Source organism: Helianthus annuus, chromosome 1 (assembly GCF_002127325.2).
Source record: "Helianthus annuus cultivar XRQ/B chromosome 1, HanXRQr2.0-SUNRISE, whole genome shotgun sequence".
Lineage (NCBI taxonomy): Eukaryota > Viridiplantae > Streptophyta > Magnoliopsida > Asterales > Asteraceae > Helianthus > Helianthus annuus.
Genome location: NC_035433.2, coordinates 7327075 through 7399163, shown reverse-complemented (window position 1 = coordinate 7399163; position 72089 = coordinate 7327075). Strand labels below are relative to the sequence as shown.

Genomic DNA, 72089 nt, shown 5'->3' with positions numbered 1-72089 from the left:
CTACTTGCATATGTTATGTGATTGATGGTGTGGTGTTTCATTAGACATTCACGACTCCCGTTTTGGGATGTTCTTTGTTTGCTACTCGAGTTTGAGGAACCATTTGACATGAGTTAGGAAGAACTGAGATGAGCATGCAAATCACAATATTATTGTGGGTGCACACATAATAATAATGTGGGGTGCATGTGGGTCCCAGTGAGGCTTAACAAGTGAAAAAGGGGTTCCATTCCGTTATTTGGTTGATGTGAAACATAACAGTCTATAGGAGCCATAGTAGTGATTGTCTCCTACTCGAACATGACCTTTTCACTTCCCTCCGAAACCTTTCGAATCTCGATGCTATCGAGTATTACCTGAGCACCCATCTGAACGCCTAGCGAACTGCGTAGAATGTTAGGTGCTTATACGAACGTCCTTGAGTTGTATGTCGTAATGTCGAATGATTGGTCTATACCTCCCTCACTTCTCTCCGTTTGCTGGAACTTAATGTATTGACGTCTTAGACCCTGAAGTGCGATCACTTCTGCAACGCTCTGGAAACATACCGTGTATTACTCTGTCAACTTGCAAGAACAATGGACAATAGGAGGAGCGTAGTGCCTTACCAATCTCAGTATTAGAACGACCCTGATTACCTGCAACGAACATCAGCAATTTGACTCCAATTGAATCTTTAATCTTAGTCAGCGACTCATGGGAGTCAACTCTTACGAATCAATCAGGGACATAAGCAATGGCAACTGATTACAGTGTGGAATGTGTAACTTCCTACGCAGTGAGTAGTGTCTTAGGACGCAACACGGAGTGGGACAAGATGGACCCTGTTGTTGAACGACCGTAGGGCCCCGTTTCAAGCAACGACATTAGAGGCAACAGTCACGACAACAACCAAGGGAACGACGGCAGTATTGGAAATGCTCGTAACGAAAACAACAAACACTGGAAATGACGCTCATGGAAGGGCATTTAGGATTGGCGTAGGCAATGCCAGGTGTAATAAAAACATGGTAGCTTTTATGTTTTTGGGTAATTAATTATTTCGTCTCTGTTCTGTTTGACCCTGATGCTTCTCGGAATCAAACCTATTGTGGAATCAGTGGATGGCAAGCCAATTGAAACCTCATATGCTTGTTGGGATACAAACTCGACCTTGTGGGACAAGTGTCCGACATCGACCTTCTTTCTACTATCCTTGATGGTCTCGATGCAGTAGTTAATGTGGATTGGTTACCCAGATATCGCGTAGATATACCTAGTGAGGAGGATATTTTGCGTATCTTCCTCCCTAGTGGCGGATCGTCGTTTGTTCTAAAGCATCAGTGTGGGGTAAAGGTTAGTATCTGTCCGGCACTAAGGGCCAGGAGAGTCTACGGAGGGATTACTCCGCTATGTTGCCAACCGTTACTATGTTGGGCTAGGGAAAGAGGATCGAGGATACACCAATTGTTCGTGGTACTTAAGGAACTTTCAGGTTTACTTTCACAACTGATTAGGTAGAGTCTCAGATTGATCTGATGACCAGAGACAACCTTGATTACTCATACTCCTTATCGTCTGGCGCTTGGAAAGTTGCAAGAACTGTCCAATCAACCTTAGGAAACTACAGGATGGGAGTTTTATAGATCTAGCTCCTCATTTTGGGGAAACGCGCTCTATTGTGGAAACGAAGGACGAGTCCTTTCGTACGTGTACAGACTACCACAAGGTGGCTATCATAGTCCGTCACCCCCTGTCTCGCATCGACAACCTGCTTGACCTGTTGCAATAATCAAGATTCTATCCGGAAACTGACTTAAGATTGACTGTCATCTGATGGAAGACCATGGGGAGGATGATCCCTAACACGGCGTTACAGATCCAGTATGGTGACGATGATTTTCTGTTCAAGATATTTAAGATATCCAACACACCAGCAACCTCAGGGATCACGTAAGTGATATACGTCAACCTCGTTTCACTAGATCTGTCGACCGCATTTATCGGTGACGTTTTGAATCACTACCAGGAGAAGGAACGCCCTGAACGACACTTATACCTGTATTTTTGTTCTAGAGCTCCTAGGGGAGGAGCAACTACACGCGAAGTCTATTTGTGTGTGACTTCAGGGAGGGGAGGAGATACACCTTCTTGGTCACATAGTTCACAAAGTGGAGATACGTGCAGATCTTGTTAAAGATCCATTTCATTAGATATTGATCGGCACCAAATAGTCCATCGGGGATACAGTAATTTTTGGTTCAGTTAAATACTATCGCATATTTATCGAGGGATTCTTGAAGATTGTGCAGCTTTAACCTCTTTAGCACAACAGGGTGCTGTGTACTTGTGAGTGACACCACAGACGGGCATCATTTCAACTTTTGGGAACCCAACTCAACAATGCACTGAGCATCGTCTTTACCTGAGGGTACGGGTGATTTGGTGGTATACCATGATGATTTGAACCGGAGTCCCAGTTACACACCGATTCAACGCGAGAAAGTGATAACTTACGTAATGGAGATACAAATAGGAACTGCATGACGCACAGCCAGCGGTGGAAACCATGGTCTTTAGATTTAAGTTGGAGGCATTACTTGGACGGTACCAAAAGCACTACTTAGACCGATCACAAAGGCCTCCCGTGTACCCTGGTTTCGAAGAAGCTAAATCAGTTAATGGCATCGCTGGATGGAACTTTTGGATGATTACGACTGTGAAACTTGAATGTGCACGAGCTTTGCAGCTCACTATCGACTCTAACTTACCTAATCAGACTCGATCTGTTCAAACTGGAGAACTGAAGGAAGAGGATTTTCAAATTGGACCCATGCGGGACCTGGAGAAGCAACCTTCGGTAGGTCGGATGATATTCGCTACCTCCAGGAATGAGTGTGGATCTCATTATACGGCAACTTTAGGGAACTTGTGTTGAGCAAAGCACACCGGCTTCGATATTCTAGTCGTCTGGATTTCGATGAAGAGATATTGGAATTTATAAATCCTATACTGGTGATCGGGCATGAAGACCCACCTAGCTGTGCAAGGGAATGATGATTAACTAGTCGGAAAGTCAAGGTAGAGTATCGGCAACCAGGAACATCCATATGGAAATGAGAACACACTGCCATAGATCCTGCCACTAGTTTACTTACAACTCGAAACGGAAACAATATCACCTGGGTGATCGTTGATGGTCTCACGTTACCAGCACACTTTCTCACAATTATGGAAACTGACGAGTCTTCACATCTGTGAATATTCCTCTGAAAGAGGCGGCTTTTACGCACGAGGTGCCAACTACTGTTACATCTGGTTTTGATCTATACCTGATTTATGACAGGCAACACACAACACCCTTGGCTCACGTCTAGACATGAGCATTGGACAAAAGGTCAAATAAAGCGAACTATCTTGGCACACGAAGACATGCTGCGAGCATGTGTGCGATTGGCTTTAGTGAGAACTGGGAGGACACTTACCTTTGGTTGAGTTCTACTGCAGCAGTGACCATTCTAGTATTCAGGCAGCTCCGTTTGAGGCATTACTTGAGCGACAATTCCGATCTCTTGGTTGGACTAAGGTGGGTGACAATCTAATCGCAGATCCAGGGTTTGTACTCGAACCTTTTGGGAAGATCGTTCAGGTCGGAAAATCGTTTGGCGACAACGCGTGACTGTTAGGAAAGCTAATAATCAGAGGAAGCTCTAGTATCTTCAATTGTCCAACCGGTTAAATCAATCTCTGATATCATTGGTGAATTTCGGGACGAAATCCCTTTCAAGTTGGGGATGATGTGGTACCCGATAAAAATCCACGGTCATCCTGATCTAACGCCTTGCTGTTCGGGATTGCTTATCAAATTTCGGGACGAAATTTCTTTCAAGTTGGGGATGATGTGACAAACCGAGATTTCAAGGTCCTTTCTTACGAATCACTTGTTTCGAAATCTTGTTTTGGCAAATTGTTGAATGCTATGGAATGTGTTGTTATTTGAAGGATTGGAGTATCCTAATGATTAGTGGATTTAAATGTGTAAGGTTAATAATTAAAGTATATGGAAACAACCAGCAAGTTGGGCAGAGTGGGACGCCAGTGACTGAGTTAAAATTGCCGCATAAAGTTTGGACTGCTAAAATAACCGTCAGACGAAAGTTGCCTTTATATATAGTATTAGGGGCTATTTATCAATAAGGGGTTGGCCTTTATCTTTACTGGGCCGCCAAAATCAAATGCTTGAACCATGCATGTCACAGCATCATAGTGAATTAGTGGGATCTTTTGAAAAAAAAAATAATAACAATAATTCTTGGACATATATCAAGATTACTAGTGGGCCCCAATTGCATGTGTAGTCCATCATATCCACGTGAATTAGGTCTTGGGCCTTGCAAAGGAATATATTATTATAGAACCTAAAAAATTCTATTGGGCATATATTTGTATTTTCGACAACAGCATACGGCAGCAACATCAGGCAGAAAAGAGTCGACGGCACTAAAACCCTACCCCTTCTCTCTGATCGACGACAGATTACACCCCCTCCCATCGAAGCACATCTCTCTCTCGGATCTGTCCGGTTGTCTGGCAAAAATTCATCTCGGTTAGTATAGTCTACCTTATTATTATTCCGTGTTTGTATGTGTTTGGATATAATCTATGTATCTGTTGTGTTCTGTTATGATCTAAGAATTTAGAAGGATTAGTGGTAGAAATTCTGTTGAAACAAAAGATAGATGGTATGTATTAAAATTGTGTAGATTGTAACCATTAGCATGATTAATCTGTTAACATGAACTCGGAACCGTCTATGATGCGAATCGATAGTCCGAGATGATGGCGTGTATTAGAATGTGGTTTGAATGTTAAAATCTGATGGTGATTATGCATCGAAACAACTATGATGATTATCTCCTTGATGCGTTAGAGTATTGCCGTGATGAATGATTCCTAGGTTAACTATATGGCTGGTTCGTTTCACGTATAGGCATGATGACAGGATTAGTAATCATTGATATGCACCTGCTGTTTGATCGATGATTAGGATGGATATTAAGGATTATGTGTTGGTTACAGGCCCAATTACACTCAACCCTCTCACAACACACACAAACTTATGTATGTGTGTATGATAGTGAATTGGTAGATACTATGCAGAAGGAAACTTGGTAACTGTTTTGATAAAACAAAAAAAGGTACAAAAGAAACATACTAGCACTATCCTATATATATAACAAAACAAATAAAACATGTGCTGGAAATAAACTCCACGTAAAAGCTCCATGCCCCATGACTCTCCAATAAACTCGGTCAAAGATCTATTCTACTGGTCCTACAGTTTCGCAAGCAAAACAACTCCAAATTGTTCACTTTCCCACGTTTGCATGAACTCGTAACAGCTGACCAGTTAATCCGTGACTCGCGACCCGTGTAACCCGAGAACGAACCCAATTAACCCAACATTATGAATGTCTGTGAGGTGTGAACCATGATTATCTGTTGTATGGCAAAGTGTATTCATTGGAATGATTCTAGTACTTGAATAAATTGATTAAATAACCACGAGGGTTGAGTCTTAGACGGTAATTAAGGATAGTGGGGAGGGGTAACCTTGTAATTGAATCCATGAATTTGGTATAAAGTAAACTGATAGCACAACGGTCAACATGAGGCACACACAATACTGGTCACATGCACTAATAAGTCATCGCACATGTTAAATGGGTAAAGCAACGAATCGCACTATTTAATGTTGATCGCACACTATGTCTGGAACCGCACCTTACATAAGTGGGCCAGTGATGTATTGGGCCGCACCGGTCGGTTGGATCACACACTCCGGTGTGGGCTGCTAACTATTGAACTATACACCGAACACGAATCGCATAATAAGACTCCGCTCACACAGTTATGCTAATTTGGACCACTCGTTGGTTTGGGACTAGTAAATATGCTCGGGTCACACACACACACCTAGGGCCTGGAACAAAAAAGGGGCCGAACACTAATTAGTATTCGTTGAATGTAAACTCGTGATATGAATCTGTATACGTGCTAAATACCTGATAGGTGTTATTGGATAATGTGCATGGTGTACAATATGTTAATTATGTAGTATGACATATGTTACTGTTGGAGTTCGTGAATTATTACAACTCATACAATGATAGGTGTATGTTACTTGTGCAATGTGAATGTGGAATACGTACATTATAAGCATATACACTGACTATCTCTGGTAACCACGGTAGGGTTTGGTTGACCAACTGGGAACGGGTAATGTAACGTAACATACCAAGCAAATCCAAGGTGAGTTCACTGCACTTTTCCAAGCATGCGTCCCGGTGGTTTGGGACATCTGGTAAACGTTTCTAAAGGGAATACTGGGTAAACTGTTTATTTGGGATGTTGGTTATTGAACACAGTATAAATCATGTAAGACCCCATACATCTACCGTGTTGCTAAAGAAGCAACGAGGTATTTAGTTGATAGCGCTATTAGGTTTGGCACCCTCACACCGGACCGAAAGGACGGGCGTGAACTAATTACCTGGACTTCATGACCAATGCCTAAATGGAGGCATTGGGGTTGGGCATTCTCATCGTGTACATATAAGACCCCTTACATCTATTCAGGGTTGTTTGATACCTTGACCTCATGACCAATGCCTAAATGGAGGCATTGGGGTTGGGCATTCACATCTGGTCGCCACATACGGTAATCGAGTTAATATCAACATCAAATCAAATTGTTAAACTGTTTTATACATGTATCTGGTAAACTAAACTCGTTAACAAAACTTTGAACTCACCAGCGTTGTCTGACACACTTGTTTGCATGCTTGTAGGTCGTTAGATGTCTTGCATTGGAACTTGCCGTCTGGAGTAGCTGGAGTGGTCATGAGTCGACTGGAGGAACTCATGTTATTGATTTATTGATACTATACATTGGTTTTGAAACTGTTTTACTTTGCTTCCGCTGAACACTTTGGTTTTCACTTAACTTGTTGATGGTATTTTTATTAATAATTGGGAACTTTATTTTGAAACATGTTTGGGTTCAATGTAATGAGTGGCTCGTTGTTGGTACGTCACACGCCTAACAGGGACATTCCCTAGGTGGTATTTTGGGGGTGTGACATACGGGCTTGCAGTCCAAGAACTGTTTGTAGGTGCACCCATGAGGTGGATTGTTGTTGTTGCCAGTGTTGCCAGAGTTGCTTCCACTCATTCCTCCTTGAGAGGCAGCATATTGAGCAATGGCAGCAGCAATGACTTGCTGTAGTTCGTCCTGAGTAGTGGGCATCTGCTGTTGTTGACGTCTTGGCGGCATCTTCTAAAGATGTGTTTACGTCGGTTAGGCCATAGTAACGCGTACGTATATAGTAATAGTAATAGCACATAACATCTCATGTTATCAATACTTTACAAATACTAATCACACAACATCCCATGTCACAAATATTATACACACAACATCCCATGTCATAAATATTATACACACAACATCCCATGTCATAAAAATGTAAATAAGCAATCAAGCGAATCAAATATGATGAGAATACTGCGATTGCCATATATATCGAGACCACAACGTAAGTGTATCAGTACATCACTGTGTCATACAATCATCAATCAACTAGGGCTACATCACCCCTGTCCAAAAGTTATATCAAATCAGTGTCATATACATCAAATACATCAAGTATGTGTCAAAAGTCAGTATCGTCATGTAGTCTCCAAAATGCTATGCAACCAAAAGCAATCGCGGTCCTCTCACCAACGTCTACACAAGCAGTACTGATGAGCCCTATACAGATGGCGGTGGAGGAGGGGGAAAGTAAGTGTAAAGCAAGCGACGTAACTGGAGCCAGTCCTCCTCCATAGCTTGCTGAGTACGGATGACAGAAGCAACCTGCTGCTCTAATGTAAAGAGACGAGCAGCATAATCTGGGGGTAATGATCGACATGGCTGAAGAGGAGAGTGTATCTGACCATGGCATGAACATGGTGGCAGCTGAGCTCTCTCGAGCTCCTGGAGACGCTGCGTGTGTAACTCGTGCTGATGAACGAAGGACATCAAAACATCCTCTATAGTGTGTCCCACATGAAATGGATGGTAAGGATCAGTAGGTGGCATAACTGCTGGTGTCGACCAAAGCAAAGGCTCACTGGTGGGGTCAAACGGTGCCACATGAATCGGTGAAGCAGAGGGTGGAACAGATGACATCTGGGGCATGAAAGGAATAGACATCGGTACGTGCCCAAAAGGATGGGCTGAAGAGCCCTCTCCAGGCCTCGCTGGAGGTACAAACTGAGGAACCTGAAAAGTGAAATCAACAGATCGTGTAACAGGGATCTGAGGGGGCAAAGGTGGAACGTCCTCATCAGCAGGTATCCAACCGTGCTGTGCATGCTCATCCGGTGGATCCATGTGGTCTGCAAACAGTGCGTGCTCAGGCTCAAGTGGAATGGGATCAAATGGGGGAGCAACAATAGGATCAACCGGTGCAACGTGATCAACAGGATGGTCAACAGGTATATCAGCAATAGGTGGGGGAACAACAGGATCGACAGCAACAACGACATGATCGCCCTCCAAATGATCATCAACGGGCGGGTCAGCTAGAACGGGCTCAACTGGGATGCCAGCATGTACGGGGTCATGCTCGGGCATAGGATCTAGAGCAGCTGCCTGCTCAGGAGCCAAGGCAGGCTCATGGTCATCAAAAGCCATCTCGAAATCAAAATCGGGATCAATAGGATCAACTGGATCAGCGGGATCCTCCATGGGCTGGTCCATCGGGATAAACTCAATATCATGATCCGGGTCAAATCCCGGAGGAAAGATGGGATCAGAATCCTCTATGTCGTCATGCTCAAATGCAAAGCTCGGAATAGGTGCAGCAGAGGATGCCTGGTCAGGATCCGAATCATGTGCAAAGTGTTGTACGCTCACCTCGTGAGAAGGTGCGGAAGCCACAGACTCAAAGGAGTCTGGGACCGGTGAATGTGCGGGTGAGTCCTTGGCAGGGGCATCAGCGACCATCAGAAGATCGCCAGCAGGAAGTAGGGATGCGTCCGGGATCTCATCCTCGATAGGCTCATCCTCAAACAGATCGATATCGCCGTCAGCCTCGGCGTCAAGTAGTAAGTCATATGCGGGATAAACAGCTAAAGGTATAGGAGCCGGAATCACAACTAGAGGTAAGTACTCAGCAGGGGGGCCATCCGCAGGCTCATCAGCACCCTCGGGTAGTGCGAAGGGCTGGAAATCGTCGTCGTCCGTGCTGGTGGAATCAGATGTATGCACCTCATGCTCCGAAGATGGGAGGTCATCAGATACGATAGGTAGGGGTCCGGTGGTGTCCGAGTCACCTGTGCCTGGTGAGTCCATGTGTCTGTAACACCAACACAAATATGCACAAATAATCAGTCATACAATCAGGTAATCACATAAGTCACCAAGTAAAAATCACATAATTCTCCTAGTCCCACTAGCCTCCCAGCCTCCCAGACTGTTCTTCCTAGTCCCACTAGCCAATTCTTCCAGCCTCCCAGACTGACTCCCTAGTCCCACTAGCCAATTCTCCCAGCCTCCCAGACTGACTCCCTAGTCCCACTAGCCAAATCTCCCAGCCTCCCAGACTGACTCCCTAGTCCCACTAGACAACTACCTCGATCCATTGGATCGAGCCTCGGCCTCCCAGACCGAGCCTCAGCCTCCCAGACTGAGCCTAAAAATAATAAATAAAATGCGCTCAACATTTGTTTATAAAAAGGTTTTGGATCTGGACTTAAGTGGTATGCAGTAAAAATGTTTTCGTGAGAGCCCTAGTGATCATAGTCTAGACTCGAGAAGGAATCCTAGTTCGCTATGATCAGAGCTCTGATACCAAGCTGTCACACCCTGGCTTTGCGGAAGCGTGGTTAATTTGGTGTGACTTCTTAATACCATAGCTTAATCATAACCAAGCTATATGAATTAAAAATATGCAAGATCATCCATTAAAATAAAAATACCATAACATTGTCTTAACGGGATAACACCCTAACAACCATAAGCTTGTTCACCAAACATTACAAATTCAATCTTAACATAAACATGATTCCAGGACTGTGACTTGTCCAGGAAAGAGTCACATTCCCCGAACCCTGGATGACCTCGGTGACTAATGCAGCGGAAAACATGCCATACCGTGCCAGATCTTTTAATTCCCTGAAATACATGTAAGTTGAAAAATCAACAATAATGTTGAGCGAGTTCATGCGAAAGTGAGTAAACAAACCTTTGTATTTATCAAAAACCCTGGTATGTAGCAAATAAGGAAAAAGAGATCACCAATGGTTTGCAAGGCCATTGATATGTGTGAAGTGCAAGTAGGAAGACTCAAACCTAGCGGATTTATGCGTCGGGCACTAAGTCACCCCGAGGTCTATTATGCTGGACCTGGGGCTGGGCTCGCTACATCCAGATAGATCTACCGCTCCTGTCCCTCGGTCCTACCATGAGGATTAATGGCCTCAAGTTTCCGCCTACCCACTCACATGATCTAAGTAGTAACCCTCCTTACGCTAACCATACCATGTAAAAAGTATTCATAATCAAAGTAACATGTATTTCACCCCCGCAGTTTAGAAAACTGAAAACAGTTAAGAGAATAGGGGGACATGAACTCACAGTCAGTGCGTCGCTATACCAAGTACTCCGAATGTCAGGCAGCTGTGCAACGACCTACATGTGCTGATTCTATTAGACGGATGGCCGTGCCTTAGCTTTATAGTTTAAGTTTTTGGGAAATAGTTAGACAACTATTTCGTGTTTATATTTTGCATGTACTTTGGTAATTAATCTCCTTCCCAAGGATGGGGGATTTAATACATGTGTATTTGTATTATATCATTAAGTCCCACTTAATATATTTTTACTTCTACTTCCAAAATATAAATATTTTTCTCAAAAACATTATATTTTCACTTCACATAATACTTCCAAAATAATGCGTTGACAAAATACGCGTTCATGAATATTTCCGTATAATGCGTAAGTTACGTTTTAACGATTAAGTGGTAATAATAATTACCGGTGTAACTTATATGTTTGTCGTGTAAGCGTTTGTATTATTTTGGAGCTGTTATCGTTCGAAATATTATTTTTACTCTAAAAATAATATTTATGTATTTTCACAAAATAATCATAAACAGTGTGGTGAAAAATATATTTACTAAGTATATGTTTATCACGTTTAGTTTTGTGAAAATCCCACCTCCGAATATTAGTAAATAAGTCGTGGTGAAATATATTTTGAAAACATACCAAAAATAATTCTAACACTTGTAAATAATTCTAAGTGTTAGGTTTTTAGAAAAATTTCGCCAGAGTTTCCCCTGTAACTGGAGGTGGCCACGCTTTCAAGCGTATCATTTTCTTTTACAAAATCATTTCAACACTTCTTTAATCAATCAATCAATTTCCGACACATCAAACTAGTCGACAAGTATGTAAATCGCATAATCACATGAACTTGTGGTTTTTCCAAAAACTATAGTGTAGATCCCGTTATATTTGGTGGATCTTTGTATAAAATAGTTTAATCCCGTAAAAGCCTCGTTTTTAGAATAAATCATCCTTTACAACTTCCCGTCATCTTTTGCAAAAATTATTATTTTGTCGGATCTTTCATTTCACAAGTGTTTATACGCTTGTGGTTTGTAAAAAATCACACTTGTTAGTGTGTTATCCGTCTTTTAGAAAACATGATTTTCTCGACACTTGGTCCTTTGAAAATACCACTTGCAGATACGTAGATCTGCTAGTTTTAAACACTATTTTGCAAGTAAAAATACTTTTACACAAGTTCATGTTTCTCGTGTGGTAGAGTTTCACCTTTTAACCCTTGTACCGTCCGAAACAAGCTTATGTCAAGATCCATGATCTTAACAAAGTCGGGTTAAACGATGATCCGAGCTACCACAACGTAGATCGGGCCTCAATAATCACCACTTTCAAATACTACAACTTTTACACAAGTATTAAGCTTTTAACCAACTATATTCATGTTTTAGTAGACTTTAAAGATTCAAAATGCAAGTTTCCGAGTTTTAACCGTTACAAATCTTATTAACCACCTTAGAATGATCCGAGTATGAGTTTTAAGTGTTATACCTCTAGCTCGGGGCTAGGGAAGAATCTATGCGAAAATGTGGTGGATAAAAGCAAGATAACGAGGTCCTTCCACTTCCGTTAGCTCCAAGACTCCTTATGCGTGACCTGAAAGGCTTGTGTATGCTTGGAATGGATGGATCAAAAACCGAAAATGGGTGGATGTGTGGATGTGGGTTCGGCCGAGAGCCAAGGGAGGGCAAGAGAGTGTGTGTGTGTGTTGAGTTGTGAAGTGTGAAAATCTCTTGTGTTTAAGTCCATACTTATAGGCAAACATGAAAGTGATTATCCCATGGTTCATGTGTCATCTAGATATGAGACCAAGGGAAATAAAATATTAGAAAAATGGTACATGTCAAGGTCACAAGGTGACCGATCGGCCCAAGGGGGGGGGGGGTTTCTAGTTCGAATTCAAGTGGATGATTAGAGTTTAGTTACTTTAAACCAAGTTAGATTTAGGGGTTAACTCGGTTAGTCATATGTTGTGCTTTAACGCGGGTGTTAGGGTAATCAGGGACCCTAACTGGCTCAGAAAAAGACCAATAATATTTTTGTCAATATTTTCATGTTCCGGGCATAGTCCGGTTGTTCGTTTGGATAGAAATCCGTTAAAGAGCTTAAGTAAGTTTTTAAGTGTCGTAAATAATGCTTTTAGTGACACAACTTATTCTACAAAGTGTCAGGAATATTTTCCTCATGTTTTGGCACTTTATTAGTTAGCCATAAGCTAGTATGTTAATAAAAGTGTTGTGGTTTGTGCTTAGAGTACGTTTTAGGCACATCCAATCATTATATCTTATTCCTAGAGACGCAGTTCTACAACCCTTGTATCCCTACACTCACTATGGGTGTAGTAAAATATTTCTGGCTCATACAGGCCCTTAGAGGCAGTGTCTGCCTGATGCTGGCTTTATCAGCATGTTCAATGGGTTATCCGTTCTAATGCTACTGTGCTTTAGTGCATCATGTTTGTCACTAAGGTTCAACGTGTAAATAATGTAGTGACGGAAATCAAAGTATGATGCAGGAATATACAAGTACTAGAAATCAAGTAGCAGTTCGTCAGCAATTTCAGTTAAGCACAGTAATTAAGAAGCAATTATTTATTAATTAAATCGTATGGATACCTGGTTTAGTGAGGTTTGTCACAACTTACTCTCGGACCTTCAAGTCAAGACTTGTAAACCGTGAGTATACTCGATCCCTTTTTCCCCTTTACACTTTGGGATGCAATATGTATACCTATTCAAAACAACTTTTATGCTTAAACAAAACATACTCTATCTATGAACGTGACATGAAACTATTGTGAATATTTGCTATGTTTGTATGCTCTATGAACGATTTGGAACGTTATATGCTCATTAACTTTGCTAGCCCACCTTAACAATTATAGCGCTATAGGATTGACGCCCCGCCTGTTATTCTTGTGGGTATTGTTAAGTTAAACTTTACCACCCCGCTAAACTTTTGGGATTAGGCTTGTTATGCGTTGTATTCTTGGGTTTGATCATATTGTACGCCAAAAATTGCATTGCTAGTAAATTTATTCATTAAGTAACATGTTGGATATGAGTTTTTATTCTATTATGCTATGTAAACAAACTTGTATACTCGTCTTTGCTTTTGCATTGAACTCTATTTTAATACATGTTGCAGGTTAATTGTTGAAGTATGGACATGATGAAACGAGATTTAGGGTGGACTAGATACACACCTAGATTAATCTATCTTTTGTTGTAATGTTACAATTTGAAACAATGTTGTTATTTCTATTTGAATCTTGATGACAATTTAGTATTGAAATGAAATTTAAATTTAATTAAATATTGTCACATAGTGTTATGAAGTCTCTAGCAATCTATACACACTTCGTCTCATCCCAATGTTTCCGTCATCGGTTGGGGTGTGACATATCACATAGTTAAATAATATTCAAGATTTCATCCTTGAGGTATGTAATTTTCAATTATAAAATTCGATTAATAGAATGTATTTTTTATTTTTATGTTTAGATTTATATAATTAGTCAATTACATTAGAGGAAACCTTGAATCTTTGTTGTTTAGATTTATTGATGAGTAAACTGTCATTTTGGTCCCTGTGGTTTGGTCAATTTTGCCACTTTAGTCCAAAACTCAAACTTTTTGCATCTGGGTCCCTGTGGTTTCAGTTTTATTGCCATTTTGGTCCAAAAATGAAATTAGGTCATATTTATCTTATAAAATCCTGTTATTTTGTCATTTTCCGCAGGGGCAAAATGATCATTTCTTTTTTATAAATAAATACCATATTTTATAAGACAAATATGACCTGATTTGCCCCTGAGGAAAATGACAAAATTGCAGGATTTTATAAGACAAGTATGACCTGATTTCATTTTTGGACCAAAATGGCAATAAAACTGAAACCACAGGGAGCCAGATGCAAAAGGTTTGAGTTTTTTACTAAAGTGGCAAAAGTAACCAAACCTCAGGGACCAAAATGGCAGTTTACTCTTTATTGATTTAGAACTAGATGAAACATGAATCTTTGATGTTTGAAATTAAATGATTGAATCTTTTGAGACTTTGATGTATAATTGTTTATTGTTTAGGTTTAGAGTTAGATGAAAATTACTATAAATGCTTATCATGTGCTTTTGGCACTTCCGGTAACGGTGGCATCGGCAGAGAGAAGCTTCTCTAAATTGAAGTTGTTGAAGTCTTATTTGCGATCGTCAATGTCCCAAGAAAGACTTAATGGATTGGCGATGATATCTCTTGAAAACGAAATATTAGAAGGTATGGAATATAAAGACTTGATCGAGAGCTTTGCATCCAAAAACGCTAGGAGAGCCTCACGATTTGCTTAAGTAAGTTAGTTCGATCATTTAGCTACACTAGTATTGTTTTGTTTATTTATAACAATTAATCAATTATCGTCGCATCGTGGTTTTTGTATATATGAAATGATAAGTTTATATTACAGAAAGGGGCCCAACTTTTTATCTCGCACGAGGCCCAAAAGTTTTTTATTATTCTCGGGGACGGCTCTGAATTGATGTGTTACCGATACTCGCTATAGTTTACGATATAAGAAAATACTTTATTCGTCACAGTACCAATATGCTATTCATACTAGTTGTAGTTTACTATATAAAAAAGATATGATATATGCTACTGAAGTTTCGCAGGATATCGGCAGAACAAACAAACTCAATTATATTGATTTGTTTGATTTTGAACAAAACTTTTAGCGAAACGAAGACAAAAAAACACGTCACATGTATTCAGAACTTTATAAAGCATTACAAAATATTATTAGAATAATGAAAATGGTAACGTCAATTTATATATAAAAAACTAAATGTGAGTTAGCCTTGATAACATGTACGTTTGTACTTTGATTACTTATGTTTTACCACTCACAACTCGATTTCGAAAAAAAATTGTATCGAGATAGGGATAAATATAGGCAAGTCATAACAACATACTCAAAACTATATAAATTATCATATCTTAATAGTTATAAAAGAAAAAAAACTTGCAAAATCTCTATGAAAAAACTAATGTGAGTTACCTCTGATAACATGTACGTTTATACTTCGGATTACTTATGCTTTACCACTCACAACTCGGTTTCAAAAAAGAAAATGTATTGAGACAAAGATAAATGTAGGCATATCGCAACAACATACTCAAAATTATATAAACATACGTATCTTAATAGTTATAAAAGGGAAAAAACATGCAAAATCAATAAAAAATTTATTAATAAAATAATAAAAAATTAAAAAACAAACAATATTAAAAAAATCTTAAAACACTATTCATAGAGACTTTGTATTAATATATATAAACATACGTATCTTAATAGTTATAAAAGGGAAAAAACATGCAAAATCAATAAAAAATTTATTAATAAAATAATAAAAAAATTAAAAAACAAACAATATTAAAAAAATCTTAAAACACTATTCATAGAGACTTTGTATTAATATATATATAACTAGTGGATTTCTCCCGTGCTACGCGGCGGGAACTCAGTTTATATTGATTCGGTTCGTTTCCATATATAACAACTAAAAGAGAACTGAAAAAATAAATTCATGATATGCCCAAAAGGATGTCGACACATACGTTAAATCAATCGCAAATAAAAACGAATATCAATTCCCAGACTAGACTACCAATTGGTACAGATGTTGTTCAATCGAAATCGGTTTGGTTCGTCACGGTACAGGTATGGTGATGATACCCGTATAGTTTTATGATACAAAAAAATACCTTTTTTAATACAATTTCCTTTTTTGAATATAACTCCGTTTTTAAGAAAATTTACACCATAATTATATACAACTACTCATTTAAAAAGTTAAAGAAGACAAGATATTAATGAAAAATCAAATTAAATTATACATAAATTAATATTTAAAAAAAAACTAATTCAAAGTCACTACTACCCTATTTAAACCAAAAATCAAATTAAACTATAAAAAACAAAAAAGAAAAACTCACTCAAAGTAGTTGTTTGATGATCTATTTTTAAAAATTAATCTCAAATACCTATGAATTTAAACTAAATAATAAAATATCAAATAAATAACCTAACTACTGTTGATCCTCACTTCCTTTTCATATGTATAACTAGTGATTTTCCCCTCGCGTTTCGCGGCGAAAATTCGGTTGATATCTGTTCGGTTCGTTATGGTACCTACACTCGCTATAGTAATCGAAAGAGAAAACCTTACATCGATCGAAAACAATAAAAACGAATTTCCATACCAGTACCGATGTTGTTCATTTTTTTTGAATGGCAACCTCTGATCTGCTCTATTCACCAATAATTCTAATATTTATCAACCTTGCCCAGGATTGAACCTGAAATATCTCCCTTAAGAGGCATATGCCTCTACCAATTGGGCTAGCCCCACATTGACAAAACATAGAATCGGACACAACAACAATCAAACTTGCGTCAGCTGCTTGCAATACAATGCATCAACCCTCACAACATATCATTTGATTTGTATGTTGTTCAGTTGATATCAGTTTGGTTGGTTTGCATTCTGTGTTTATTTTTTTCAACGTTGCCATGTAAACATTATGGAAAACGGCTATTGTGCCGCTATCGTACCAACCCAAACCGAAACCGACTGAACAACATTTTTATCATTAGCGGGATTTATTTTTGTTGTTTTTCTTTTCGATAAACTAAGATCGTATTGCTATCATACCGTACCGAACTAAACAACATCGGTACCGGTATGTATTAATTTTTATAGTTTTTTTATTTATCGTGTTGCTATCGTAGTGATCCGAACGTAAGTTATTATAAAAAAAAAAAATCAAACTAAGCATAAACAAAATGCTACTAATAAAAAGAACAAATACCTAAAAATTATCTTTATTAAACAATTAAATGAATAACTGATAAAATATTACTAAATAAAAATAAATACTTAAATTATTTTAAGCATAAACAAAGTGCTACTAATAAAAAGAACAAATACCTAAAAATTATCTTTATTAAACAATTAAATGAATAACTGATAAAATATTACTAAATAAAAATAAATACCTAAATTATTTAAAATACTGTTTATCATAACTTTATGTTAATATATATAATATATATAATATATATAATATAATAATAATAACATAATATAAAGTTTTTTAGTATTTTATTATTTTAATATTATAATATTTTATTATTATATTTACTTTTAATATATTTCCTTTTTTTGTTTTCCTAAACCATACTCTCTTTGTCATTTACTTTATGTTTTTCATAAATTTTTTCTAAACCATATTTCCCTTTTTTTGTTTTTCGTAATTCTTTTTTTAATTATATTTTATTTATCAACTAATTTAATATTTCTTTAATAACTTCAATTTGTTATTTTTTCTTTTAAATGAAGTCGTATTCAAAATAGAGTTTTTATTTGGTATCGTTTTATGGTACGATGATAAACTGAACTGATTCTGATGGTTTAGCTTTCTAAACAACGTACTTCGTTTTTAAATAACGTTTGTTTAACATTATCACGTGTTCCGTTTCGCCGCAACGCGCAACACCAACAAACCTGGTTAAATATAACTTATCACTTTTATTTTCCTTTATTATTTTCAAACCTAAGAACTAAGACTATGGGGTATGAGGCGGGGGTTGGGGCGGGGCTACCCACATGACATGGCGGAACCTCATTGGCCAAGAGCACTAGCTCTTTGAAATTTGTTTTTTTTTTTACACGCCACCCCAGCCATGCCCCACCATACCCCTTTGAAATTAGCTTTTGATCTTGGATGCCCCATACTCCACGTGTCGTATCATGCCCCAACCCACGCCCCACCATACCCCACGTTCTAAGGACACCCCAAATATCTTTGTTTATGACAACATAACATTGGGAGTATCAACACATAAATTGATCAAAATTAATGAAAAGTTTGAATTTAAATATAGTCTAAACACATCTTGGTTTAATTATATTTATATTTTAATCACCTTCTTATTGAATTATTGTTTATTACTCAATAATTTTGTAGGATCCTCGATCGTACTTCACAAGTGACCTTCCATATGGGGCTACCGTTTGATAACAGTTTTTTGAAATAAATAATCAAATAGTCGCAATAACTTTTATTCTCTCGCTGGTCACAGAGTAGATCTCTCTTCCATAGGGTCTGTGAGGAAATTCACAGGGACTTCTTTCTTAGCAGAGATCCCAGCTCTTCTCAGGATGTCCCACAAAACATCCCGCATCCATGCCGAATTGCCGATATTTGAACCTAGCTCTTAAAACCATGTAGAATATATTCAGGTTGAATTATTTCACTAGTACATAAGAAAATTCAGTCAGTTAATTCTCAGTGAAAAATCAAGAACGAGTGTGTATGTGGGACCCATTCCATTTCCATCAATTAGATTTCCCTCTTTTTGATTTTCTTTTTTTATATTGTTTAAAAGAGGCTTTAAACCATTGCAAGGATGTTAAGAAAGGGCTTTAAAAGCCCTCATATGAGGTGCTAGAGGCTTTAAACCACACCCACCAACCTAAATATATAATCTAACATAAAATTGTTAGTTTCTGAAATTCTTCTTTCATTTACTACACTAAAGAGCCGCTTACTCAAAAGTTACATACAAATATACATGAAGTTTTTATCAGATCTAACTTATATATGTACTTTTTATATATAAAAATAACATTACATTAAAGTTATTGTAAGTGTATATTTGTAAAACAAAAACATGAATTTATTTTACTCTACAAATTATCAAACATGAATTTATACCGCTACGTGGCATCAAACATAGACAAAGAAAAACACCATTTTATGCCATGAGCTGGTGTAAAACATAGACGAACTCAAAGTTATAGAAAAAAAGCTTTAATTTAAAGAAAAAAACAAAATTTACAAAGCTAAAAGTAAAACATAGAAATCTAAGGGACTGATAACGTAAACCACAATAAAAGACGATAAAATTAAATAACATTAAAAAATAACTACAACACAAAAAAAAAAAAAAAAAAAAAAAAAAAAAAAAAAAACAAACAAACATCCTCACTTCATCCACCGTTCTGAAATGTAAAAAAAAGAAAAAATCCTCACTATATCCACCATTCCAATTTTTAAAGGATGATCACTTTTAGTACTATAGAAAATAAAGAGTTAATTGCTCGAATGGTTCCTGTGGTTTCACGTTTTTTCACATTTAGTCCCCATCTTTTGAAAATAGCATGTATGCTCCCTATGGTTTGTTATTTTGTTACTCGGATAGTCCCCCAACATTTACTCTGGGGACTATCCGAGTAACAAAATGACAAACCATAGGGAGCATATATGTTATTTCCAAACTTACTGACATCTACTCAGGGACTATCCGAGTAACAAAATGACAAACCATAGGGAGCATACCTGCTATTTTCAAAAGGTGGGGACTAAACATGAAAAAAAATGAAACCACAGGGACCATCCGAGCAATTAACTCGAAAATAAACTACCCTAAATGTTACATATTGTAAATAAGTAATGACAATATTGTAAATGGAACGAAAATATTAACCTAATTTAAGTTATTGTAAGTGTATATTTGTCATTTTCTTTATTTAGGATTTTAATATCAAATTAATAGAATAAATGGTCTTTACTTAGTCAAAAATTTCCCTAATATTTATTCTCAAACATTATAACTTCTGGCAGGATCTCTCATCCCAAATAATTTTTTTAAGTCACTAAACTTATTTTACTATACAATGGTAGGATCTCTTATCCCAAATAATTTTTTTTACAAATTATCAAACAAGGCTGGATTCTTTAAGTTTAATTTGGGTTTTTTTATTTACAAATAAAATTGTATTAACATATTAGATAGATGATTTTGATATAATATTATTTTTAAAAAAAATACATAAGTGGTTGTGTAGGATTTTTGTAGCTTAGTGTAGGTCATTGTTGTTCATATATAGTGACGACGGGCCAGTGGGGAAGTCCACTTTACCCGCTTTGGACTATTTTTTAGGAAGCCCAATTACATGAAGGCCCACAAAATAGGATTACCTTGTCCACTAAGGTTTCTCTTCCTTTTGTAACGGGCGGGAAACAGCTAAGAGGGACAGAGCTCATTAAATGCTCGACAAGAAAAGGATCCCGTCTGAATCATCGTACTTCTCCGGCTGAGCATTAATGAAGGAGAATATCCCACCGTTGGGGGTCAGAAACGTGTCTGCACCTCCCGAGAACCTCCAAAAACCGTCGGATCACGTATGGAAAACCCTTAGTGAGATAAGAGCAGGCTGTTATATAAGGAAAGGTATCAAGGAGCCAAGGCAGGTATGATCTCCGGCATTTTTCCCTCATTTACTACATTCTCATTTACTCACCTCTCATTAACTTCTGACCAACATTCTCCATATTTAATACACACACATTAGATTCACACCAAAGAAGGAATCTTCCAGTGATTATACTCATCGGAGGAAGCTCCTCTCATTTCCCGGCAAGTTTACTTACTCTCACGCCGGAGCTTGGTCACGGATCCCCCTCCCGAGGTCCCCCGTGGCGAGGCTAACGGTTTATTCTTTTGTAGCAAACGAAGATAAAGGCTCTTGACGTCAATGAAGATCCAGCTAACGTCAGCCGGAGGTTGGGTATTCGACATATAGGATGGTATTATGTTAGATCATATGGATAATGGATTGTTGTTATGTGTAGGTGTGTAGAGAGAAATATAGTTGTGTATGTATAATAATGTGTCTGTAGGTAGAATATTGTGTGTGTACAATTGTGTACATATAATAGTATGTATGCGTGGGTGTCTAGGTAAGAAGTATGAATGTATGATTGTGTAAGTACATTTTTGTTTTAACACAACTTGTAGATGAATTTTGAAAAATATGTTTAATTTAGTTAGCTAAAAGAATGAAGTTAGACCAAATTAATCCGTTCATACAAATTACTATTATACGATTATTGTAACATTAAATTCAAAATAAAAAAAGAAATATTATGATTGATTATATATTCTTTTACATTATTTTTTTCTTCTCGTTTAAACTCTCCATTACACAACATAAATTATATATTTTGTTAAACAACTAAAAGTTCATCTTTTATTTGTCAGTTAGTATAACAGTGCATCTAACTTATAAGTTATAACTATGCGTTTAAGATGGTTTTGTCTGACGTATGTACGATTATAATGGTGTGTCTAAATCGTTAAACCATGCAACTAAAACCAACTTTTATTTGACTAACACGTATACTCTTATATTTAATATGTATAGGGCATATGATACTTTATACTTTCGCTTAGAAAAATCAATTAGCTTTCCTTAAATCATCTACATAAGTACAACCATATATGCTTTCAAAAAACCTTTTTGGACAAGACAAAAGTACATTTTAATTTGCATGAAAAAACAAGAACAAAAAGCAGGGCGGTAAAACAAATGAAAGAATCATTCTGACAGTTTAAATTATTGGTAAATAATTTTCACAAAAATACACTTTCGCGAAAATGGCTGCTCATTTTACTAAATAAAACCATGAAATTCAGTAGGGCCCAAATTGACCCAAGTGTCCTTCTCAAGGGATGTCTTTGCAAAATAAGAGTTAAGGACAATCACCTTTTTCAACCATTTATATTAGTTTAGATTCCTTTGACAAATTAGGTTTCTTCACAACCTTACAACACTCTTTGACTCATCATTCACCAACATGTAAATTTAGTAAAAGAAAATCAAGTGATTATAACCTATGATTGAGTGAACAGTTTACTCATTGAAGGGATATGATGACATATAATAAACATACCTAATTGAGAATACTTTATCCGGATCCAACATCCGACACATTATACACCAGCACATTGGTTCGGTGATATCGTAGAAAATGTGGCCGAATAACACCCACTAAGTCTAACATCATGGTGTCGAAGTAACGAAGTTTCATGTCACGTCCTAACGGTTACACCGTGGATATGGTTGATTGGCATGTTGTGCACCAAAAGAAATTGTAAAAGCCTGATAATACTAAAGAAAAAAGCTAGAAGGTACAAGTGGTGATTTGGGTGAATACGACTTTTTAGCCAATATTTGACCTACTAGTGATATGAAATGAATTGCCTAATTGCTAGAAGTTAGTTTTTATAATCAAGTACTCCATTAAGAGTGTTTAAACCTTAAAGCTCACAAGTGAGTTGACTTAATGTATGTTTTTTTTTTTTTTGAACGGCAAATTTGTATCACTGAGGGACTATTGGAGTATCATCGTGCCACCAATAGAACCACCCGATAATATCCATCTCCACGAGGCAATAATGCCTATACACCAATTCAGGAGGAAACTTAATAAATCTGAGAAAAAACCCCTTTGTGTGAATCGAACCCATGACCTAATGATCATAAGCCTTATCCCATCCCTAAGATACCACTAGGCTATAATGCCATGTGTAGTTGACTTAATGTATGTATATATGATTTTGATCACCTAAGATTGAATTGATTATTAGTAAAGACAAGTTGACCATTAGGTGAACTAATAGAAAACATTGCTTAATAAAGCATACAAAGAGGTTAACTTGACTTATTTGACTGCCAACGAAGCTCGAATAACAACATGAAATTAAAATGTTTGAAGGAGATAGAATCTTAAACATAAAAACAATTAGATTAAATTCAATTTTCTAGAGTTACACAATGATAACACGGCTTATTTACACGAATTTGATTTTTACACAATCAGTGGAATCTTCAGTAAACAACTCCATTAGTAATAACTAAGTTATCACTGACCACTCAGGATCCACTGACAGTCAATTTCCAATAACGGTCATTTTGCTACTTATGTGCACTTGTAATTGATGACTATTTCGCCATTGTTGGGCAGTTGCACCTAGTGACCATTTTACTACTACTAAACTAAGTTGCTACTGATATTAAGTTACTACTGATGATCAACAGCAACTTGCCATCCATGGACCATGACGAGGGGGTAGTGTCCTCTTGAAATCCCCCTCGCTTTGGAGGGTTCCTTCAAAGTTCTTAAGTGTTAAACTGGTGTGTAGCACACCTTCTAACCCATATCAATATTTATTATATTTTTCCATTTTAAACTTCAACCAAAATATCTTGACGATGCAAATTTATCAAATCTGAATGAAAAAAAAAAAAAAAATTCTCTAGTCACTTTTTCTAACTAATGTGTAAATTTTTAATACAGGATAAAATGCTCAAAATTTGGTTTTTTTTTTTTTATAAAAACTCTTTTCCACTCAACACTTTTCTATAATCTGCTATAAGTCTATAACTATAACTTAATTGATCGAGTGGGTTATTACTTTGCTTTTCGGACTAATGTTTCTTTAGGGCCCAAACAAAATCCTAGTCAGAAGATATGTTTCTCACACTTTCAAAGATATTTTACTTATCTTTTCATTTTCTACTTTTATAATTTTAATACCATAAAATTACACACCCGCTAAATATTCTACACCTACACTAACTTTTAAATAACTGTGGAAATAATTCATATAATAGCGACAATATTCACTGTTCATGAAGAGCAACCATTGCATCTTCCCTTTTAAATTTTGTTAAAATGGGTCCATCTCCTGTTGTGGAGCACGAATGTTAAAAAAAAAAGTAATCCATCTTTTTTAACGGTATATTCTTTTCATTCTTTTTTTTGTTGGACTCCCTTTTTATAGCAATCGAATAAATTAGCAATAATAACATAACAATATAATAATTAACAATAATAACATAACATAACAATACAATAAGATACTAAAATCAACATACCATATTTTCTTTTCTAAAATACATGATAAATGATGATATAGATTTTTGTATAATTTTCCAGTAAAATTTATAATATGTTTTATAGTAGTTTTGCCCCACCCACATTGCGGGGCACTAAGCCGAATATTTCTCTCTCATAACATATATGTTTGTGTTTCGGTTACTTGTACATATTACTCATAATACGTTCTAAAGAATATTACATCGAGTCAACCAATTAAAACCAAACACTATCATGCTTTTGGTAAAAAAAAAAACTAAAACAATGGAAAGACTATAATTTTAAACTAAGAGTAAAATTGTAATTTGTCAGGACAAATGAACGTGTGCCAGGCAGTCGTCTGACATGAATAAAAATTACACCGAGTCAACCAATTAAAAGAAAACACTACCATAGTTTTGTAAAAAAAATTAAAACCATGGCATGACTATAATTTTACACTGGGGGCAAAATCGTAATTTGACAGAAAAAGTGATGTCAAAACTGTAAATTTGAACTGAGAGAAAAATCGTAATTTGACTGTGAGAGAAAAACAAAACCAATGACCAAACTGTAAATTTTAAAAGGGCAAAATCGTAATTTACCTGGACGAATGGGAGTGCTACAAAAGGCTTCGCCAAATGTTGTATAAAGGTACAATTAAAAAAAGTAAGTTTTGTTTTATCAATTTTGTATAACGGTCAAATAGTGAAACATCTTGTTGTCTGTCTACCTTCTGTTTTGATGTAACTTAGCAATTTTTTTGGTGAAATATATGACTAATGAATTTTTAAATCTTATAAATACCCATTCAAACCACAACTCATTTCAAAACTTTCACAGAACTCACTCCATATTCTTCCACTCTCAATATTTTTTGTTTTATCAATTTTCATATGGTACCCCATTGGACCAAAGAAAATGACGTCGCTTACAAGTTGGGTGCATGTCGGTGAGTAAGGGCAGCCTCCAGATTCAATCTCATTTGGAACGCTGTTTTGACATGTTAATGGGTGAAAACCATCGTGATGTGCATCAAATAACTACAAGATTTTTTGGTTATTCGAATAAAGTGTGCGGGATTTCAGAGGCTCTTTAACAATACGTTGAACGACGAAAATGTTTTAACTGAAGATGAAACGATTGACACGTCCCAATACAATATAATATTAAACAAGTTTTATAAGTTTCACATACCCAAATTGACTTTGGTGACATTTTATTATCATCTTATATTATCAACCCAATACATGATATCTTTTGATAATTACACAATACTATCACCTTACTACAATATTTCAACAAAATAATCAATATTTAATCCAAACAACCTTCCAATAATTAACTTTACATTAAAAAACCATTTACAAACCACCCATCAAAGCAACTCAACTATTTATTCTTCTGTCTTTCACTCTCATGATATAAATCCACATCACAACCTTCACTTCACATCAATCACACAACCACCCCCCCCCCCCCAACAACCAAACTCCGGTCACCGGAATATCCACCAGTCCACCACCACCACAAAATGCCGACCACCTTCGAACGCAACCTTAACCTCTGCTTCACCAAACTCAAACGCCATCAATCCCCACCACCTCCTCCCACCCACCACCGTCACCACCACCGCCGCCGCCACTCCGACCCCACGGTCATCAAAACCTTCAACACCCTTTACGATGCTTCCGATTCCGACCACTCTCCGACCACCACTGAGTTCCCCACCGTCATTGCCTCCGACCGGTTCTTCTTCTCCTCACCCGGCCGGTCGAATTCGATCATCGAATCGTCATCTCATTCAACATCTTCCATTGCTTCGACGTCGTTCTCGCCGGCGGAATATTCCGGCGGAGATGGGTTTGAGAGCGTGGGTGGCGGCGTGGCGATCCCGACGATCTCGCCGGACCCGTACTTTGATTTTAGAAAATCTATGCAGGAAATGGTGGAGGCACGTGACCTCATCGATGTTCGTGCCAACTGGGATTATTTGCACGAGCTGCTCACGTGCTACCTTGAGTTGAACCCCAAAAGTGCTCATAAGTTTATTGTTGGAGCTTTTGCGGATCTATTGGTTACTCTCATGACAGCGGAGACGGGTGGTGGTGGGGATGGCCGGAATATGTGAGGATGGTGGTTGGTTTTGTTTGTCTCAATGTTTTGAAACCGGTTCACACTGGCAGGTTGAACTGTCCGGTACACCTGGTTGAACCGTTGTCCGATACACCTGGTTAAACTATTTCAAAGTCATATCTGGTATTGGAAAACCGGATTTTAAAACATTGATTTGTTTATTTATCTTTGTTTGACGGTGGTGGTGGGGTGGGGTGTGATTAATTGATGTAGCATTTTTTGTAGTTTTGTTAAGTATAATTAAAATTTTATATTATATTCTATGTCAAATATTATATTTATGTTTATACTGGTTTGCTATTTGTTGTGGTTTAGCGCCTCCTGCCACCTTAGCTTAAAAGGGTAAATGGGGCGTAACGGGATAGGGGTGAGCAAAAGAGAAAACCCGACCCTACCCGACAATTACCCGACCCGACCCGAGAACCGATAAAACATAAAATACAGAACCGATTCACTACCCTAAATATAGGGTCGGTTCCGGTCCATATGTCCAAGTCGGGTTTCACCATGAAAAGAACCGAGAACCGACCCGACCCGATCCTATTTTATATGAAAAATTGGAACCGATCTAAATACCTAGGTACTTCGGTTCGGGTCGGTTTGGGTATATTTCGGTTCGGTTCTCGGTTATTTTCGGTCCGGACCTAAACTTGCTCACCCCTATAACGGGATTAGCGTAAATATGGCCACGATCGTGGGGCGGATGTGTGTTGAGTTATTTTTCCGGTCAATCAAAACATTTTATGTGACGTTGGGAGTTAATGCATAACAAAGATATTGTTATTAGGTAAGAAACGTGTGTATTCAACGAGTTGAAAGAAGTAAATATTGAATAGTTTGTAAATTGTAATTAAGATTTTGGATTTAAATAAGAGTAAAATGTGATAATCAGGTTTAGTTAATAGATTTATGACACGCTATGTAAATATACACCAGTTGAAAGAAGGAAATATTGAATAGTTTGTAAATTGTAATTAAGAATTTGGATTTATAAAAAAGAGTAAAATGTGATAATCGGGTTTAGTTAATAGATTTATGATATGTTATGTAACTAGTTAAGTATGATACTTATTTATTACGTATGGATTTGATTGTTTGTTTGTTTATTATTATATTTGTTCATATGATGGCTAAATTTGTAAATGAAATAAATGAACAACAAACGTGGCCGGTTATTTATTTATTCATTGTGTATGGATTTGTTTGTGCTCAAATTTCTAGATTGAAAGAAATGAACAACAATGTGGGGTTGACGAGAGTTCAATAATCATAAAAGATTATTTTTGATTTGGTTGGATACAAATTATTGATGGTACACCTTATCCAAGTCAATTATTTTGTAATTATTTTTGTGTTAGAAAATGTTTTCGAAATATGTTTATTTGGAATTAGTGTATTTTTTTATTTTTTTATTTAATGTTGCAGTTTTGTAATATTCAAACAATATTAGAATATTTTTATATCATGGTTCGTTAAGTCATTTCAATCCTTTGTAAGGTTATGTGTAGTGGGCGACATGGCATGGGGCGGTATGCCTCATAGCGCCGGCATAGCGCCGGCACACCGCCACGGAGGGCGCGATCGATCGAAAAATTGGAGGCGGCGCGATGTTAATGGCGCCGTGATTCTGGTTTCTTTTTAAGCTTTGACCAATCACAAACAAGTAATCTTTTTAATATTAATTAAATAAAATTGAAAATTATTAAATAGGTAATGATGGGTAGGGGCTTTATGACTACGGGCTCTAGTGATATAACGCCCCATAAAGCCCCCGTGTGACGTGGCACGACACGTGTCGCATAACGCCCCACAAGGGGCTTTATGACTACGGATGGCCTAAATGGCAAGTGCAAGTAGTGATGAAATGGGTAAAATTGTAACTTCAAGGGTTCACAAGTTAATATGTTTAATTTCAGAAAGAATTGCACGAATCAACATTTATGTTATACACAAACTGCACTTCATACCTTTCACTATGAAATCAGCCAAACTCAACCTTCATGTTCATGTTTGCCTTTAACACAAATGACGTTGGTTTTCTTGGTTAAGTTATCTTACATGCTTTGCATGTGAGGGTATTATGGTCATTTCAATTATTGTTGAAGCAGAAACCGAATGATGGATAAGGGTGAAAAACTCGGTAAAACGGAAAGGAATATTCCTTCGTATAGAACGAAGATTAGGAATATTTGTGTTCCATCGTATCTTCCGTACTGGCAAGGGCATCTTGCGGAGGTGATAAGGGCTCAAAAGTGGTAGATAATATAAGCTAGTGTTTCAATTGTAGACTTTGGTTGAGAATGAATTGCTTGCAAGTGTGTAGAATTAACATCAATTTAATTATTAGATGTTTCTATTCCGGTATAGAAATTAAATATGAAAGTTTGTTTTCATGCTAATTACACACGGCCAAAATAATTTTCACATCCCTAAGCACCGCGCTATGGCCAAAGCGGGGCGCTTAGGGCGACAAAAGTTGATACGAGGTTTCGAATGACTGACTGACTGACACAGAGACATAAAGGTGATACGAGGTTTCAGTCGCCCCGTGAACCCTAAGCGCCGCACTTTGGCCATAGCGCGGCGCTTCGACCCCAAATGCTGCCTTTAAATCCCTGGACAGACTCGACATTCATAATTCGGATTGCTTTTTGTCGATCTTCTTTGCTCTATTAGTTACATGTTTTGAAAAAACGATGTCGTGGTTAAGTAATTATCTTTTCGGTCAATATTCTGACGAGTCAGTTGTTCCTGATTCTTACGAGGGGACCGCTATTTGTGAATCGTTTGAGAAACCGGTGTCGTCAACTTGAGGGAGACAGAGGTTGTATCTGGCATTCATTATCGTGATAATACGGTGCAGCTGGATTTGAATACCCCTGTGGAGGACCCTTACGCACAACAAGGTTATTCGAATTTTGGTTACGGTGGCGACTATAGCTTTGTACAGCAGGAGTGTTATCCAAACGACAGTTACGGTTGTCAACAGAGCTTACAAGGTTATTCGAATTTCGGTTACGGTGGCGAGCAAAGCTTTGTACAGCAGGAGTGTTATCCAAACCAGAGTTACGGTTGTGAACAGAGCTTTGAACATCAAGTCTATTCGAACCTCGGTGACGATGGTGAGCCGGAGGATGTGTCTGTTGACGAGGAAGGTTGTTACCCGGTTACATTTTCATTTGATACAACGCAGACCTTTTCGTCACGTAAAGAGTTGGTGCGTTGGGTACAAGACACGGCAAAAGACAATGGTTACCTCATTGTGACTAAGAGGTCGAATAAAAGACAATGGTTACCTCATTGTGACTAAGAGATACGGCTATGCAGATCACCCGTACCTTTGATGTCGGTCTGAGGTTCAGGGGTGCTGACGGGCTGATTTGGCAGCCGGAGGTGTTGCCGGAGGTCATCCCGGTTGTTATTGAGGTGAGGCCTGGATTGTTAGCCCCTCTTGATGTTCAGCGGCCCACTCGGCAAGCTCAGCTACAGGCTCTGGGCATCGATCTGCCTGAGGCTCAGCCTGAGGCTCAGCCTCAGGCTCAGGCTCAGGCTCAGGCTCAGGCTCAGCCTATATTCGAGGATCCGGCGCAGGAGGAGCGGGTCGAGGAGGTCCCGGTACCACCAGTTCAGCCAGCTCCTGAGCCGCCACAGTACCCGCAGCACGTTTACGCTGACCTGCCTCCGGCAGCGCGTGAGGTGGCTCGGGACTTCGACCGGCGCCTCAGACGTCAGGGCGCACGCATTGACTGGATCGTCCAGACGCTCGTTGATCTACGAGAGCTCGCTGCGTTGCCTCCACTTCCCCTCCCACCGTCCCCACCGCACGAGGATTAGTACATTACTTTGTTTGTTTAGTGTTTTGTTATGTATTATGTACTTAGTTGTACCTTTTTGTTGTGTATTGTATGTACAAACTGATATATATATATATATATATATATATATATATATATATATATATATATATTGCAGTTAATCTTCTATTTACATCACGTTGGTTCTGGATTGTTTACGTTTAATTCTTATGGCTTTCTGTACATTTTATTTAACGTGTTCGTTTTAATTTAACAAAATAAACAACGTTAAGAACTTATATTATACACATTCTATACAAATAATGACGTAATGACGTAATTATAAAACAACGTTAATTTAACAAAATAAACAACGTTTTAATTCAAAAAGGCAACATTCAATCATTCAAAAACAAATTCCCATTCACAACGGCAACTCTCACATAAAAATAAACAACGTTAATTTAACAAAATAAACAACGTTTTAATTCAAAAAGGCAACATTCAATCATTCAAAAACAAATTCCCATTCACAACGGCAACTCTCACATAAAAATTTTTTCCTCCAAAAATCCCTACCAAACTAATTCAACCAAAAATCCCTACCAAACTAACCCACATCAACCCCAAATCAACCCCAACCAATCTGTTTAAAAAAAAACATCCAAAGCGCCTCGCTATGACCAAAGCGGGGCGCTTTGGCTTGGTCAACAGACAAGGACTGACTGTCAGTCCTTGTCTGTTGACCAAGCCAAAGCGCCCCACTTTGGCCATAGCGAGGCGCTTTGGATGTGCAAAAAGACAACAGCCGTGTGCGAATAGACCCACCCTACAAATTATTGATGGTACACCTTATCCAAGTCAATTATTTTGTAATTATTTTTGTGTTAGAAAATGTTTTCGAAATATGTTTATTTGGAATTAGTGTATTTTTTTATTTTTTTTATTTAATGTTGCAGTTTTGTAATATTCAAACAATATTAGAATATTTTTATATCATGGTTCGTTAAGTCATTTCAGTCCTTTGTAAATGGCAAGTGCAAGTAGTGATGAAATGGGTAAAATTGTAACTTCAAGGGTTCACAAGTTAATATGTTTAATTTCAGAAAGAATTGCACGAATCAACATTTATGTTATACACAAACTGCACTTCATACCTTTCACTATGAAATCGGCCAAACTCAACCTTCATGTTCATGTTTGCCTTTAACACAAATGACGTTGGTTTTCTTGGTTAAGTTATCTTACATGCTTTGCATGTGAGGGTATTATGGCCATTTCAATTATTGTTGAAGCAGAAACCGAATGATGGATAAGGGTGAAAAACTCGGTAAAACGGAAAGGAATATTCCTTCGTATAGAACGAAGATTAGGAATATTTGTGTTCCATCGTATCTTCCGTACTGGCAAGGGCATCTTGCGGAGGTGATAAGGGCTCAAAAGTGGTAGATAATATAAGCTAGTGTTTCAATTGTAGACTTTGGTTGAGAATGAATTGCTTGCAAGTGTGTAGAATTAACATCAGTTTAATTATTAAATGTTTCTATTCTGGTATAGAAATTAAATATGAAAGTTTGTTTTCATGCTTAAGATCTATATGACAAAAGAACTGTTGGGGCCTCGTACAGGATCTGTTCAACAAGAACGTGGATGAATTGACCTCGTTTAGTGTGCGGAATTCAATAGACGAGTCACAGAATCACGACAAAAGTATTCAACGTTTAAACACGGTCTGAGCTTTCTATTCAGATGAAATGAAAGTACAAGTGCCAGTAGAAGTCAGACTTGACAGAGCTCTCTAACAGAATGAGTAAAAGTCAAAAGTTGTAATGACATACCCTGACTAGGTATTTATAGGCAGACTCAAGAGCATGGGAAGTGCTGACCGATCGAACGACACTGTTGTCCGATCGGATGGCCCATCCAATCGGACGACACAAGTCAATCTTAGGTCAACTCTTTTACATTCAAGTGCCATTTCCTGATCTGTCGTTCTATCTAACATACATACATAACCTAATTGTTCACAAAGGACATAAACATACAAAATACGACTAAATGCTGACGGAAGCTACAGATGCATGTACTAACAAGAACAAATCTTGACCATATTTGACATTTGAATGTTCACTTTTAAGGGGTGTTTGTGATTTCTTATTAAAACTGATTATCTGCCTATTGGTTTCTGAAATCAGTATTTGTATATAAGCAACTTAAATTAAATCAAAATGACTTGCTTCATTCACCGTTAAAAAATCATTTGCGAAATTTTATGAAATAACAAGTAATCAACAATAACAACTGATCAACACCAGAAATAGTGACAAAACAGGTGACAAAACTCTTATTAAACCAACCCAAAATATTTGCCCCCCAAATACCCAATGATCTTACAACTGTAAGATCTAATCAACAACAAGTACAGAAGTACATAGATGATCATCCACTGATGATCATCAGAACAAGAATACAACAAATCCAGAAGAACAATCTCAACTGAGATTGTTCGTACAAACCCTAAACGAACACAAGAACAAGAGAGAGAAGTAAAACTGATCAACTGAATGATTGAAGAGAGAGACAAAGTATATATACTCCAATCTTTCACTCAAGTCCAGAACTATCCACAGCTTACACGAACAGTCCTTCAATTTACAATCTGCCCCTTAGATATTTCTGTAACAACAAAAAGCTCAAACAACCATAAGCCCAATAACAAATACATGAGCCCAATAACAAACTAGTAACAAACCAACGAATGATAATAAAAGCCCAAACAGAATATATAACAATATGTAATATATGTAACAACTTAGATGCTTATTTTAACATCCCCCCTTCATTCGATTGGTTTAAACATGTCAATCAAACCAAGTTGATTACAAAACAATTCATGCTGATCACTAGTAAGACCTTTGGTAAGAATGTCAGCAAGTTGATTTTCTGTATCAACCTTGACAGTACTTATAACACCATCAGCCAACTTTTCTCTCAAGAAATGAAGATCCAACTCAAAATGTTTCGTTCGTTCATGAAACACAGGATTCGCTGCTATTGAAATAGCAGCTTGACTATCACAATTTAACGACATTGGCAGATCACAATTAACATTTAACTCCGATAACAAATTTCTTAACCACATAAGCTCACAAGTTGCAGAACACATAGCTCTATATTCTGCTTCTGCAGTTGAACGAGCAACTGTAGATTGTTTCTTACTTTTCCAAGAAACAAGACTCCACAGTTTATAGCCTTTTTTAACATTTGAGTAACCAATCATAACACATTTTTCAGCATTAAAAGACATTTTATCAGTATCATTAAGAATAGTGCTGAAACACAAACAACCAAAAATCCTAAAATGTGCAAAAGAGGGTTTAAAACCAAACATTAACTCAAAAGGACTTTTTCCTAACAACACAGATGAAGGTAACCTGTTGATAATATAAACAGCTGTCAAAACACAATCAGACCAGAAAGAAAGAGGAACACCACTTTGAAACAGTAATGATCTAGCCAAGTTTAACAGATGTCGATGTTTCCTCTCAACAACACCATTTTGCTGAGGTGTATAAGCACAAGTTGTTTGATGTAAGATACCTTTTGATTTACAAAACATATCCATTTTATGATTTACAAACTCTGTTCCATTATCAGATCTAAAAACCTTAACTCTTTTTTTAAACTGAGTTAATATTAATTCATAAAAGCTTTCAATATTTTCAAACACTTCTATTTTGCTTTTTAACAAATAACACCAAACAACTCGTGAATAGTCATCAACAACAGTTAGAAAATATTTAAACCCATCTCTACTAGTAACCCTATAAGGTCCCCAAACATCCAAATGAATTAAATCACCTACATGTTTTGACTTGTGTTCACTTAAAGGAAAAGGAGTTCTAACCTGTTTAGCTCTATGACAGATTTCACATGATTGTTTTTCAAAACCAACAACACCTAAATCAGTTTTTAAAATAGACAAAACTTGATCAGCAGGATGCCCTAATCTATTATGCCACAAATTGCTAACACTCAAACTATTAAAACAAAGATTAACAGCACTATCACCTTTGCTAACAAAGTACAAACCATTATCCTGTTTACCAGTCACCAGGGCTTTCCCTGATTTCAAATCCTGAAGCACACAAGTATGTTCATTAAACACAACAGTAATATTATTATCCTTGGCTAATTTGTACACAGATAATAAATTAACACTGTAAGTAGGTACAAAAAACACATCAATTAAAACAACATTTTCAGCAAGTTTTAAACTGCCAATTTTTGAAACTTTAGCTTTTGTACCATTAGGATGTGATACAAACAGATCATATTCAGAAACATCAACACAATTAAACATTTCTCTATCAGTTTTGACCATGTGCTGATTAGCACCTGAATCACAAATCCAGTTAAAATCAAATCCAAAATTAACTAAACTAGAACAACTTATGACTTCTCCTAAGGAATTAAAACCACAACTAGTCTTACCTCCTATATTAGAAGGTTGAGACTCAGTACTTGATTTTTCACCCAACAAACTTAGAATTTTTGCAACCTGCTCAGGAGAAAAAGGAGAACTAGAAGGAACAGAAGATGCATTTGACTTAGGATTAGACATATTTTTACCACTTTGATTAACAGGTTTCTTTTTAAATCCCTGAGGATATCCAACAACTTCAAAACATCTGTCCACAGTATGTCCTATTTTATTACAATGAGTACATTTAAAATTTGGGTTAGGACCTTTAAATTCTCTTTTTCTTTGATCAAAAGACTGATTTGTTTTAGCAACAAATGATACACTTTGATTTTTAGTAACATTACTAGAATTTCTATGTGATTCCTCTCTAGACACAATTGAAAAAGCAACTTTGACTGAAGGCAATGGCTCTCTAGTTAATAAATTTGTTCTTACAGGATGATAAATATCATCTAAACCCATAAGAAACTGCATCAGTTTTATTAATGTAGAAAAATCATTGAAATCTTTTGCAGCTTGACAAGAACATGTAGGCAGTTGAAGTACAGCATCAAACTGCTTCCACATAGTATTTAGCTTATGATAATATTCAGATACTGAGCTACCATTTTGAGTTATACAATTAATTTTTTTATACAAATCATACACTATTGAGCCATCTACCTTATCATAAGTTTCTTTTAGGTCAGTCCAAACCTCAGATGCAAGTTTAGAGAAAACCTGACCAAGATATAACTCTTCTGACACAGAATTTAACAACCAACTTAAAACCACAGAGTTACATCTATCCCACTGACTACTCAAAACATCATCCTCAGTATTCTTTTTACACTTTCCATCTATAAATCCAAATTTATTTTTGGCTTCTAATGCTAATTTCATAGCACTAGACCAAACCCTATAATTTTCAGTACCCTTTAACTTTATACTAACTATAGTTAAAGAGCTTGAGTCACTGGGATGTAAAAACAGAGGATCACCTATATCCAATTTACTAATCAAAGTCTGGGAAGGCCCAGCACTATCATCTTTACCAGTCATGATTACCAATCAAGAACCACACAACCACAAAAGCAAATATACCAAAAACAAACAATAGACAAACAAGAACACAAACAAGGCGAAGCTGTATCAGTGTCCAGATTCCAGGTTCGTCACTTATAGTGCCTGGACAGGTCTTAATACAGGAGCCAACTCAACTCTAAAAAATAAAACCAAGATTAACAAACAAATATCAACAACCAAATGTGCCGGTCCTCACTACCCCGACTTCAACTAATCAACCAATCAACAAAAAACAAAAAGAGAGGAGAAGAATAGCCTCACAGTGGATGCAACTAGATCTGAAGTATTGTAACAACAGATCTAGAATCAACAACAACCAATAAAACACTACTGGTCAGTTTGCCCTAAATCTTCAAGGATTTAGAGACCAACACAGAGTGTTTTCACCAAGAACGAGGAGAACCTTCACACTTCCAATGAAACCCTAGCTAGGGTTTCAGGCACAAAGATCGAAGCACAACTCCAAGATCAAGACGATCTATCCAGAACAATAGCCAGATCTGTAACTTCAAACAGACCTAGACACAAATCAACAAAAAATCAGCAAATCACAGCGGAATAATGACAGATCCAGAGCTTTTAGCTCTGATACCATGCGAAATTTTATGAAATAACAAGTAATCAACAATAACAACTGATCAACACCAGAAATAGTGACAAAACAGGTGACAAAACTCTTATTAAACCAACCCAAAATATTTGCCCCCCAAATACCCAATGATCTTACAACTGTAAGATCTAATCAACAACAAGTACAGAAGTACATAGATGATCATCCACTGATGATCATCAGAACAAGAATACAACAAATCCAGAAGAACAATCTCAACTGAGATTGTTCGTACAAACCCTAAACGAACACAAGAACAAGAGAGAGAAGTAAAACTGATCAACTGAATGATTGAAGAGAGAGACAAAGTATATATACTCCAATCTTTCACTCAAGTCCAGAACTATCCACAGCTTACACGAACAGTCCTTCAATTTACAATCTGCCCCTTAGATATTTCTGTAACAACAAAAAGCTCAAACAACCATAAGCCCAATAACAAATACATGAGCCCAATAACAAACTAGTAACAAACCAACGAATGATAATAAAAGCCCAAACAGAATATATAACAATATGTAATATATGTAACAACTTAGATGCTTATTTTAACATCATTGTTGTGAAATTTTGGTGCGGAGGTGATAACGGTTCAGCGGTGGTTGATGATGTTCAACGGTGGTGGATAATGATTGTTGAAAATGAAGGTGGTTGTTGTTGCAGGTACTAAAGAGAGAAAGAGATGAGAGAGAGAAGGAGTAAGTGATAAAATTTCTTTCTTTTAATATATATTAAAAAAATAATTGAAATAACCATAATACCCTCACATGCAAAGCATGTGAGGTAACTTAACCAAGAAAACAAACGTCGTTTGTGTTAAAGGTTATACTATGTAGCAAAACATGAACATAAATGTTGTGTATGGTCGATTTCATAGTGAAAGGTATAAAATGCAATTTAGGTATAACATAAAGGTTGATTTGTGCAATTGTCTTAATTTAATTTTATAAAGTTTTAAGAGACACATTGAAGGGGTATGGTCCCAGATCTCGCGTCAGCATCGACCGCGAGTGACCATTACCCTTATCAAAACCCCCATTAGCTAACAACCTACTTATGTCCGTGCGGGAACGCATCGACACAGTGGTTGAATCCAATATGTCCAGTGATGGAGGAGGACTTACCTGGAATATGAGAACGGTAGAGTGATGCGGCATAGCATCACATCTGGTGTATGAAAACGGAAGTATTCACAGCGATGCGGCCTGGCACCGCGTCCAGTGAACACTTCTATCAATACAAGGGAGCTGGACAACAGCAACAGTCACCACAGGCGACGATGCGGCTGGCACCGCGTCTCGCGTATTTCTTGATCACAAGCAAGGGACGCGGTAACATCAGATGTTACCGCAGGCAGCGATGCGGCTCGCACCGCATCCTATACGCCCAACAAGTGGGACTGACACCACAGTGCAAGTAGCACCAATGACAGTCATCTGTCAGGGCTACGTAAGTAACAGACTGACGTGGCGTAACCTCCACACCCGACAAGCCTGACACACCTGCAAAGGTGCAGCACGTCGTCAGTCTGTCCATCATCCTCCTCCTTCACTCCTCGGCTATAAATACCAACCCCAAACCAGGTTTGAGGTAGCTCTGGACAACTCTCTCACTACTACTACTATCATACTTTGCTTCCCAAGCAGATTATTGATTCTCACGCCGGAGAGTGGTAACAAGGAGCACCCGCCACCCCATCGTCCTTGTTACGAGTCACGGTTTGTTTCCTTGTGCAGGAGATCAACCCACCGGTGATCCAGCCAGCGATCCTCGAGAGGAAGAGATTAACCCTTCTTGACGAGATCAGTGAGTTAACCCTGCCCGGTTAACCATTGTTTCATCACATATGTTAAACAATAAGATTTATATTTTAAGAGCAATTATTTTGTGGGCATTGGTGTTTTTTGGTGTAAATTACTAACTTTAGATTTATAGTATATATAATATATAGGGTTAAATTGGTCGTATCACCTATGAGTACATGTATTTCGGTTCATGTCTATGATTTTTCTGGTTTTGTCAAGTAAGATGAACTATTTATTCACTGCTTTCTTATGACAACATAAAATCTATAAGTTCTAATCTCTCATGTTTCATAGATTCTCAAAAAATAATAACAGAAATTTGAAGTATTACATAAAGAAAGTGTTGATGTTTATGTAATACATGTAACAAATTGAAAAGATGGTGACAAATTGTAATGTCTTTTTTGGGACAATAATTGATTATGCATAGGTGTTTGTCCCTACTTTACTATAAGCTTACAAAAGTACAATTCTATAATAATATCAAGTGTCCCCTTCTCCTATTGGGGCAGTTCAATTTTTAGTTCCCAATTTTGGCCTTTTTATCTCACTAAAACATCTTTTTATTCATACATCAAACGAAAGTCATGTGTTTTTATTTACAATATTAATACTTTTTTCTTTTAACAAACCCAAATGGATAACATTTTCTAAAGAACAGGACAAAACAATGTAATACTAATATATGGGATGCAAGTTTAATTTAATACAAAATCCAGTTCAATTAGAGAACATTAAGATTTAAGAAATGCATAATGTGTTTGTATTTAGTGTTTGATCAAATAATGTGAGTGAGAAGGATAGTGTAGGTAATTTCCGCACTTCTCGCAATAGGTATACATATACTAAACTAATTTAAAGTAAAGAATCGTAAAATACACTTGTATGTTTTGGTTTTTTTTTTTAACGGCAAATTAGAATCATTGACGGACCACTGGAGTATCATCGTGCCACCAGCAGAATCAGCCGATCATATATTGTGATATTAGCCAATTACCTCATTCTCTTTCTAACTATAGTCATGCATAATAACCATTACATACAAGTGTATTATTCGTTATTATGATTCTAAGTTTAAGATTGGATTTAAATTAAACAAATCCTTATATATGTTTTAAAAACTTATTATGAATTATTTGAAGGGCTCGAGTTGGCAAATATAAAACAAATAATGGGGTATTTTATATTGGTTGATATTGTTAAATCCAGATAATAATTTGGATTAAGAAATGATAAATCACACAAACAAATGTGAGAATCTTTGATTTTGTTTTGTTAACTTCAAATTTTAAATTTCCATGACTTGTCTTTTACAACAATAAATTTGTTTTTTATGGTTGCAACTTGGGCAACAGTTTTAGAATCCATGGTTTTGGATCTTATAATCGATGTCATGTTGCTTTTGTTTTTTGCTTATATAATATAACTTCCTGTTCAAGAACGTGAACAAAGAAACTACCCACAATAATTATAACTTGGATTTTAACTTTAGCAAAACATATATAGGTTATAGTATTATTTTGAACATATAATCAAATGGATTAGGATCAAATACAAAGGATCCTAATTGTAAGAAGGGTACAAAGACTTCTAAAAAAACCCACTACACAAAAAAAAAAAAAAAAAAAAAACTAAACATCCACCACCACCCAAAAACCTAAACCCCACCCCCTCCCCCATCACCCACCCATTTTTTTTTTTTTTTTTTTGCCGAGGGGGTGGGGGTGGGGGTTTAGGTTTTTGGGTGAGGGTGAGTGTTTAGTTTTTTTTTTTTTAATGTTTTTGAGGGTGGGGGTTAGGTTGTTTTTTTTTTTTTTTGGGGGGGGGGGGTTTAGGTTTTTCCTCGACATTGTGTTATATTTCTCGCATTGTGTTATATTTTGCTCGACATCGTGTTATATTTTTCGATCTATTGTGTCTTTGTACATTTCTCATTTTTAGAAGACTTTGTATGATAACTTCACCTTTATTTTGAATATGCGTTTAAAATACCAAAAATAATTAACTCATAGACACTCAACGTACTTTCATATTTGCGTTAATGTTGATCACCAGAGACTAGAACCATCAACTACTTAGGCAAAATTATCTTACTACACGCTTTGATATCGTTAGGTTACAACCCTTTTGTGATAACTAATAAATAAATACTAAAAAACCCTTAATCAATACGTACCGGCCCAATGCTCCATCACAAGCTAGCTATAGAGAAGTGTCTGATTCGAAGATGAACTTAGACTATAAGTTTAACGTCCTTGATGTCGAAATTAATAATTCTTGTGCCATATGTTATTTGAGGCTGGAAGTCGAATGTTGAATGGTTGGCAATTAATTTGTGACCATGTATTTTTCTCTTGTTCTTTCCCTTTCCTCTTCACTTTTTAAGAAAAATATGTATTCCAAACTATCATTGATTTCGTCCTCCCACTTGTTTTTATACAGTGGCATAGGATATTGATAATCCGTTTTCTTGTTAAAGGTCAAGGTGGTAGGGTTGTAATTGAAGCTTATGTCTTTGTCATGGTTTTTGAAGCCGGAGGTCTTACTGTAAGCAGTCTCTCTATCCCATGTGATAGAGGTAAGGTTTGCCTACATCCTACCCTCCCCAGACCCTATCAATAGCTTCGCTATAGGTGGGATTATACTGGGTATGGTTGTTGTATTTGCTTGGTTTGTTTGATTAACAAACATATATAACCTATCAAAAGAATATTGTGCTAAAATATACATTTATTTATGTCTAGGTATAATTATATCGTTACATATATTTAACGTATAAGGTTACTTTACATAATAGTAATCAAGTGTCCTACTAAAGTCATTCAAAGCTTTTTATTCCTTTAAAGTCACCCAAGTTTACTAGGTGCTCCAGTTGGCACATGAAATATATATGAATTTTGATTACTACTAGTTTATTTTTTCGTCGCGCGTTGCGGTGAAACCGAGCAAATGATAATGTAAAACAAACATCATTTGAATATAAAGCATGTTGTTTAGAAAGCTAAACCCTTAGAACGGTTTAGTTTGTCATCGTACTGTTTTATGATATCAAATAAATACTTTACTATAAGTACAATTTCATTTTTAAAAAACTTATAACAGAATGTCCGGGAAAAAACCAATCATAACTACGTACTTAAATTTTAAGAAAAAAGTTATAAACGTATAATATTAAAGAAGTATCAAATTAATTGATAATACATGTTCTAAAAAAGAAAACAGGATTATTAGAAAACGGTATAAGAAATATATGGTTAAAAAAAAGAAAAATAATTAAAAATATGTTATTAAAAATAAAAAATAATAAAAAAGCTATATATTATTATAAAATTAAAATTACTATTCATCAAGCTTCTCTAACAATATATATATAATATAATATAATATAATATAATATAATATATATATATATATATAATTTAGTAATTTTTATATTCCAAATTAAATTCAAACTTGGTTATTATTTAGTTAGCTTTTTTCTTTACTATCACATCTTATTTAATACTATAAACTACCAATTTTTTTGTGCATAGAAGTCTTGTATATAATGCTTGGTTTTTTTTTTCAAAAAAAGTAAAATAAAAATAATTATTTTTTTTCTTTTAACCCAAAGCTTTTCATCTTTTGCAAGTCTCACAACTTTTTTACTTTTAACTTTGATCCCCTATACTTTTTAACTTTCGCAAACATTTTGTTTTATGTTTCGTTCTAAATTTTGCGAGTTAACACGGCACAACATATGTGTGTGGTGTTCAATGTTTTTACGTTTCGTTCTAAATTTGGCGAGTTAATACGACACGACGTGCGTGTGTGGTTCAACGTTTTTCGTCATCTGTTTTCACCCGTTTGACAGGTTTGTCGCAATATGCGGGTCCTAGTCGACTTAGTTATTATTTTTATATTTTTATGTTTCGATCTAATTTCTTCGCATTAACACACCGCAACTTCAGTGTTAGTGGTCATTGACAATGATATGGTATTGGTGCTATATGTTACGGTTTTACGCCCCGTCTTATTTGGAAAAAAATGTTCACTTATTAGAAACCAAGATTTATATTTCTTTTCCCTGTCTAAATTCAAAAAAAATAATGAACATTTATAGAAAAAGTTACATAGGATTAGAATACATGATGAAAGTTGAGTTAGAGAAACAAAAAAAAAAACTTTAATCTTACACTTGGAAATCTTGGTTGCTATCATGTGAATTTTTTTTTTCTAATATATGTGTACACATAAACTAATATTAAAGATTCACAACATAAATGAATGCTTGTCTTTATCCATACATTTAACTAAATGAACATTAAATCTTGTTCACATTCATCCATTTAATATATCTGCAAATATCATGTCATAAAGTTTCTAAACTATTTGTCGAATGTTAGGGAATTGGCCTGTAATAAATCTAACTATATGTCATTGGCCATTGTCTGTCCCGTTTTTAAATATTCCCCATGCCAGTCCCATCTTTCACATATTTTTCCTCCACCGGTCCTCAGTTAAAAAACTTAACGGAATTAAGTTTTTTTTCGAATTACAAACTGACGTATTAGGGCTTTTGATTAGAACGAGGATTCGATTCTATTGATGTAAAACTTACCTCGAAACAGTGCTCCAAACGACTTGATTTTTGTTAATTGGAAGTTTAAACACCCAAATTGAAGCACCGTTTTCATCGTTTGGAGCACAATTTCAAAGTAAGTTTTACAGCATTCGATTCGTATCCTCTTTCTGATCAAAAGCCCTAAAACGTCAGCTTGTAATTTAGAAAAAAACTTAATTCTGTTAACTTTTTTTAACTGAGGACCGGTGGAGGAAAAATAAGTGAAAAGTGGGACCGGCATGGGAAATATTCAAAGATAGGACTGGCAATGGCCAATAACATTTAGTTGGGATTATTACAGACCAATTTCCGTTTATTTACAACTTACAATGGTTTTCCACCATCTGTAGATTAAATCGAGAAAGAAACAGAAATTAGATAACGACATAGATTGAAAAATTTCAAGTGAAAATGTTGAATGGTAAATTGTTAAACAAAAATAGTAACGAAAAGAAAGTCTCCAAAATATAATATTTATATGGTTCAGATGTAAAAATTTTGATTCACGCTTCCAGAATAAAAAAAAAAATAAAAATTTATCATTCTAATAACAAAAGGTTGTATAAATCATCGTTTCCTTGAATAATGTTAAATGATTGTTTTCTAAGGGGCTGTTTGGCAACTTCTAAACAGGTAACTGTTGAACCAATAAGAAGTTTGAACTATGAAGTGCTCAATCAGTACGGGGTCTGAACTATTAAAAGTCAGTATAATGCTTAACCGTTCAGAGACAAATGTCTGACCAATTAACATAAGAGGTCTTAACCAATTAACATAAGAGGTCTTAACCATTCAGACTCAATATAATGCTTAACCATTCAGAGGCAAATGTCTGAATCATTCAGACATCTGCTCAAGAAACAAACAGTCTAAACCATTAAGTGCTAAACCAGTAAGAGATCTGAACCATTAAGAGCATCAAAACCTGAACAAAGAGCCCTAACTCTCTTTCCTTCCTCCCTTGGATATAAATAGAGTGGTGGGGGGGGGGGGGGGGGGGGGGGCGATCTTTTGGTTTTTCAAATAGTTTTGTTGTTGTGTTGTTAAAAAGTTGAATACTGAAAATAAAAGGTATTTGATTGAATTGATCTAAGCATGTAGAATTTAGTAATAATAAACGTTCCTCCTAAAGAGGCAAAGAGCTCATCTCTATCTTGGCTGGACTTCTTGAGGCTATAGAATAACAAACGAACCCGAACCTAACAGGTAAACTTGAAATATTCGAGACGACTAATGGGATAGATTTTTAGGCTTGAGACTAGACTTTAGGTATGTCGTTTTTACCCGAACCTGAATACCAAACCAGACCCAAATTAACTTGAACCCGATTTGAGATGGGGTCCGGACAACCTGAACCCGATTAAGATGGAACCTGAACAACCTGAACCCAATTAAGATGGAACCCAAAAACCCGAAGTTAGTATTCCGTTTGGTAATTGGGTTAAAAAAGGTTAATCGAGTTAACCTGATTTACATAAAAAAATGGCATTTATACACATATACATATATAATCAATAGAAAACTCTAGTGTTCCTCTCATATGCTTTTTGTTTTAGCTGTGAATGTGAATGTGAATGTGAATGTGAATATGAATATGATGTTTTGTTTCATTGTTTGTATGCATGTATGCTAATTTTGTCTTCCTCCCATATATCCACATAACATATCTGGTTTTGTGATATGATTCGACGTTTTCTTAGTTTATACGATTGATTGATACAGTAGGTTTAGTAGGTTTTGTGTTTATTTTATTTGGCGTTTTTTAGTTAATATATGCGTTTACTACATGGGTTTGAAAAAAAGATCATATTAAGAGTGTTTTATTTGACATTTTGTGCTTCTAAGTTAATTTGTAAAGTATGCATTGCAACTTGTATCATGTTAAGTTAATTTGTAAAGTATGCATTGCAACTTATAACAAAGAAGCCCAACAGCACGACCTGTATAACCCGATTAAAAATGATGGGAGGGTATTTAACCATGTTTTAATATGTTTAATTATGTGTTTTTAAGCGTTTGTTGGTATGAAAATGGTTACTTGAGAGTTATTCCCATTTGAAATGGATGATGTGAGTTTGTAAGATGCTCGACAAGCCGCTACATTAACCATGTTTTAATATGTTTAATTATGTGTTTTTAAGCGTTTGTTGGTATAAAAATGGTTACTTGAGAATTGTTCCCATTTGAAATGGATGATGTGAGTTTGTCAACTGCTCGACAAGGTGCTACATTAACCATGTTTTAATATGTTTAATTATGTATTTTAAGCGTTTGTTGGTATAAAAATGGTTACTTGAGAGTTGTTTGATTTACAGGTACCCGAAACTTAAGGGATGCTTTTCGGAAGCTAACTGAGAGTTTGGAAGCAACCCGGATTGAAAACACCAAGAAATGGGAGAAAACGGAACAAGCGTAAGCTACGCTGATGTTAGTTACCGGGGTGCATGCTATGCTGAACTCAGCACAAATCAGTAGAAATTGAACCCCCAACAGTCTGACATCGCGAATTTAGCGTTTTGTTGCCCTATTTAAACCCAAACATTCCCAAAGGAGAATCATTTTGATTCCACATATACTACTTGATTAACCATACACATTAGTCACCCTTAATGACTTCCCACTAGGTTAACAATATCAATTATAGTTTGTCTAACCTGAAACCCAAACTAGATTTTTTCAAATAACATTCCCAAATCAAAGACATTTCTCACTAATTTCTCTTGGTTCGACATTCTACTTACCCTTGCAGGTATATATATTTATGAATTATTTTTTAACTTTTTTATGGACCTTTCAACATGATTCAGAAAACCTAAACAATCTTTGTGTTTTAACTTTAAGTTTATATTCTTTTATTCTTTTTATATATATTAATTTTTTTTACTAATTTATTATTTTACAAACTTACAACATTGTTTTGTGTCTCTAGAGATAATTAATTCTTTATTATTATATGAAATTCTAATATTCTCCATCTTTGCACAGATTGGTTGGACTTGCACATTCATATCCATATCCAAAAAGATACAAATGACTCAAAATACTTCTATTTATTAAATCAACTTTTAGTAATATAAAATCAAATATCTAAACATGTTTTAAAAGATTTACGACAAATACGAACTTTTTAACAAAACTTATAACATAATCCGAACATGTAAAAACTTTCTAACAACACGCTCTTGTAAAGGAATCCTAGAATCTACGACATCCAAAAAATATAACAAAACATTCTAAATATGATGAAAAACAAAGACTTTCTAAAACCAAAACAAGCTCATCGCTTCTTTGACACACCGACGGTCTTACCCCGACGACCAGTAGTCTTGGTGTGCTGTCCACGTACTCGCAGACCCCAGTAATGACGAAGACCACGGTGGTTCCTGTCATATATTTAAATTAGAAATCTTTAAGTAAGTTTATAGTGGTAGATCTCGATGAACGAAACAAAATTTAAAAACTAGACAAATACGATAGCTTAAATACGATACTAAAGAAGAAACTTAATACAACTTATGTTAGTTATATTTTCGTGAGTCGTGAGATTTGAATCCATGACAAATTAGATAAAGTTTAGAACTTTAACGAACGCGTTAACATTTATCAAGCCGTTCAAAAGCAAATAGGTTAAAATTTAAAAGTTTGAAACTGATAAGTCTGATACTACTCGAAAACACAAACCTAACAGAATCTTGGGTTAAAACATATTCTAAACGAGTTATGGTTAGTTTCGTGTCAGACCCACAAACACGTAAAGCTAAACGGGTCGTGTTTAAAAAATTAAGAGTGAATTTCAAGGATTGTCCTTTGACTTTATACCCATTTTCAGGCGCTGTCCTTTATGTTCAAAATTAACGAGTTTTGTTTTTGATGTTTTCATATCATACACCTTTTGTCCTTTAGGCCTAACCCAGTTAGTTTTTTCAGTTAAATTTGGTCATGTGCTTTGCACATGAGGGCATTTTTGTCAATTCAAAGGTTGCAGAAGCTTTGAGCTGTAAATCTGCTGTTGAACTTACCTTTGAATTGACAAAAATGCCCTCATGTGCAAAGCACATGACCAAATTTAACTGAAAAAACTAACTGGGTTAGGCCTAAAGGACAAAACGTGTATGATTTGAAAACATCGAGGACAAAACTTGTCAATTTTGAACATAAAGGACAACGCCTGAAAATGGGTATAAAGATAAAGGACAATTCTTGAAATTCACTCAAAAATTAATAATAATAATAATAATAATAATAATAATAATAATAATAAATGTACCTGATTTTCTTCAATCTCTCGAGATCATCCCTAAGTTTCATGTCAAGGGCGTTAGAAGTGACTTGAGAGTACTTGCCATCCTTGTAATCCTTCTTTCTGTTAAGAAACCAATCTGGGATTTTAAACTGTCGAGGATTAGCGACGATTGTCATCAGATTATCAATCTCGGCGCTTGAAAGTTCTCCCGCCCTGTAAATTTACGTTTCCAAAAAAAATTTAAACCAAAGTAAGAAAGCGTAATTGCCAACACAAACAAACTACAACGGTGCAGACCGCAGACACACAATTAGGGCTGCAATTTTACACGAATACACGACACGAACCTACACAAAGTTAACAAGTATCGTGTATGGCCTTAACAGGTATAGTGTACCAAACAGGTAGACACGAGGTTACCTTTTAAATTTCGTGTATAAACAGGTTAAATACCGGTTTACCTGTTAATACCTGTCAATACCCGTTAGTACACGATAAGAAATTAAACTAAATAAAACTCATCAGCCATGTGCGTGTGGATTCCTTAATTCCTTTCTATTTTCATTTCTCATTCAATTCAAAAAAAAACCCTAAACTCCCTCTGTAACTCTCAGATAGCATGTCGTGTTCGTGTTAACAGGCATTAACAAGTAATTTTTGTGTATAACAGTCGTGTTAACAGGTAATTTTCGTGTATATCGTGTCGTGTATGGAATTTCATGTCATGTCTTATCGTATACACGATATGCCAGCCCTACACACAATCAACACTAAAACACAGAGACCAAGATAGAAATTACATTCAAGTACTTCTTTCTGTCTTTAATAATAATAAAAGATCTTTAACAAGACACGCATACTCATAAAAAATCTACACACCGATGCCACTTGTTTGATTGAAGATCTAAATACATCGCTTAAAATAAAGTTTAAAACTGTAGAATACTGACTAAATCAATTTAAAGTAAACTGCCAAAATGGTCCCTAAGGTTTGGTCACTTTAGTCCAAAACTCAAACCTTTTGAATCTCGATACCTGTGGTTTCAATTTTGTTGCCATTTTCATCCGCTTTTTGTCTTTTTCCTCCCTTTTAATGAAGGGTAAAATGGTCAGATTTTTTAATTTGTTATCATAAAACATTACAAGACCACTTTGCCCTTCATTAAAACAGAGGAAAAAGACAAAAAAGTTGGATGTTAACCGGAAAATCTGACGAGATTTTGATTTTGGATGAAATTGGCAACAATACTGAAACCACTGGGACCCAGATTAAAAAGGTTTGAGTTTTGGACTAAAGTAGCAAAAGTGACCAAACCTCGGGGACCATTTTGGCAGTTTACTCTTAAAACCTTGGTTTTAAAAAGTGTGAAGCGCCTCGAGGCGATAGGGTGTAAAAACCAAAGAACAAGACGCCAAAACACACCGCTTATTGTACTTGTAGTGCAATTCATTATATAAAATTTAAATTCTTTTAGGTTTCTAGCATCGATTACCCAAAATGTAGAAAATCAAATAAGCACGATATATGGTTTAACATATAAACAACCCTATGTGTACAATCTAAAGCTATGCGTACAACATCCTGACGCACAAAACCTGCCCACATACAATTTTCAGTGCACTTTTTGCGCCTCAAGTGCGCACACCGTACTCCCTTTAGTTTTGTAGTACAAAGCTTGATTGAATGAGACTTTTTGAGTTCATAGAACTTATATTAAATAAATGCTTTAACCTCAACCTTTATCATGAATCTATATGTAAATAATATACTTTGTAATAAATAAAGTCCTGCCATTATATACTTACATATATAACACTATGAAGTCGAACTATCCCAATTAAATCATTTTACTTCACCACTAGATTTTCTAATTACACAACTACCAAAATCTTAACCGAGATGCACAACTAGCTGCTCACTAGGGATACAAATGAACTGAACTTTCAGCTAACAGTTCATGACCCGTTCGGCGAGAAGTTCATTTGTGTTCGTTCATTTAATAAATAAACGAACACGAACAATAAAATTTTGTTCGTTTAGTTAAACAAACGAACATGAACGGAGATCATGTTCGTTCATTAATGTTCGTGAACGTTCGGTAACATGTTTGTTTGTGTTCATGAACGTTTGGTACTTAAGTTAGTCTATGTTCGTTTGGATAATTAAGTTCGTGTATTTTGAATGGATCTACTTAACGTCTGTGATGAAAGATTAATGTATTTTCATTTCTATTTATGGATGCTTGTTTGTGTTTGCCTGTGATCATTTGTGTTCATGAACGTTTGTTTGTGTTCATGAACGCTTGTTTGCGTTCGTTTGGTTTGATGAACGCTTGTTTGCGTTCGTTTGTGTTTATTTCTAGAGTCAAATGCCATTTTAGTCCCTGTGGATTGGGTCATTTTGCCAGTTTAGTCCAGAGGTTTCATTTTTCCCTGTGGGTCAAAAAAGGTTTCACCGTTGCCATTTTAGCCCACTGGGTTAACTTCATCCATTATTTATATTAACGAGAAGGGCAATTCGGTCATTTTATATGGTCGAATTGTCCTTCTGGTTAACAGAATTACCTTAAAAATGACCAAATTGTCATTCTCGTTGGCAAAAATAATGGATGATGTTAACCCAGTGGACTAAAATGAACGGTGAAACCTATTTGGATCCACAGGTGAAAAATGAAACATTTGGACTAAACTGGCAATATGGCTCAAACCACAGGGACTAAAATGACATTTAACTCTTGTTTCTATTCATGAAAGATTGTTTGTGTCCGTTCGTTTGTTTTCATTTATGTTCATGAAAACCCGTTTGTGTTCGGTACTTAAAATTAACAAACCAACACGTTCATTTCCTTAATGAACCAACACGAATATAAAATCTAGTTCGGTAAATATTCATGAACACATTGTTTCCTTAACAAACGAACACGACGTAACAAAGTAATCATAACATCAAAAATTAACTAGAAGAACAGATCATCACAAAAAAAAAAAAAAAAAAAAAAACTACCTCTTGTTCATATCAACATCAGCCTTCTTGCAGACAATATTCGCAAACCGACGACCAATACCTTTAATCGAGGTCATAGCAAACATGATCTTCTGCTTGCCATCAACGTTCGTGTTCTGCACACGAAGAATATGCTGAAAATCTTCATTTGCTACCAGACTCTGCATCAAAACACCTCAATTTAGAACACCAACACTTCCGAAAACAGATTCTGGGTTTGCAAATTGTATGGAGGTTTACGAGTATGAGATAATTCGAGGATTATTACCATGGTGAAGAAGATCTTGTTCTTCAAGCGGCTGATGCTGTAAACCCTAGAATAGAAGGGTTGTGATGGGTTATATATTGATTGGATGATGGGTTGGGCTGATTTTTTTGAGGCATGGATGGGCCTTTTGATCTAGACCATGAAATGACATGATCCGTCTATCTGACCCGAACCCAATACGAAAAAAAAGGTTTGGATCGACTAAAATAACCTGTTTAAAAAACGGGTTGGATTCGGGTTAACCCGTATAAAAACGGGTTGACCCATTGTTTAACTATTTAGAAAAAAAAATCTTTTATGTTTTTGTTTTATGCGTTTTTTTTACATGTTTAGTTATAATAATTAGATGCAAGCACCCCCGCGTTGCGGCGGGGTATAACCATACCAACATCATTTATAACACACCATCGCCAACGCCAAGCAACACTGAAAAAGAAGACGTAAAAACGTTAGACCACGCACATTCGTAAGAACGTGTAGAAAATGACGCGTTAATAAAAGTTGTTACACCATAATCATGCACGTACCATAAGTATAAGAGAAGTTACAACCATTTTCAGAAAAGTAAGAAACATTTTGTAGTGCATTTTGTTACTACATATATGATGATATACTAAGCCCCCACGTTGCAGTGGGGAACATAAAACCGTGCCAAGTTGCTCTAATGTTATACTACCGCTAACGACCATCAATGCAGAAAAAAGTTGTAAAAGAAAATAGATAAAAATGAAAAAAAAAACACATTGGGCAAAACATAGATGTAAAATCACTGAACCGCACACGTCGATTGCGGCATGTTAATACGAAAAAAATAGACCGAAACGTAAAACATAGAAAAGAATAACTAAGTCGATATAGGACTTGCGAGTTGCGACGAACCTATCATATGAGAAAAATAGACGTAAAAACATTGAACAAAATACGCACCTTACGTCGTGTATGGACACGAATAAAATTTAAATAAAATAAATTAATGTGTATACAAAAATAAATACATGATTTAAATAAGTAAGAATACTAAAATAAAGAAATCATTAATGTGTACTACGACCAAACATTTTTTAAAAACTCATAAAACATAAGGTACGATACATATATGCAAACCTAAAACAATAGGGGCAACCAACCATTGCAAAAAAACCACCCTATAAACACAAAGAACAAACAATGATGCATAACATTGTTTTAAATTAATAGTATACTAGTGGGAACGCCCGCACGTTGCTGCGGGTGCGCCTAAACTAAACACCTTTTACACCCGCCAAAGTCAAGAAACAGTGACAAAGAAAAAGATGTGTCACATAACTTTTAGACTTGAGAATATCATCGAATTAAACCCACATTTGAGTACTAAAAGTTGAATGTGCATATCATCGAATTAAACCCCGACAAAAAAAAATAGTTAAAAAAATAATTATAAAAATGCCACTAAAAAGGGTGTTAAGAAAATGTTCGCTCGTTGCTGCAAGTAGTTATATTTTTTTGACGCATGTTTTGTGGTGGGTTTCAAGTTGCTATGCCATCACATTAAGTAAAAAAGTCTCTTATTCACTGTTTTGAGGTGTACAGTCATATTTAATGTAGCAAGAAAAGTAAAAAATGGCTATAGGGAAAAATAGTCAAACATGATCAATGCTACATGATAAAAAGTCCAAACATTATCAATAGCTGGCACATTATTATTTTACTGAACATGTAACCAAGTCAATCTCTATATACTTTGAATCTATGTTTTGCAGTATAAATACGAAAAAACACAACTGTTCCATCATTTTCATTGGCCTGTTTTGGGAGAAATAAGTCGTTCAGTGTTTATAAGTTTAGTGCTTGAGAAAATATAGAGTTCATTCAAGCAAAATGCACAATTAGCAATAAAAATACCATAAAAACATGATACATAAATTTTGAATTCTTCATATTCTCTCTGCCCAAAAAGGAACAAAGTAACAATTTTTACTCGAGAAATAGTAAAGAATTGAAGATTATTTGCGTCAAATGGTTTCTACCTTCATAGCTCGACGGTCTTTGACAAAAGTTGGCTGAAGTTTGTGTTTGAGGTAGTCAATTTTTTGGCAAAAATACCATTCAGGAGCTCGGGGCTCTATGTTATATTTCTTGCAAAAGTAAACCCATTTTTTTGCAAACTCGGACTCGGTCAGAGCTTCGAAAGTCAACATAGCAGCTCCGTCATCAGAAACATAGCATGAAACCTTGTCAACCGGATAGTCAACTGCAAGTATAGATAGAACAGTGTTTGCTGTCACAAGAGGCGGTTCCTTTAAGGGATCCATAATACTAACAAATATGTCAACAGCAGCTAACTGTGACGGTTCTCCTTCCTGGTCATACCTGTTACATTGATTTTGGACAAGTCCCAACTTGACCCGTATAAAAATACCCATTTGACCCGTACCCAGACCACCGTACCCACCCATTTTATCACTTATATAAGATTGGTTCCTTACCAATCAGCAAACTGCACGGTGCATTGGGTTTAGATTGTAGCAACACCAGCATTGACATCTTTGGGAACGACGTTTCCACAGAACATCAAACAACAAGCCATAAGATTTCCATGCCTAGGATCACATTTAGCCATCATGCTTGCAGGCTCTAAAACTGAACTTGTGATTTTAAGAACGGAAAGCTGCTGATGGCAAGCTTTCTCAACTGAGATCACAGGTGCATATGAAGAAAGCATGAAATGGGTACAATGGTATGGCACAAAATAGTCTGGAACTCTGTAATATCATCGTTAATGGCTCCATTAAAATGCAGGGATGTATTCAAAGATGAAATGACCTGAGAAATCAATCAGTTCAAGTTGGTATAAGTTACCCTTCAATGTCTACATAAAACAACAGTATTGTAGTTATAATACAAATCTTTATACAAATATAGATTTACTACGGATGAACATCACCCTAGTCAATGAGTTGACCTGATTGGCCTAAAACACAACCCAAGTCAAGTAATAAACACGTAAATGAGTAGAAATTGCCACCTGTAAAAACAGATGGTATACGGATAGTCGAATAGGTAATGTATATGTAGCTTGAGAAAACAAATAGTGACACGATGTATATACCTGAGGAGATGATAGCAGGATTATGTTTTTGAAACTTTCCAAAGTCTTTTGCTGAAAATATAATAACACGAAATGGAGTTTTTAAGTGAATAAACTAAAAGAAAGAAATTTGAGAACTAAAAAAGAAAAATTAACCAGAAAATGAATTGTTTAGATTCAAAAGTATAATAGAATGAACCTTGGATAGATTGTAGAAGAAGGTATTCTCGAGATCTATGTCATCAGTGAAAGTCGGCTGATGAATGCAACGGGTGTTTTTAAGCTTCTTCAACAGCCATAATCCAGAATTGAAAAGAGAATTGGAACTGTAGAGATAACCTAAATGTGGGCCCGATACAGAAACGTATGTATGCAGGTACCTATGGTATGGCTCCATGATGCTCTCTGCAAGTTTAAATTACAAGATTATAAATAGAACCTTTAGCATTATAGAAGTGCATATTCGACCTCTTTAACGGCTCAAATGCGTAACTTGAAAAACTTGATTATTATTGAAACTTTTGAAACAGGTCAAACGGGTCGAAAGTGACGCGAAATATCCTATATATCATTCAAACGGTTGTACTGAATACGCTTGTGAGCGCATCCCTAAGGCGCACTGCTTCTTCTTGTCCTGCTTGGCCACCTTAAGTGTTTGGCCTCACACTTTTCCAGCATGATCCAATGATCCGTGAACCTTTCCTATTATCAAATTAAACAATAACAGACTTCACTGACCGGTTAATACAACTACATATTAAAAAACAAACGAAGAGATATAACTAACTAAAAATCAAATACCAACTACAAAATCCCTAAAGAATCAGCTAAGGTTGATAAAACTAACCAAAAATCAAATAATTCTCATTCTTTATAACTTCAATTTTATGTAACATTTACATAGTTCAATCATATTTGACCAATGTATGCACTTACCAGTCTCTTCATCAGACCGTGATTTCCACCCTTCACACCTATGAGCCGATTCCCATTGTATCCTATAACACATATGTTGTTCGATCTTTCCCCATGGCCGGATCCGAGCGATTAATTATGAACGAACCATACCGTTGGTAGCCTTCAACTGGCAATGAACCATCAATATGCCGTTTGGATGCAATAAACAGAAGTGTCAATAGTTATTAAACCAGGGAAACAAATTAACAAATAACAAACCTAGACATATTTTAGGGTTTTGTAATCAAATCTACAAAAGCCAATAAACACTCCAAACAATCAAAATCAAATTAATAGAGAAAGAAAAAACCAAACAAATCGAAACACCTAGAGTTACAGGTTACCTGTTTCTGAATCTTCATAGGTGGATCTCAAATAAACTTGAATCTTCGTTTTCACCTTGTAGTTCTGACAACGAACCATAGATTTTTTGAACTCAGCAGTTCCCATGTCATGAGATATGGTCGATTGAGGTAAGAATCGAAAAAACAGGTTAGGGAGAAGATGAGATTCATCGTTATTGATGGAATCTTTAAGAATCAAAAATCAGGTTATAGGGGAGATGGGAACTGTGGAGTACCTAAAGGTCGCATTAAACGATGGCGATTGATGTTCAACAAACGGCCGATGAGTTGTAGGGTGAAATCCCAATTTTAACCCTACGGGCGTCTTAAAAATAAAGCCAAATCCTATTATATTGGCTTGCATTTCCTTGCAAATGTTGCTTAATAACTTGTACTTGTAGTAAAATTACAAATTGGTACATCACTTCTCCTTTTTAATATATTATAGATAAATGTTAGCTTTGACATATTATATTATTTATTTGTCACACTCATACTCATCATTAAACATGTTATCGATAACCCGCTTAAAACACACCAACTCGCTTATAAATAGTCAAATTGTGTGACTCATTTAAAAATATAGGTTAAACAGGGCGGGTTCGGGTTAACCCGAATTTATATGGGTCGGGTTAGGGCTAAAATCTTTGACCCGAATAATAATATGAGTCGGGTTCAGGTTGAACATTTCAACTCAACACGATCGACACCCCTAGAAGCTTCTACTAGAGTAATTATACAATTTTTTTTGGGGGAATTGGCCTGTGATAATCCCTACTAGAGGTCATTGCCATTGACAGTCTCACCTTTGAATATTCCCCGCACCAGTCCCACCTTTCACCTATTTTTCCTACACCGGTCTCCCGTTAAAAAAAAAAAAAAAAAAAAAAAAAAAAAAAAAAAAAAAACTTAACGTGGTTAAGCTTTTTCCAAATTACAAACAGATTTTTTAGGGCTTTTGATCAGAACAACGATACAAGTCCATTGATGTAAAACTTATCTCGAAATGGTGCTCTAATGACTTGATTTTTGTTAATTTGAAATTTAAACATCTGAATTGAAGCGTCGTTTTCATCGTTTGAAGCACAGTTTCGAGGTAAGTTTTACATCAATGGACTCATATCATCGTTCTGATCAAAAGCCGTAAAAAACTATTTGTAATTTGGAAAAACATAACTCTGTTTTTTTAAGGAGGACCGGTGTAGGAAAAATAAGTGAAAGGTGGGACTGGTGGGGGAAATATTTAAAGGTGTAACTGTCAATAGCCAATGACCTCTAGTTGGGATTATTACAGGCCAATTTCCCATTTTTTCATTTTTAGCTTTTAGATTTTAAAATACATGCTTGATAAAATAGTAAAAAAAATTCTAACACGAAAAATAATTGATATACAATGAAATGATGATTTCTTATATGATTCAACAATATAAATTGTATAATTGTGTGTTTTTATTTGGAATTGAAATTTCAAAATTTGTTTGTTATTAGATTTATTATTCATTTTCTGTCCTTACGATATGTAGCAAGGTTATATCTTTTGTTCTTAGTCGTCAATACTTTAAACAAAACACCACTTATTGATAACCAAGAGTTTTGTCGTATGTTTCGTTCTTTTCACCAACTAACGTTAGATTTTCTGTCAACTTTATAAAATTTGATGGTTGTCAAGAACACAGTATTAAGTGGAATCAAACACTTTATTAAGCCACCAGTCGGCATAGATTAAATTAACCGTGCACAAGAACAGTCGACGCAGATTACCGACCAAGAATCAAGAAACAGTATTCAACAAGTACAACTCTCAACCTACGCAGATCATCAACACAATGATCTGCACTAAAGATGATTAGGAAGATCACCTACTCACGAACTTACAAAACAGATGAAACCCTAGCTTTGATGAATGATCTAAAGAGAGAAAGAATCAAGAGAAGCAAACATGATCTCAGTTGTGTCTCCAACAGACATGTGGTTCTCTTATATAGACCAGGCCAAGATCTTACTCCAAGCCCAACATCCAGAGCCCATGAAGCAAGCCATCCAGAAGCCCACGATCCTTTTATAAAACATCGGGCCTCATATAAAAAGTAAAAAAGAACATATTTGATACATATTGAATTGACAAAAATAAAAGAGTATTAATAATTTTAACAGCCCCCTCAATTCAATATGCAAAACAATCAAATAAGCCCAGATTATTATGACAAACCTTTTCATGAGAACTAACAAATAGACCTTTTGTAAAGATATATGCAACTTGATCATTTGAAGCAACTCAAACAGTTATAATAACACCTTTTGAAATTTTGTCTCTTAAGAAGAAGTGATCAATTTCAAAGTGTTTTGTTCGTTCGTGAAAAATTGGATTACCAGCTATGGACATAGCCGTTGTATTATCACAAGACAGGGTAACAGGTCATTTAATCCCTACCTGAAGTTCATCTAAAACATTAAGAATCCCAAGGCCGGCCCTGAGCATGTGCCGGGTGGGCGCCGGCTCAGGGCCAAAAACGTAAAAGGGCCCGTAAATAATTTTTGTGCATTAGGACTTGTAAGTTGTGTTTTGGGTGTTTTTCAAAAAAAAAAAAAAAAGAGTGAATTGCAAGTTTTGTCCTTTATCTTTAGGGCACTTTGCAGGCGGTGTCCTTTATGTTTAAAGTTGACGAGTTTTGTCCTTTATGTATTAAAATCAAGCACGTTTTACCCTTTGAGCCTAACCCAGTCAGTTTTCCCAGTTAAGTCCCCTCACGTGCATGTCATGTGAGGGGTAGTTCAGTCATTTAATGTACACCCTGAATCTTTACCCCCAAATTAAATAGTCCCAAACCCTAATTCTTCCCCATTTCTCCAAATCGTTCATCTTCAACATTCCTTCAAATTAAATAGTCCCAAACCCATAATTCTTCCCCAATAAGTTTGACATTGTTGTCACTTTGAGAGAGTAGTAGCTGGCAGTAGGTATTGGCTGCAGCCTTAATTGCAGTAGGAGCAAATGATAAAGACACGAGTGTGCCAGCACATTCATAAATAACAGCAGCAGAAGGAACGCTTAATAGAGATATGATAATCTTGATATACTTGCCTTTTTCTCCTTTGTTTGCTCTACACACTTTACGAATCAACTCCAACACAACCATTTGAAGCAATTCTCCCCATTCAGACACTCGGTCAACATGGGTCAAAAGGTAATTAACAGCACGATCCTGTGCACATGTGAAAAGCATGAGAAAAGCATTTCTTTTGGCTGATTGATCTGCTTCTGTTGAGAGAACTTTCTCAATCATCTCTGGAGCATCAACTAGAAGCTGTTCACCCTGTGGAAGCTTGTAGATTGCCATTACAGCAAGGATTGCATTCCTTCTTATGTACGGATGGCGGTGTTCAAGATTAGCCAGTATAGATGGGATTAAGGGCACAATAATCTCTGTCTCGTTGAGACGACAAAGAAACCTTATAGTAACACCACGAATGTACTCATTTGGATGTTGGAGATTGTTTACTAGATTTTGGCAGATTAAAATCATCTCAGGCAATATCTTTCCTTTTGAGTCTGTTTTGTCAATCATCTCCAAATCGTTCAGTCATCGATCTTTTCCCAAATTGAAGATAGTGGAGAAGAACGATTTGGAGAAATGGGGAAGAATTAGGGTTTGGAGATGATAAACCGATTTGAAGGAATGTTGAAGATGAACGATTTGGAGAAATGGGGAAGAATTAGGGTTTGGGACTATTTAATTTGGGGGTAAAGATTCAGTGTGTACATTAAATGACTGAACTACCCCTCACATGACATGCACGTGAGGGGACTTAACTGGGAAAACTGACTGGGTTAGGCTCAAAGGGTAAAACGTGCTTGATTTTAATACATAAAGGACAAAACTCGTCAACTTTAAACATAAAGGACACCGCCTGCAAAGTGCCCTAAAGATAAAGGACAAAACTTGCAATTCACTCAAAAAAAAAACTTGATTTTTTTGTTTTAACCCAAAGGTTTGTACATTATCCAATTTTAACCCTACATAATTTGTTTTTTTAACTTTAACCCAAAACTTTTCATTATTTGCAATTTAACTTCACAACTTTTATTACTTATACTTTTCATCTTTCGCAAATTTTCGTTTTACGTATAGTTCTAAAATTTTCGAGTTAATACGACGCAACGTACATGTGTGGTTCAACGTTTTTACTTCTATTTTTCCATGTTTGACAGGTTCGTCACAATACGCATATTATAGGTCGAGTCAGTGTTGGTTGTCGATGACGGTTGTGTGACATTAGTACTATTTGACACCGTTTTACGCCCCGCCGCAACGCGGGGTGTGCTTTGGGAATTTTTCAAAGAAAAAACTGTTATGCATATGGTTGTCGTAACGTTGGCTTTGGGGGTTTTCAAAAAAAAATTGATTTTTTTTTTTTACTTTTCACCCAAAAGTATTTGATAAATTACTTTTAACCTAAAACTATTTGTTTTTTACTTTTAACCTAAAACTTTTTATCTTTTACAATCTATCCTCATAACTTTTTTTACTTTCAACTTTAATCCTTTATAGTTTTCATTTTCCGCAAATTTTGCGCTCTATGCTTGGTTCTAAATTTTGTGACTTAACACATCACAGCGTGCGTCTTTGGCTTAACGTTTTTACGTTTCGTTCTAAATTTTGTGAGTTAACACGACGCAACGTGCGTGTGTGGGTGAACGTTTTTACATCGTCTATTTTTACCCCGTTTGACAGGTTTAACACAACGTGTGGGTCGTAGATCGACTTAGTTATAAATAAAGCATCCCCGCCGCATTGCGGTGGGTCGTAATCCTAGTTATTATTAATTATAAACATAATTTGTTTTTCTCTTAACTTCAAAAATTATTCTTTTAACAAATTATTCAAATCTATTCGGGTTGTTATAGTGCCCATAATACGGTTTGGTCGCATTGTTGAGTGACACAACGGTCCAAAATTCTTGTTTTACTAGAGCGGGTAAGGCCCGACTTTTATCTCGCACAGGGCCTAAACCTATTTTAAGATTTTCGGAGACGGCCCTGAAGAAGCCAAATGATTTCACATGTACCAGCACACATAGATCGATATTTTGTTCCAGCAGAAGATCTAGATATAGTGAACTGCTTTTTACTTTTCCATGAAACAATAGAATTTCCTAGAAAAACACAAAACCTAGTAGCAAATTTTCTAGACTTCAAACATTTTTCCCGATCAGTCAGAAAAAACCTTTTTAACTCCAAAACTCAGCTTCTTTTAAACAAAATCCCTTTACCATGAGAACCTTTAAGATATCTTAAAAGATGTAAAACAATTTTGAAATGTGCATTAGTATGACTATGCATAAATTGACTAAGATATATCAGGCCTTGTGTGAGAAAGATAAATCAGCTTTCCTACTAATTGTTGATACATAGAATTGTCAAGAATAGGCTGATTGTCAGTCTCACATAAGTAAGATAAAACATGATTAGCCTCAATTGGACTATTCACTGGTTTATAACCGGTCATAGACCATTTTCAGTTTTCAAAACTTCAATACCAAGAAAATATTTAAGAATTCCCAAATCCTTAATCAAAAACTTAGACTTAAGAAGTGCTTTAATTTTATTAATCTCAACAAAACTAGAAATATTTAAGAATTCCCAAATCCTTAATCAAAAACTTAGACTTAAGAAGTGCTTTAATTTTATTAATCTCAACAAAACTAGTCTGAACTACCAGTAATGACCATGTCATCCACATAAACAAGTATAACTATAAATACATAATTACTTGTTTTGACAAACATGAAATAGTCACACTTACTTTATTCAAAACCCAGTTCAACAAGCACATTAACAAGCCTCTCATTCCACATTCTAAGGGCTTGTTTAAACCCATAGAGATTTTTTTTAATCTACACACTTTGTTTTTTTGTTTAGAGCAATAACCATCAGGTAAAGTCATATAAACTTCCTCATGCAAATTACCATACAAAAAAGCATTATTAACATCCGAGTAACAAATAGCTATAGTTAAAACTAACCGTCATCCACTCCAAGAACTATCTGGGTAACAAACTGTCAAACCACGGGAAGCACCGGTGTAATTTTCAAAAGTTGAGAACTATAAGTGTTATTTTGCAAAACCACAGGGTCACAAAGATAAAAAAGCGATCTCAGGCCAAAGAGTTTTTTTTGCTTCGCAATTTTTCAAACATTTCATAAATAAATAAGCCCGTAAATAGACTTAACTCCATATTTAAAATCAAATATTCATACACCTACATTGATCTCAATTTCAAGAAAATACAAGTTTCAAAAATGCTAAAAATTGACTCAAAAAGGCCACAACAAAATCCCTTAATGACTCTTACTTCTTCTTCTTGGCAGCATCTCCAGCCTTTGTCTGCATAACCAAATCAAATGATTTACCAAAAACATTCATGTGCATGCATACTAATTCGTTGTACATACGAAAGGTCACGAGATTACCTTTTTTACACCTCGAATCTTCTTTGCCCTGTTCTTTCTTTCCTTCAGCTGCTTCCTTGACTTCTCAACCTTGGTATCCAAACCATTCTGCAGAAAAAACGCCAGAAAACATACTTTAAACTTAAACCCGCTTTAAACATATACCCTACTTGATCATTGTGCACGGATGAATAAGGAAAGAATGCCCGAGTACATCTACTACACGATGGTGGCATATATAATTAAATTAAAATAAATGTTTACCCTGATGAGTCTGTATTTCGGCTCGTATTTCTTTGCATTTTCAACAGAATCATAGATCAATCCAAAACCAGTCGATTTACCACCGCCAAAATGAGTTCTAAACTTGAATACAAAAATGGAACTTGGGTCTTTGACTTCATACATCCTTGCTAATTTTTCTTTCAACTCGGCCTTTATGAATTAACAAGGCAAAAAAAGATATTAGGTATTTAATCAAAGTATTAAACACATGTAAAATAAAACAGCTCAAATAGCTATTTAGATTCAAGTATAAGCCAAAAAAACTAAAATTTCTCTAGTAATTTGTAAATAGAGTAAACATATCAAAGCATTCATCCTGTTTATTGTTTTTGCTAAAATTTTGAACTTTATCCATTTTGCATTGTTAACAAACAAAAAAACCATTCGCGGGCTTGAAAAAACGGTCACTTAAAGTTATGATAGTTTCACATCTAACCATTCAACCCGTTTCTCGATTTGTTTGATTACGGTGCCTTACCAAGTTATAAGTTAGTCAACAAAAAAAACATATGCAAAATTGGAAGAAACAAACACTAAACGTTATAATAGTTTTACATCAAAAGGTTACCATAGTTGTCAATAGCGGCAATAGCGACCGCTATAGCGCGCTATGTAGCGAAGCGACCAAGTGTAGCTATTTGGGTCATAGCAACCATTAGCGTGAATAGCGACAGTTAGGTGATTTTTATGTAAATAGCAATTAGATATAGCTATAAAATAGCTGGATTTGTCGCTATTCGCTATTAACAACCATGAGTTTAGCCCATTTTTTTTTAATTTTTTAGTTAACCCAAATTACACCACAAGAAAACCATTTGCTGATCTAAAAATCAATCACTTAAAAGTATTAACTTTGCCTAATTGACTGGCTAACAATGCAGCTTATTCCACATTGACACAAAGTTAGATATAAACAAGTAGAGTCAGTCAAACCTTAGAAACATTTGGCCTGCCAGGATGAAGAACATCAATAACCTACAACAAAAACAATATACAATGTTTAAAAAAATAAAACATTTTTTACAGTAACAAATGCAAAAAAAAAAAAAAAAAAAAAAACTCACAAACTGCTTCCTGGAAAGAAGTCTGTTAGTCATAAACTTCCTTGTGCGGATAGTCACTGCCTTAGTGTCTGCCATTTTAAACACTACTACACAACAAACACAAAATTACCCTCATAAATAACACATCACCAAATGTAACTACTTAATAAAAAGCACGTAGAATCAATCACATTTTAACTCCTAAAGCCTAAATCACATAATTCGTACCACCTATTGACAGATTATGCATTCAATTTCACTCACAAATCAATCGAGTGTTTATGGTTGTACGTTAACGATATTTGTAAGCAAAACAACAAAGAGATGAAGTAACCTAAGTATGTATGTATGAATGAAGATATGGACCTGTTGGTGTTAGCTCCGGCGAGTGCAGCTGCAGCGGCGGCGGTGGTTCTGTGTCGTGTAGGTAAAAAGGAAAACCCTAGGGGCGGTTTATAACGTACTTGTAGTAGTAGTTGTAAACCTTTTATGGGCTTGGGTATATCTCGATGGGCTTATAGACTATCCGATTACTAGTGTGGTGTTTCGTATTTTTAAAAGGTTAATTGAATTATGTAATAGTTTTCTATAAAAAAAAAGGAAAAATTACAAGTTTTATCATTTATCTTTATACCATTTTTCAGGAGGTGTCTTTTACTAGTTATTTTGTTACAAGTTTACTCCTTTACACCCAACCCAGTTAAAAAACCTTGTTATTGTTGACAGGCGGTGTCCTTTACTAGGTATTTTGTTGCAAGTTTATTCCTTTACCTAAGTATTTTGTTGCAAGTTTAGTCCTTTACACCCAACAATTAACAGGGTTTTTTAAACTGGTTAGGTGTAAAGGACTAAACTTGCAACAAAATACATAGTAAAGGACATCGCGTGTCAACATTCGTTGAAAAGGACACCGCCTGAAAAGTGATATAAAGATAAAGGACAAAACTTGTAATTTTTCCTAAAAAAAGGTAAGAAAGTGTTGCTTATGTTACGTAAATAATAAGTAGTTATGTTAATTTAAATTTAGGGGTTGTGTGTTTCAATTTTTAATAGGTTTTTGATGGTTCAAACATTTTACTAGTTCAGTATTTATTGATTCAGACTGTTTATTTCGTGAACATATATAATTAAAATATGATACATGAGTCTAAGGGGTAATGATCAATCAATCAAGCTATGTCATCTCATCTCTTTGAAATACAAGTTCAAGTGATCAAATAGATTATGGATGTGTTTCACGCCATCACTTGATCACTTGGCACTTCCCAATAAGTTCCCCCACAATTACTTCTTCACTTTTTATCCATCTAGTTGTGATAGTGAACACGCCAACCCATCACTTGGTTGTGATCAAACTATATAAGGCAGTGTTTCACACCATCACTTTATTACTTAGCTCGACGATAGAAATGTTAGGACCACGTAAAAGGATGGAAAACACAATGGTAGTTTGTTGTATGTCAAAATAAAATAGATAATACCAGACAAAAAGTAAGATTACACATAAATAATTTTGAGTAGATGATATATATATATATATATATATATATATATAGTTAGTGTAAAGATCAAATACAAATGGGTTTTAACATACAAAATATTCTTAACATAAGAATATATATATATATATATATATATATATATGTATATATATATAGTGTAAAGATCAAATACAAATGGGTCTTAACATACAAAATATTCTTAACATAAGAAGTGAATGAGATTTTTTTTTTAAATTTTTTTCCTACTAATTAAAATTATGTTAAATTGTAAAATGTAAAAAAATAGCGATTTAACAGTAGTAAAGTAATTATGCAATTTTGTAGGGTAATTATAGTTACTCTACAATTTTGAAGAGTAATTACGATTAATTTACAAAATTACATAATTACTCGATTAGCGTAAAAATCACGATTTTTTGAATCCTTGGACTAAAATACGTGCTTAATAAGATGAGAAAATAAATCTCTTTTTTCACTTTTTACGTTAAAGGTATCTTGTATATTAAAGATATCTTGTATATTAAGACTCATTTTCTTAACCAATGTCAGTTAAAACAGTAAAGAGTTAAATGTCATTTTAGTCCCTATGGTTTGGATAATTTTGCCAGTTTAGTAAAAAAGTTTCATTTTTCGCATGTGGGTCAAAAAATGTTTTATCGTTGCCATTTTAGTCAACTGGGTTAACTTCATCCGTTTTTATGTTAACGAGAAGGGCAATTCAGCAATTTTATATGACTGAATTGATCTTCTAGTTAACAAAACTACATATAAAATGACTGAATTGCTCTTATTGTTAATAGAAAAAATGGATAAAGTTAACCCAGTGGACTAAAATGACAATGGTGAAACTTTTTTGAACCAATGCAAAAAAATGAAATTTTGGACTAAACTGACAAGATGGCCTAACCACAGGGACTAAAATGACATTTAACTCAATAGTAAAAGCACTAAAAACAACAATCAAACAAAACATAAAGGGCTTCAAGCAAAACTTCACCATTTCCCCCAATCTAAACATTTGAAACCCTAACACTCTCATTCCATCCACACATCTGTCCAATGGGATACCCTGCTTCCACCGTTAACCACCCCGACCGACGGCGTCGCAACCGTAACGACTCACCGGAACCTTCTCCTCCACCCGACCGTCGCAACCGCAGCTCCCGTCGCTCTCCAGAACATTCCAGGTACGATCACGATCTCAATCGTTCACGTAACCGTCGTTCACCTGATTATCCTAAATCAACTCATCAAACTCGTAGTATTAGCCGTAGTCGTAGTCCGGATTATAGCCGTTACGATAATCAAACTAGCTATCGCCGTAATCACCGTTCGCCTGAAAACTCTAGGTTTAGAACAAGCCCTAACCCTAGGGTTCATGTAGATCCGAATAGGAAGGTGAACTATGGAGAACGGAATAAACAGTATCTGGATCGTGACCGTGGTGGTTATCGTAACGGTAACGGTGATGGACCGGAGTCTGAGTCGGATGAGGAGTTGAAAGGATTGAGTTATGAAGAGTATAGGAGGTTGAAAAGGCAGAAAATTAGGAAGATGTTGAGGAATTGTATATGGAATGTTACACCGAGTCCTCCGAGGGGGGATAATGAGTTTGATGAGGATGAACCGGAGGAGGTTGTGGAAGAAAAGGATGAGTTGGATTTGAAGGCGAAGGGCGGTGGTTCGTCGGAGTCTGATTCGGAGTCGGAGTCAGGATCGGATGACTCGGTTTCTGATTCGGATGATTCTAGGTCGAGGAGGAGGAGGAAGAAGAAGAGTTCTAGGTCTAGGCGTAGGAGAAAGAGATCTGTTTCTGTGAGCGACAGTGAGTCGGATGATTCTGAAGAAGAAGACAGACGGAAGAAGAAGAATTCGAGGTCTAGGGCTAGAAGAAAGAAATCGGTATCCGTGAGTGAGAGTGAGTCGGACTATTCGACTGATGATTCTGAAGAAGAAAGGAGGAAGAAGAAGAAGTCGAAGAGATCTACCAAACGAAAGAGTAGCAGTAGGAAAACTAGTAAGAGAAAGAGAAGAAGTAGTTCAAGAAAAGGTACAGATAGCGATTCTGAAGAAAGTAGCGAGAGTGATAGAAGCAAGTCCAAAAGAAGCCACCGATCTTCCTCAAAATCAAGCAAGAAAAGGAGTGAAAAAGGTAGTGAGAGTTCAGCATCAGACGATAATTCAGATTCTGCAAATGAAAACAAAAGTAAACCAAAGGCGGATGATTTGGAGAAAACAGAAAACGATAGTGAGATGCTCATGTTTAAAGAAATGATGGAGTCAAAAAAGAAGCTTGCATTGGATGATGAACCAGAGGTGGGACCGATGCCGTTACCAAGAGCTGAAGGGCATATTAGCTATGGTGGTGCATTGAGGCCCGGTGAAGGTGATGCTATTGCACAGTACGTGCAGCAAGGGAAACGTATTCCTCGTAGAGGAGAAGTTGGTCTTTCGGCTGATGAGATTAGCAAGTTTGAAGATCTTGGTTATGTTATGAGTGGTAGTAGGCATCAAAGAATGAACGCAATTCGTATTAGGAAAGAAAATCAAGTCTATAGTGCTGAGGATAAGCGGGCTTTAGCCATGTTTAACTATGAAGAAAAAGCAAAGCGTGAACAGAAAGTCATGGCTGACTTGCAGCGGTTGGTACAACGTCACATTGGAGAAGAGACAGGCCCTTCTCATGATCCGTTTGGTGGAAAAGCAACGGAGGACCCTGATGCTTGATTGCAAGGTATGTTATCTTTCGTTTGGCTTACTTGTTATGTGGCGTCATTTGTTAAAAGCATTTTGCATTGAGTAATAGAATGTACCATGTGAACAGAGTATGACTTGCTTACCTTAATTTTTGGATTGTGGGACATGTTTGTTTCTAGTATTATTTGTTTTGTACAATTTCATGATCATACGAATACATACGTCTACATGTGTATGTCAATCATTCGACATGTAATGGCAACCTTAGCTGTGTAGTAATGATTTTCATTGTAAGTTTGTATCTGCAACCTTTAGGTGTAACATAATAAAAAAAAACTAGCCTTATAGACCGAAAACAGGGACTGAATAGTGAAGTATTATACATTTTTGTCTGTATGTGTATGTATATGGATGGTATGAAAGTACATGTGAAATCGTATCTAACTCATGCATAGGTTATTAGGATGTAAACACGAACGTGGGCTTATTTGTGTTTGTTCGTTTAAGTTCAACCGAACAAACAAATGAACACAAACGCTTAATCGAACACATTTTCTTGTTCGCACTCGTTTGGTAAGAAGATATGTTTATATTTACACAAAAACGAACAAACATACTTGAAAAAAATATAAAATACTAGCCTATATAAAATATTTAAAAAAAATAGTCAAAAGAAAGTAATAAAGTTAATACCTACATGAATGAACAATGTATTGAACACTCTTGAACGAGAAGCTTGTTTCTGATTGTTTATTTAAATAAACGAAGATCAACGTATAGAATCCGAATCATCACATACAGAAATTAACCGGGTCTCTACCGTATTTGATGAATTGGTAGAATTGGAACAAGCACCTGCATCACCAGCAGTGTCCATTTCAGAAACAACTGAAACCAATAGAGAAAGAAACAATCCCAAATTTCCAAACATTCTAAAAGTCTCAACTCCTAACACGCCTATCATGCTATGACTTATGATATTAGACACACTATATAACAACAAAGATAACTCGCTAATAGGCTAAGTGGCTAACAACAGTGGTGTAAACACTAAACAGCTGAACAGAACATAACAAAAGAAGAGGCCCGTTTCGTGTAGTGTTGGAAAGGTGTTCGATCAATCTTTTAATTGCTGTATTACATGTATAATCTCCATCAAATGCATGTTTAGATGGCCGTTTAGCTGTTTGCTTAGAAATTCTGGTTTCTTCTTGCTGTTTATAAAACAGCAGGTTGGGTCACATGACACTTTGTCTTTTTTGTTTACTTTCATTCATAACTAATGTGTAAAATATGATTAAACATTAAGATATAGAGATAATGTATGTAGGCAGCAAACCGAATGTATTCATTAACACAACCATTTCATCATTTTCATATAAATTACAAAAATATGGCCTTTCTCTGCTGGTGTTCTTTTCTTTATATCGATCATCTTCTCTATGTAGATATAGCTGTTGATCTGGTGTACTACATGGCTTTCTCTGCTGTTGCTATCATGGTTTTGAATGGACGTTGCTGATCGAAGGTTAACTGTTATATAACTTAAAGTGTCCGTATTCTGTATTTTGCATCTTTAAACTGATCAAATCAGTCTCTCCGCTTTTCTAATGGTTTCAGTGCGACATTATCATGTTAGAACCTAATTTGTGTGTAGAATGATTGTTCTTGTATTTTCGACATATTAAACGAAATAAGGCACACAAGTTCGGTCGGGGCAACATATTCAAAGATAGGAGATGAGTAGTAACTATTTCTTGGTTTTGATAGTTGGCCATTTAAGAGAAATCGAGTATTGTATGCGTTAAGTGAATTTTTAACATTTAGCTCAGTTGGGTTTGATTCCTAACAAAGGTTTAGCCGAAGCAAAAAACACTTTGGTTATTAACCGAAACTGAACTGAACCACATTACTAATACTCGGTTAACAGAAGCAGAATGGTTTTCAAAAACTTTTTTGTTTTATCGACAACTTTGATTTCGCTTAGTGCTCAAAGTCAAAGCCGGACCGAATCTCCTCGAACACACCCCTAACTATTACAATAACAATATAGTTTTACTTAACTAATGAGGTGTTAACATCAAGCATAAATTATTACACCTTTTTTCTGTATTTTGTATTTTTTTTTCCAATTCAAGTAAGTAATAGGAACATGGTACATGAAGCTTGAAGCACAACCAAATATTACAAAGCAATAGTAATTATAACTATGTTTCTTTTCAATTTGCTCTCTCTTTGCTAACATGATTTCTTGATTTTGAGCAGTGTAAAGCAGAGTTAAGCCTGTTCAACTTAATAAAGTTTTAATTGGACTCATTCAAGTATTATTTATGTGCAGAATTTGAGCTTAACTTGTGAGCAATTCTAAAAGTTCTTGCGTGATTCGCTTACTATATGTCTTTTAACTATTTAATGTTTATATAGGATTGTTTCCTTTCCTTATTTGTATATATAAATATATGAATACTAATATTGCTATCAATTTAAGCTGGTGAGTCGAGTTTGAGTAGATTGGTTTGATGTAACACCCAACCGATGACGGCGGAAACGTCAGAGCGTCACGTAAATAGATTGAAATAGATTGCTCAATTGCTTATGATCAACTAAAAATTTAAATATTTCAGTAATCAATTTAAAGATTTTTTTTTTGAAAGGAGAATTTCATTAAAACCACACCCGAGCTCGAAAACCTAGCCAGGAGCAACAAACAAAACAGAGGGAGAGCTACATAAAAACAAAATTACACCAATTCAGCCACGAGATGTGGTTGTTTCTAGATCTATACTTGAACCATAAGAAACCAAGGGACTTTAACTCACAAAAAATGTTCTCCACTTTGACCTCAACACCCGAGAAAATCGCCTTATTCCGAGCCGCCCACAAGCACCATAAAGCCCTGAATACACAATACCTTGAACAATCGTCTTCTCAGCGATCTTAACATGGTTCGACTTGTGCACTTCCAACAGATCTTTAAAAGAAAACGCAAAAATAGGAAGGATACGACACCATTGGCTAACCTTCTGCCAAAGGATGACCGCAACATAACACGATGTGAAGAGGTGTTCCACGGACTCGGCTTCCGACTTGCAAAGGGGACACAACCCATCTCCCACCACAATCCCCCTTTTACTCAAAGCATCCGCAGTAGGAATCCTGTTCATTTCCGCTCTCCAGACAAAAAAATTACACTTGCTTGGCACCCACTTGTTCCAGCTAAGGACATAATTCACCCTATCCACTGAAGCTTCCGCCAAGACGATCTTAACCGATTTAACAACAAAGGAACCCGTCGAATCTCTCAACCACCTCCACCCATCTTCTCTAAAACCAAGAGACACTGAAGAAATATCCGACAACAAGGAGGATAACTCAGACGACTCCACACCAAGCTCCGGATCATGTTTCAACAACCAATTGCCCGTCACTCGGTCTCGAACAGAACAAGATTTTACCACTTCCAGCGCGAAGAGATTCTGAAACAGCTCTTTCAGTGGCTTCTCCTTCAACCATGGATCAAGTCAAAATAATATCCGATCTCCTTTACCCACAACCCCTATAAAATAATTCCGAAGCACTAAGTTGCCGACGACGGGTTTAGTGATGACAGAAGCAATGCTATTCCACACACCACTGCACGACTTCTTCACAGGAAGAAAAGTCCAATTCAGCCCATGCGAGTGGATCGCATCCACCACCTTGACCCACATATTATCCTTCTCACATTTATACCTCCATCCCCACTTACTCAATAAAGCAATGTTAATATTTTTAAGTTTACTGATCCCAACCCCTCCGTTCTTCTTTGATAAAGCTATTCTATCCCAAGCCACCCAGTGAGTTTTTCTAACTTCGCTCGTACCACCCCACAGAAATTTCTTTATGAGCCTTTCCAAATCCGCAATCACCTGCACCTAAGCCTTATACAGCCAGAAAAAATACGACGGGTGACTCTCGAGGACATAACGAATGAGAGTGATTCTACCTCCAAAAGACAGCAAAGCCGACTTCCATAGAGCTAATCTAGACTCAAAAATATCGTAAATTGGTCTCCAATTGTTAATGTGATTCATGTTAGCCCCCACCTTAAGCCCAAGATATTTAAAAGGAAGCAAGTCCCCACTACACCCAACTATCCCAGCCATCAAACCCACTTCTGAAGAGGCAACTCCAACACCAAAAAGACTAGATTTGTCTAAGTTAATTTTAAGCCCTGAGCAAATGTAGATGCACCGCAACAATCTAACAATATTTAAAGCATTATCAACACTCCATTCCCCGATTAGAATAGAAGGGCATCATCAGCGAAGAATAAATGAGATAACATAGGCCCATCATTTGGGAGTTGGATCCCCGAGAAAACCCCCACCTCAACCGCCTTTTGAATCAGACACGACAACGCTTCCATAACCACAATAAACAAAAAGGGAGAGATGGGATCCCCTTGTCGCATCCCCTTACTACACTTGAACTCGAACGTAGGAGAACCGTTCACCAATACCGACGCTCTAGCCGGAGAGAGGATTCCCCATATCCAATTGCACCATTTAGACCCAAACCCCATTTGACGAAGGACATCAATCACGAACCTCCAACTAATATTATCATAGGCCTTTTCGAAGTCAATTTTAAATAGAAGTGCCATCTTTTTACTCCTTTTTAGCCACGAACAAACCTCATTAATAATGAGAGGCCCATCGAGAATATATCTACCACCCAAGAAAGCCAACTGAGAATCCGAAATAACCGAACAGAGAACTTTCTTAAGCCTATAGGCAAGGATATTCGAAACCACCTTATTAATCACACCAACAAGACTAATAGGCCTATAATCACCAAGACTCATAGGATCCTTCTTTTTCGTGACCAATGTAATAAAGGAGGAACCACATCCAACATTAATACTACCTGTATCATGAATCTCCGACAACAGACTCACAAAATCCTCCTCAAAAAGATCCCAGAAGTGTTTAAAAAAGCGAAAATTAAACCCATCCGGACCAGGAGCCCGATCGTCTCCACATTCGAACACAGCATTCTTAATTTCCTCCCCCGAAAAAGAGGATTCCAACCACGACGCATCCATGCTAGAAATCCTCTTCAAGCTAGGACAAAACAAGACACGGCCGGTCCAAACAATCTTCCTCAAATCTAGATCTGAAAAAGGAAAAGACCTCCTTCTTGACCAGAGAGGGCTTAGAAACCCAAGAACCACCAACATATAACCCATGAATAATGTTACTGGCCTTCCTCGAATTAATCTGAGTGGAAAAATTTGGAGTTTTCATCTCCCTCCTTGGCCCATCTAATGC

General features: G+C 36.1%; 5 protein-coding genes across 7 annotated transcripts; 2 read left to right on the top strand and 3 right to left on the bottom strand.

Annotated features, from left to right (window-relative positions):
* The first annotated feature begins 25887 nt into the window (after nt 1–25887).
* On the top strand, nt 25888–26814 carry LOC110943696 (transcription repressor OFP11). The gene has a single exon (XM_022185431.2). It carries the CDS (start codon nt 25952–25954, stop codon nt 26546–26548), a length of 597 nt encoding a protein of 198 aa, XP_022041123.1. The 5' UTR covers nt 25888–25951; the 3' UTR covers nt 26549–26814.
* Nucleotides 26815–45979: 19165 nt separating this feature from the next.
* On the bottom strand, nt 45980–50547 carry LOC110943703 (40S ribosomal protein S18). The gene is made up of 4 exons (XM_022185439.2): nt 50432–50547; nt 50164–50324; nt 47184–47372; nt 45980–46299 (listed from the first exon to the last, which is right to left on the bottom strand). Exons 1-4 carry the CDS (start codon nt 50432–50434, stop codon nt 46194–46196), a joined length of 459 nt encoding a protein of 152 aa, XP_022041131.1. The 5' UTR covers nt 50435–50547; the 3' UTR covers nt 45980–46193.
* A 2825-nt stretch (nt 50548–53372) lies between these two features.
* On the bottom strand, nt 53373–54573 carry LOC110935133 (protein FAM135B-like). Its single transcript, XM_022177687.2, has 4 exons — nt 54435–54573; nt 53698–54200; nt 53520–53570; nt 53373–53435 (listed from the first exon to the last, which is right to left on the bottom strand). Exons 2-4 carry the CDS (start codon nt 53893–53895, stop codon nt 53382–53384), a joined length of 303 nt encoding a protein of 100 aa, XP_022033379.1. The 5' UTR covers nt 53896–54200; nt 54435–54573; the 3' UTR covers nt 53373–53381.
* A 6423-nt stretch (nt 54574–60996) lies between these two features.
* On the bottom strand, nt 60997–63101 carry LOC110943710 (40S ribosomal protein S24-1). Of its 2 annotated transcripts, none has more exons than XM_022185447.2 (6): nt 62945–63101; nt 62600–62682; nt 62469–62510; nt 61515–61685; nt 61272–61358; nt 60997–61185 (listed from the first exon to the last, which is right to left on the bottom strand). In XM_022185447.2, the coding sequence occupies exons 2-6, from the start codon at nt 62672–62674 to the stop codon at nt 61150–61152; spliced, it is 411 nt and encodes a 136-aa protein (XP_022041139.1). In that variant the 5' UTR covers nt 62675–62682; nt 62945–63101; the 3' UTR covers nt 60997–61149. The 2 variants fall into 2 exon arrangements, with proteins under 2 accessions (XP_022041139.1, XP_022041141.1); XM_022185449.2 differs by having other exon boundaries at nt 62600–62685; nt 62945–63069.
* Nucleotides 63102–65043: 1942 nt separating this feature from the next.
* LOC110943717 (NF-kappa-B-activating protein) lies at nt 65044–68510 on the top strand. Of its 2 annotated transcripts, none has more exons than XM_022185461.2 (2): nt 65044–66814; nt 68232–68510. In XM_022185461.2, exon 1 carries the CDS (start codon nt 65140–65142, stop codon nt 66805–66807), a length of 1668 nt encoding a protein of 555 aa, XP_022041153.1. In that variant the 5' UTR covers nt 65044–65139; the 3' UTR covers nt 66808–66814; nt 68232–68510. The 2 variants fall into 2 exon arrangements, with proteins under 2 accessions (XP_022041153.1, XP_022041147.1); XM_022185455.2 differs by having other exon boundaries at nt 68226–68510.
* Nucleotides 68511–72089: the final 3579 nt, after the last annotated feature.

What these genes read in the sequence shown, in the direction of transcription:
- LOC110935133 (XM_022177687.2), bottom strand. Translation starts at nt 53,895, where the DNA reads ATGGAGCCATACCATAGGTACCTGCATACATACGTTTCTGTATCGGGC. An exon ending in TCTTCTACAATCTATCCAAG is followed by an intron (nt 53,571 to 53,697) that starts GTTCATTCTATT and finishes TTATATTTTCAG; the next exon opens with CAAAAGACTTTGGAAAGTTT. An exon ending in TCCTGCTATCATCTCCTCAG is followed by an intron (nt 53,436 to 53,519) that starts GTATATACATCG and finishes CTGTTTTTACAG; the next exon opens with GTGGCAATTTCTACTCATTT.
- LOC110943703 (XM_022185439.2), bottom strand. An exon ending in GATGTTGATATGAACAAGAG is followed by an intron (nt 47,373 to 50,163) that starts GTAGTTTTTTTT and finishes GTAAATTTACAG; the next exon opens with GGCGGGAGAACTTTCAAGCG. An exon ending in GAGAGATTGAAGAAAATCAG is followed by an intron (nt 46,300 to 47,183) that starts GTACATTTATTA and finishes AATATATGACAG; the next exon opens with GAACCACCGTGGTCTTCGTC.
- LOC110943710 (XM_022185447.2), bottom strand. Translation starts at nt 62,674, where the DNA reads ATGGCAGACACTAAGGCAGTGACTATCCGCACAAGGAAGTTTATGACT. An exon ending in TTCTTTCCAGGAAGCAGTTT is followed by an intron (nt 62,511 to 62,599) that starts GTGAGTTTTTTT and finishes TTTTTGTTGTAG; the next exon opens with GTTATTGATGTTCTTCATCC. An exon ending in AGATTCGAGGTGTAAAAAAG is followed by an intron (nt 61,186 to 61,271) that starts GTAATCTCGTGA and finishes TTGGTTATGCAG; the next exon opens with ACAAAGGCTGGAGATGCTGC.
- LOC110943696 (XM_022185431.2), top strand. Translation starts at nt 25,952, where the DNA reads ATGCCGACCACCTTCGAACGCAACCTTAACCTCTGCTTCACCAAACTC.
- LOC110943717 (XM_022185461.2), top strand. Translation starts at nt 65,140, where the DNA reads ATGGGATACCCTGCTTCCACCGTTAACCACCCCGACCGACGGCGTCGC.